The 70,719-nt window shown below is 36.8% G+C and overlaps 5 protein-coding genes and 1 long non-coding RNA gene across 6 annotated transcripts; 1 reads left to right on the top strand and 5 right to left on the bottom strand.

Moving 5' to 3' along the window:
• Positions 1-14,856: 14,856 nt before the first annotated feature.
• LOC149941254 (uncharacterized) lies at positions 14,857-22,672 on the bottom strand. Its single transcript, XM_090178882.1, has 5 exons — positions 22,567-22,672; positions 21,808-21,958; positions 20,432-20,574; positions 15,603-15,741; positions 14,857-15,196 (listed from the first exon to the last, which is right to left on the bottom strand). The coding sequence occupies exons 1-5, from the start codon at positions 22,631-22,633 to the stop codon at positions 14,914-14,916; spliced, it is 783 nt and encodes a 260-aa protein (XP_090035008.1). The 5' UTR covers positions 22,634-22,672; the 3' UTR covers positions 14,857-14,913.
• Positions 22,673-26,732: 4,060 nt separating this feature from the next.
• On the bottom strand, positions 26,733-29,037 carry LOC149941253 (beta-galactosidase-like). The gene is made up of 3 exons (XM_090178881.1): positions 28,153-29,037; positions 27,436-28,097; positions 26,733-27,371 (listed from the first exon to the last, which is right to left on the bottom strand). The coding sequence occupies exons 1-3, from the start codon at positions 28,955-28,957 to the stop codon at positions 26,835-26,837; spliced, it is 2,004 nt and encodes a 667-aa protein (XP_090035007.1). The 5' UTR covers positions 28,958-29,037; the 3' UTR covers positions 26,733-26,834.
• Positions 29,038-29,572: 535 nt separating this feature from the next.
• LOC149941252 (beta-galactosidase-like) lies at positions 29,573-31,799 on the bottom strand. The gene is made up of 3 exons (XM_090178984.1): positions 30,956-31,799; positions 30,210-30,871; positions 29,573-30,151 (listed from the first exon to the last, which is right to left on the bottom strand). The coding sequence occupies exons 1-3, from the start codon at positions 31,758-31,760 to the stop codon at positions 29,612-29,614; spliced, it is 2,007 nt and encodes a 668-aa protein (XP_090035110.1). The 5' UTR covers positions 31,761-31,799; the 3' UTR covers positions 29,573-29,611.
• Positions 31,800-41,685: 9,886 nt separating this feature from the next.
• Positions 41,686-45,670, bottom strand: LOC149941251 (uncharacterized). The gene is made up of 3 exons (XR_016481338.1): positions 45,493-45,670; positions 42,055-42,294; positions 41,686-41,841 (listed from the first exon to the last, which is right to left on the bottom strand). It is a non-coding gene; the product is annotated as an uncharacterized LOC149941251 (long non-coding RNA).
• A 2,946-nt stretch (positions 45,671-48,616) lies between these two features.
• On the bottom strand, positions 48,617-50,671 carry LOC149941250 (beta-galactosidase-like). The gene is made up of 2 exons (XM_090179441.1): positions 49,214-50,671; positions 48,617-49,141 (listed from the first exon to the last, which is right to left on the bottom strand). Exons 1-2 carry the CDS (start codon positions 50,669-50,671, stop codon positions 48,617-48,619), a joined length of 1,983 nt encoding a protein of 660 aa, XP_090035567.1.
• Positions 50,672-53,211: 2,540 nt separating this feature from the next.
• Gp210 (nucleoporin 210) lies at positions 53,212-62,775 on the top strand. Its single transcript, XM_090177490.1, has 37 exons — positions 53,212-53,550; positions 53,663-53,790; positions 53,862-54,063; positions 54,126-54,276; positions 54,340-54,472; positions 54,526-54,654; positions 54,719-54,790; positions 54,860-54,966; positions 55,024-55,302; positions 55,367-55,540; positions 55,607-55,715; positions 55,781-56,019; positions 56,074-56,185; positions 56,256-56,318; positions 56,377-56,423; positions 56,483-56,556; positions 56,619-56,718; positions 56,785-56,977; positions 57,043-57,152; positions 57,214-57,318; positions 57,950-58,051; positions 58,115-58,243; positions 58,305-58,432; positions 58,496-58,667; positions 58,728-59,051; positions 59,120-59,251; positions 59,314-59,475; positions 59,539-59,630; positions 59,692-59,866; positions 59,934-60,100; positions 60,165-60,382; positions 60,452-60,585; positions 60,671-60,947; positions 61,014-61,249; positions 61,323-61,599; positions 61,964-62,026; positions 62,104-62,775. Exons 1-37 carry the CDS (start codon positions 53,375-53,377, stop codon positions 62,256-62,258), a joined length of 5,646 nt encoding a protein of 1,881 aa, XP_090033616.1. The 5' UTR covers positions 53,212-53,374; the 3' UTR covers positions 62,259-62,775.
• The last annotated feature ends 7,944 nt before the right edge of the window (positions 62,776-70,719 follow it).

Here is a 70,719-nt window from a genome sequence, read left to right as displayed (position 1 = left end):
AGTAACATTGTCAGTTAAAGTGGTAATTTGGTCTTGCTGTGAATCGAGTAATTCACGTTGCTCCTCTACCTCAGATTAGTAACGGGAGACATTTATACGGTGAACTTCCAGGGTGGAGGAAAGAGCATCAACGGATTCTTCTAAAGAGCTGATTATCGTTTGCTTTGATATTAAATCGGATTGTAATTGTTGCATATGGGCACGGCCAACTTTGATTTATCGCGCATCTCTCGCGCTACAGCGGCCATCTCATTCGTTGACGTTTCTGTGTTAACCTATGAGCAAAAGATGTGTATGACGTCAGCGCCCCTAGCGAATTATTATTTTTAGTATAGTTTTTACATTGAAGACAATATAACCACCGAGCGTGGCGCTGACCTCCTACACATTATAGTACAGTTTATAGGGGGAAAATCCTTGCTCGCGGAATTTCGACGAATGTGTTGGCCGTAGTAGCGCGAACAGTGCGTGATCAAAGTTGGCCGTGATATGGGTAACGTAGGTTCCTTGCTTTAGTCATAGCTCCGAGAATTTTGTGGAAAGACGATGAAAAGCAGCCTCAATATCAGTTGAATTGTTTTGAGTGACATTAGTGGCGGCGGAAGAATTAGGACTGTGCTAAGGTAGCATAATCATTTGGTTTTTAATTGAGATCTGGTATGAAGGGATAAATAGGGTATGTCTATCTTTTTTAAATATTTTGAATTTAAATTTTTAGTAAAAATGCTAGAATTAGTCTATGGGACGATAAGACCCTATAAAGCTTAATTTTTTTAGTTTTAAATTTTTTTTCTAGTTTTACAGCTAAGCTAATTATACTGGGGCGGTAGCTAATAAACTTAGTTTAGTTAAAATTAATGAAGATCCATTTTTGGTGAAATAAGACTAAGTTACTTTAGGGATAACAGGATAATATACTTTTGGAGTTCTAATCGAAGAGTATGTTTGTTACCTCGATGTTGAATTAATTAAACTGTAAGGTGAATAAGCTTTACTAGTTAGTCTGTTCGACTATTAAAAAATTACATGATTTGAGTTCAAACCGGTTTAAGCCAGGTTGGTTTCTATCTATAGTTTTTAAAAAGTTTCTTAGTACGAAAGGACCAGAATCTATGAATTATTTATATAATGCTAATTAGTAAAAATTTATTTGGTTAATATGGCAGATTAGTGCGTTGAATTTAAGCTTCATTTATAAGACAGTGTCTTTTTTAACAATTTTGTTAATTTTAAGCTATACTTTGATATTAGTGTGTCTTCTCGTAAGTGTCGCTTTTTTTACTTTACTGGAACGTAAGGTATTAGGTTATATTCAGATTCGTAAAGGGCCTAATAAGGTGGGTTATATGGGTTTTTTACAGCCTTTTTCGGATGGCTTAAAGTTAATGACTAAAGAGCAGATTTGGCCTTTATATAGTAATAAAATGATTTTTTACTTAAGACCGGTGCTAGGTCTATTTTTAGCCTTAGCTTATTGAGCTTTATGTAATTTAGGGGGTGCTGTTTTTTTTATCAGTATGGTTTAATTTATTTTTTAGTTTTATCGAGTTTAGGGGTTTATTCCCTTTTAGGGGCTGGTTGGAGCTCCAATTCTATTTATAGAATGTTGGGGTGTTACCGGGCTGTGGCTCAAACTATTTCTTATGAGGTAAGTTTGGCTTTAATTTTATTGAGTATTGTCCAGTTGGTGGGTAGTTTTAATTTGGGGGAGAGTTGGAGCTTTCTTTAGTGAAGTTGGGTCTTTTACTAGTTTTATTAGTGGTGTGGTTTTTATCCTGTCTTGCTGAGACTAACCGTAGTCCTTTTGATTTTGCTGAGGGTGAGTCTGAACTGGTTTCGGGGTTTAATGTGGAGTACGGCTCTGGGGGTTTTGCTTTAATTTTTATTGCAGAATATGGTAATATTATTTTCATAAGTTTGCTTAGTTGTTACTTGTTTTTTAATATAGACTTTTTTTTAGTCTTATTTGTGGTTATATTTTTCTTTTTGTGAGTGCGGGGTTCTTTCCCCCGTTACCGTTATGACAAGTTAATAATGTTAGCTTGGAGGGGTATTTTGCCTTTGGTTTTGGGGTATTTTGGGTTTTTATACGGAGTATTAGTATAAGTTTTTTAATTACTTTGTCAGATAGATTGAGTTAAATTTAGAATTTAAATAGGGCTTAGGTCAGGTAATAGTATTAATAAGAATGTTAATTCTCCCTTTATCTCTTTTGCTTATGGGTGTTCTAAGATCTAGCTTTGAATTAAATAAATCATTAGGTTACCTATATTTTGCTTTCAAAGCAAATTGCTTTTATTTAGCTAAATGACTAGTTTAGTCTATTATCTTGAATCATTATATCTAGTGGTCTTAATAAGAAGTAGGCGAAGTATCTGATTGTAAAAACTTATCCTAAATTGAGGTAAGGTTCCTCGATGGGGGAGGCACCAATTCATGTTAATAGAATAATTAAGGTAAGAAAGCTTCAGAATATAATTTGAATATGATGAAAAATTGACTATGTATCCCCCCCCTCTCTCCTTGTATTAAACTGTGAATTATTTTAACATAAGCATACTAGCTCAAAAAATTAAAAGTAAATTATTATAATAAGTAACGATATAGCGTTATAATAAATTCAGGCCACGGGAAATCTAGAATGTATACTTCAGTTTGATAGCACCCACCCTAGAAATGAACGTAAGGCTACCTTAAGCAGTGTTGTCATGCGGCAGCGCAATTTAAATGGACCCTTTACTTATCAATGGTATAATTATTTAACAAAATTATTAAAATACCCCCATTTGACCTTTTACTATTTTATGAGATTTAAAAATAAAATAGTAAAAAGTCAAATGAAGAATAACTATATAGCCTTTACTGGAAGTATAGATCTGTTAATTCGTTAAATTTAATGTCTATATTAATATTAAGTATAGCAATATACTCTTAATATAATAGTATTAATAAGAATGTTAATTCTCCCTTTATCTCTTTTGCTTATGGGTGTTCTAAGATCTAGCTTTGAATTAAATAAATCATTAGGTTACCTATATTTTGCTTTCAAAGCAAATTGCTTTTATTTAGCTAAATGACTAGTTTAGTCTATTATCTTGAATCATTATAGCTAGTGGTCTTAATAAGAAGTAGGCGAAGTATCTGATTGTAAAAACTTGTCCTAAATTGAGGTAAGGTTCCTCGATGGGGAGGCAACAATTCATGTTAATTGAATAATTAAGGTAAGAAAGCTTCAGAATATAATTTGATTTAACGGGTAGAATTGGAGCCCCTGAAAGTTTCTTTTGTTTAGGGGTAGTGTTAATAAGATTAAGATTGAAGAGATTAAAGCTAGAACGCCCCCTAACTTATTTGGGATTGAACGTAAAATAGCATATGCAAATAAGAAATATCATTCAGGTTGGATATGAGGTGGTGTGACAAGAGGATTAGCTTGGTTAAAGTTTTCAGGGTCATTGAAGAAATTTGGGTCAATAAGGACAATTATAATAAAAATTGAAAGTGTGATTGTATACCCCAAAATATCTTTAATTAAAAAATAAGGGTGGAAAGGGATTTTATCTAAATTTCTATTTAATCCTAATGGTTTATTGGAGCCTCTTTGGTGGAGAAAAACAATATGGATAAAAATTAGTGCGGTTAGAATAAAGGGTAGTAAAAAATGTAAGGTTAAAAATCGAGTCAGTGTGGCGTTATCAATTGAAAATCCCCCTCAAATTCAGATTACTAGATTGGGTCCAATATAAGGAATTGCTGAGAATAGGTTTGTGATAACTGTAGCTCCTCAAAAAGATATTTGTCCTCATGGTAAGACATAACCAAGGAATGCTGTTGCTATTAGTAAAAGAAGAATTATAACTCCTGTTACTCATGTACCTAAGTTTTTGTAGGAAGCATAGTAAATCCCTCGTGCAATATGGATATAAATACATACAAAAAATAATCTTGCGCCGTTGGCGTGAGAAAAACGGAAAAGTCAGCCATAGTTAACATCTCGTATGATATGGGAGATGGAGTTGAAAGCTATATTAGTATCAGGGGTGTAGTGTATTGCAAGGAAAATACCTGTGGTTACTTGAATGGCTAAACAAAGGATAAGGAGTGACCCAAAATTTCACCAATAAGAAATGTTAGAAGGGGCTGGTAAATCGATTAATGCTGAATTTAAAATTTTTAGAATAGGATGTGTTTTTCGTATAGGTGCTGTCTCTCAAATTAGTGAAGAATCTAGGATTATGTCTGCTTTATCAAAGCAGCCCTTTAAGTTTAAGGTACTTCTCTTTAAAATTTTGTTTGTGGCTAATGATTCTTTAGAAAGTTGAGCGAAGGGGGCCACTTGTTTGTGTTGTGATTTTTACGAATGTAATTAGAGTGATAAGAAGATAAGTTATGATAATTGTTATTCATGCAAGCTGTAATATTAGGGAGTTGATTTTAATAATTGTGATTGTATTTAAAGGGAGAGGAATTATAGAATATTGAAATAGAGGGGGTTAGTAGGAGTGTTACTATTAATAAATTTTTATTTTGAGTTGTTGAGATAGGTTCATTTGGTGAAAGAGAAGCTATGTATAAAAATAAAATAATTAGCCCTCCCAATAGTACTAAGATGATAATGTAACTGATAAGACTTATCTTAGTTAAAAAAAATGCCTTAATTGCTAAACTTACGGTAATAAGAATTAATGCCACAATTAGTGTAATAGGGTGGTTTGAAAATGTAATTAATAGTAGGGTAAAGGTGATAAGGAGGGTAATTAAAACCAGAAAATAGTTAATTTATAATATCAATTTTGGGGATTGAAGTAATTTTAGATTTTTCTGAGTTTAGCTAAAGGGTCAATTTCCTATTTTGGTTTACAATACCAGTGTTTTTAATAAACTACTAAAGCAGAATTATGGAAAATCTCAATTTTTTTGTTTACTTAGTTTTTTTGGGGGGTTTTATAAGCTTGGTCTTAAGCCGTTCCCACCTGTTATCCATAATTTTAAGATTAGAGTTTCTAATATTAAGTGGTTACCTCTTAGTTGTTAATAGAGTTGGTTACATATTGTTAGATAGTTTAGTCCTTTTTTATATCTTTTTGTTGTTGTTTGTGAAGGTTGTTTGGGATTGGGTATTTTGATTAGCCTCGTAAAAGGGTTTGGGGGGGGGGAGATATTTAGTATAATGAATTTGTTACAGTGTTAAGGATTTTTTTATGTAGCCTGTTTTTGACCTTCTTTTTGGGTTTGTTAGAGTTTCCTATTATTGTAGCTTATCTTTTACTCCTAATGGTATGTATAGTTTCTGTGTATCCTTTGGGGGAATGGGGGTCTTTTAGAAGATTTTTTGGTTTAGATAGTTTAGGGTGTGTTCTCTTGTTCTTAACGGTTTCGGTTATAGTAGTAAGTTTATTGAGCTCCTATTCTTTATTGTTGAGGGGTGAAGGCGGTGTGTTTCTTTCTCTAAGTCTTGTCCTTATAAATTTCTTATTTTTAAGATTTAGTGTGAATAACTTAATGCTTTTCTATATTTTTTTTGAAGTGTCTTTGGTCCCTCTTTTAGTTATTGTTGTGGGGTACGGTGCACAACCTGAGAGGGTCGGTGCTGGTCTTTAAATGTTATTTTATACTATTTTTGGTTCTTTGCCGTTGTTAGTCGGGATTTTATTAATTGGGTTAGATGTGGGGAGTTTGGGTTATAGTTATTTGTATTATATTAATTGTGATTTTGATTTAATTATATTCCCTTTAATTTTCTTTGCTTTTTTGGTTAAGTTACCCGCATATACGGTGCATTTGTGGCTTCCTAAAGCTCATGTGGAAGCACCTGTTTTTGGGTCTATAATATTAGCTGGTGTAATATTGAAATTAGGGGGTTATGGTCTTATTCGATTTTTACCTTTTTTTGTGAATGCCCTTAAAAGTTGATTAGATTTAGTAGTAAGTTTTTCTGTTGTGGGTGGTGTTTTGGCCAGAGTTATTTGTTTATCACAGGGGGATTTAAAGTCACTTGTAGCATATTCTTCTGTCGGGCATATAATAATGTTTTTAGGTGGAGTTTTTAGCCTAAGAGTATATGGCTATAATAGGGGGGGGGGGGGGGTTGTCATGATGATTGCCCATGGGTTTACATCTTCTGGGTTATTTAGCTTAATTAATATGGTTTATGAGCGGTTACATTCACGTAGTCTCATACTAATTCGGGGGATACTATTAGTTAATCCTTCTATGGGGTTATTTTGGTTTCTTTTAAGTGCAAGAAATATAGCTGCCCCTCCATTTTTGAATTTGGTGGGGGAGTTGATTTTATCTTTTGGGATTTTGGGTGTTGAAAGACATTATGAGACGTAAAATTCGGTGTACGACTAGTATTTGACATCTTGCGTGATTGAGATGTTTTTGTCTTAGGCGTATTGATTTTGGAAAGGGGAAAAACCTTTCGAGGTTGTTTTCCTCAGAAATGGGGAGTGGGTGTGGGGCATTACCCATCTTTCTAGCTTCTATATATCAAATTGTAGGTTAAAATAAAATCTTCGTTATATTTGCATATATTTAAAACTTTTATTAAGGCTTAACCTACAATTTAACAACGCATATAACACTGCTAACTTAACTATTAATTAATGTTCTATATATTAAGTCATCCTCACCATGGATTAATTAATAAAATAGTTAATTAATCCATGTTCTCACGTACGGTTTAACCCAAGGCAATTAGTTACGATTATTAGCTTATTAAAATGAATAAATTTAGAAATAAAAAGTTTAAGTCTGATGGCAGTGGAATGAAAACATTGCTTTCAGATAATAATGAAACAAGACGTACGACGGTCAGAATACACACAATCCTCCTAATGGGTTAAGTTTGTTTGAGCTATTCACAGCAACCTGCAGCGCCGTTATCACAACCAAAATATATCCACGGTCACACATATATACAAATGTACACTTATTTGTTACTTCTAGTCATACTTTGAAAGCATCGAAGATTCCTTCGATCAGTGTAACTCTTATTTTTTACTTCTGATAACACTTATTTGTTACTACTAGTCAGCCGTTGAGTGTCACACTTATTTCATCTGGTTATACGACAAAGACTAGTTCGATTAGTTTCATACTTATTTGTTACTTCTTATCACACTTATTTGTTACTTCGGATAACACTTATTTGTTACTTCTGATCACACTTATTTGTTACTTCGGATCACACTTATTTGTTACTTCTGATCACACTTATTTGTTACGTTGAGTGTCACACTTATTACTTCTGGTCATACGCCGAAGACTAGGTAGATCAGTGTCATACTTAATTGTTACTTCTGGTCATACGTTGAAAGCGTGGCCCACTCTGAACGGCCTTGAAAAACGCCAGAGGGAAACGGGCGCGTAGACCTTTATAAACACGCGGATTTACAATGTTGGAAATTGCGGGGGTCCGTATACGCTGCTCCAAAAACCTTACTTAGAATTAAATTTAAGGAATGTTTTTACAATTCTAGGTTATATGTAAACCACAGCTATTCAAAAATATAACTTTCATGAAAATCGGACTTAAATATGTAGATTTTTAGGCGGAAATATAAAACCACGAAAATTGGGGTCCCGTAAATTACCCTGAAGACTATACTTAAATTTAATATTTACTGATATGACCGAAGTTGTAGGTCCGCTGAATCCTAACATATCCAATAATATATTTTTTAACGTTATCGGACTTAATTTTAAACAAAATATCTACCACATAAAGGAAATCACCGAAAATAGTAAATTGGGCAAATTCCCAACTTCTTGGGCTCCGATTTGAAAACTTTATAAAAGGCTATCAATGGTAATATATGTACTTTTGAACGAGATATCATTGACTCTTCTAGTTATAACCGTTGAAGAGGTATGCGTGACACGGCGCCATCGGCGGCATCCGCGGCAACGGCTACACAGTACGTGAGACTAATACACACAAATCCTTAGGATTGTGTGTAAAAACCGAATGGAATGAAAAAGGCGCCCTATATCACCGCCATTAACTGCGATCCTTCGTCAGCGCGCTCGGACCGGGAAGTAGGTACGGTCATTTATATTTAAAGGTAAAAAACGTGCATTTAACGCACTGTTTACAGTTATACGACCACAGGTACTATTTTTCCAGACTGCAAAAACGTGCGTAAAATCTCAAGGAAGGGTAAAATTAAAAGCTTTGCCTAATCGTAATTAAAACGTTTAAGCTGACGAATCTTGGCTTTGCAGGTAGCGATTAACCTTATAAGTATTTTGAAAAACGAATGATGTTGATATGAAGCCCTGATAAAAAGTTATGAAATGTGTTGCAAAGTAGGACTACTACTAATGTAATTACTACTACATTTCAAAGAAACCAAAATTATTTACAACAACTGTTCAAAATGCCCACCTTCGGCTCTAATACACAAACGACAAAGTTGTAAAAATCCATCTAAGACTTCGGTTGTGTAAACTAAGTCTTTGAGATGTCCCCAAAGATAAAAATCGCATGGGTTCACATCGGGAGATCGTGCGGGTCATGGAATGGCTCCTCCTCGTCCTAACCACCTCAAAAGAAAGGTCGCCAAATTGAGAAGAGATTTTTCCCACGTGTCTACTTTTGTTATAAGACCCTCTAAGTATTTTTTTTGCTTTTTATTTTTGAGGCCCCTTGAGACGACGAGGTCACCGCTCAAAAAAGCGAAAAGAGACGAGTGAAAATTTTGCCCTCAAAAACCTTCTTTATTCGTGACCAAAATGTGAGGTTTCGTTAGGTTAAATTAGGTCTTTGGGTTTAAAAACTACTTAGATAATTTTTGACCAATCGAAATTGCAAACCGTTGCTACGTTTAGTCACACGTCCTATAGACTCTTAAACGCGCCTTCCCAATCGACCGCCATTACCTTACAGTCTACGGGGAGGGTGATGAAATAACCGGTTTTGGGGGGATGAAATTTCTGCGGTAGAGGGCTTGCTCGTTAGTTGTCTGTACGATAATGGCGGCGCCCAGTAAACGTTTCTAAAAAGAGTGTATATTTTGTAATTTTATCAAAAGCAGACGCTAGATCATAGGTGCTACCTCAGAGGAGCGCCAATTATACTTTTATTCGATCGCGGATCCTGAAAATTTGGCAAAAATTGGTTGTTAAACATTGGCAACACACAATTGAAAAAATGACAAATGTCCTAAAACGAGGAAGCCGCCATATTTTGATTTCGGAATTTCGAGAATTTAAAATCAAAATCATAAATTCATGTATATCGATTTTAGTCAGAGTAATTAGGCTTACACAATACATAATGGAAAATTCTACAGTTCAAAATTTTGAATCTTGTCCCGTTTGTCTGACCATAGAAAATTTGATATCAGTATGTTGCCGCAAATGTAAGCGAAAACGAACATACATTTTACGTAACTGTTTCTCATTTTTCATAGATCACAAGAAATGCTTTGCTCGTCTTGTAGTAACGTCAAATATAAGCAAATGTCAGAGTTATGGGGCCGAGTTTTCCTGTTTCGTCACGTACAAAGTAAATATTGTAGTATACATAACGATGAATTAGTATGAATAACACCAAATTGTAGGGCGTTTAGTCTTGGATTTTTGATACAAATAACGTTGCGGATGTTGGCCGACTTTTTTCCTATAATATATGGGTTTTCTTCACCCATTTCTACTTAATTTTCTAATTATGGGCAAGATTTCCTAACCAAAACCAATCATACTAAATAACCGGCCACCCTTTCTCTTTTATACGTTTTTACTGGTTCTTTTGTATGTTTGGAACTTGTATACGATAAAGTTAGTTTCATAAACTCTGTTTCGAGAGAAAGAGGCTATAACAGCTTATTAGATACTGGAAAAGGAAAATTGGAAAATGGAAAGTCGCCAACCTCTAATCTGTGCTTATACAGTTCGTACAACAGACAGAAATGAAAAAATTACACATTGAATTCCACCGTAACAGGTTAACAGCGCTGATTTCCAAGATTTATTAATGGACCAATTAAGAGCTAACTAATTTAATATTATTCCGCGCAGACACAAAAGCAAGGATTATCGCTTATTGAAGATGATATAGTAATCAGTTCCTTAAAGACATGTAGAATTTGCCGTTCGGACAAAACTGACGATTTAATTTCACCTTGTTTTTGTAAAGGTATAATTGTAAAAAGAGTGTTGTTTTTGCGTCACGTCTGAAACATACGCGAGGACGTAATTTAGGTACCCTGTCTTATATACATAAAATGTGTCTGGTACAATGGTTAAAAGTTTCCACGTTGGATATTTGTGAAATATGTCGTTATAAATACACCATGCCGAAACGCGCGAATGCATTATGTTCCAGTAAAATTTCAAATATAGCCTTAGCTAATCACGATGTTTTTCAGAGTTTTCTTAGTTGGTTGATCACCCCGCAAAACCTACCTGATCAACGGGACTTGATAGGCACTATACTGATCTTTTTTGATTTTATACCGGGTGATTTAATTCCACTTCACATTTCAACGGAAATGATTTTAAATACTGTTATGGGCCATAAAATTTTAAATTGTCCCTTGTGCTTCTGAAAATTAATTCTCTATTTTATATCTTTGCTTTTGGGTAGGTACATGTAATAGTATTTCTATCCGATATACCAAATAATTATTTATAAATACATTATAAAGAAAATCCATGAAACGTATTAAACGATGGAAAATACGCAATGGGATTATTCAACTACTTTTAAAAGAACAGTAAAATTTTGACGGACTTCCTACGGAAAATTAACTAAAATTACGTGGAAAAATAAGAAATAACTAAAATTATTCTACATTACTTTAATTTAACAAAAACTATCTCTAATGTTAATAAAACGTCTTCATTCCTATACATCTACATTGACATTAAACAAGGTTCAGTAAATTGTACATGTACGTAGTTTTGTTATAAACATGTATTAAATTCGCTCAGATTAAAAAATCAAACTGAACCCAAAAATTGGTTAAGGGCTCACTTATATAAAGATTTCATTGTTTTATACCGACGTTGAGCAGGTACACCGATACGGACTCAGGCCCCGAGAGTCCAAGACAGCCATTATTACTGAGATAGCTATATGTTTTGAGGAAGAAACCAGGGAGAAGGATCCAAACTCGGACTGCACATGCTGCGCAAATTTGTACCCGCTTCCTAAATGCAAGCCAAGCGCGTAGGTACGTTTGGAAGGGACACAGCCTCAATATTGATATTGTCGCCCTCAGGGGCGTAGGAACCGGGAGGGGCAGGGGGGGCAATGCCCCTCCCTAGAATTTGGCTGGGAGGGGCAACTAATGTTATTGCCCCCTCCAACTTTTTGGTCAGTTGAAATCTTCAAAAGGCTCAAATTATCATTTTGAAAGCATATACAGTTTATAGAATCTCAACTGTGTTTAAATTTCAGTATTTTCCCGCCAATTTGCATAGTACTAAAAAGTACACATGCATTCGGAGAATCTACACTCCATTAAAAATTAAAAACTATTCTCCAGACCCCTTTTCGTTTGTCTTTGCCCCCTCCAACTTCTAGAACGTTCCTATGCCCCTGGTCGCCCTCACCCTTCCCAAACTGTAATTTAAAGTATTTCCACATTACGGGATGATTTTTTATCAACCATGTACCTTTGACCCGGGGCAACATTGATTCAAAATTTTCTCAGGCTCTAGTGGACGCCCAAATTTGCTTTTCCCCCGGTTTTTTCTCCGCCTCGGCGGTCGTCAGTCCCGTGAATGTGTCCGATGTGGTCCAAGTGGATTGTATCAAAATTTGTTGCTTAGTGTTTTTATATGTTTGCGCGTTGTTTTTCTTTAAATATTAGTTTGCTTTGTTTAAAATAGTAGTCTTTAATCGACCTACGAGTAAACTAACATAACAAAATTGTTCGCCACTTAAGCTATTCATCATTCTTTTGTTACTACGAAATGATAACGAACCAAAGTTATACAAATTTTACTTACAGTGACGGACCAAGTGCAACACCCTATCTATAGGGCCTGGCAAGAGGTCCACTGCCCCAAGGCACATATTTATTAGGGGAGCTAAATCCGCGAATTCCAATAATAATTAGCTGAAATTTGCTAGAACTTTTCATAAGATTGGTAAGGCCAGCGAATTTCAGAATCTGGAAAAATCTATAGGGCCACAACAGTTCGTTTTTAACTAGTAATACAATCACACACTATCATAAAACGATTTCTATTTTCTGTCCCTGAAGGCTGAAGCGGACAAAAGCCAAACTATTCTGGCCAATAATTTAAAAACGTTTCTTCTGAACTAGAGTAGAACTCGCGACATTATATAAAAAAAAAGTGCGGTAATCATAAACGTGACTCCATCCCTTGTGCTGAATTTTTATTTTATTTGACTTTCCCACGCTAACCTCCAGAATTTTATTGGTTAGATCCAGGGCCGTGCTTAGGGGGTGGCGAGCAGGGCGGTCGCCCAGGGTCGCTAAAATTTAACCATAGGGATGTATATACTTTGTGATATCAGATCCAAGTCACGTTGGATCTGATATCACAAGGAGAGGTCACTTGAAATTCGGGTTGAATTTTTCCAACTAAACTGTGGCCATTAGGTGAAAACTATTCGCCAGTCCCAAACCGCTCAAACTGTCCTTGCGCTCGAGGGGTAAGTCACTTTTGGATGACCTGTACACCGAGTTCGCGTACTTAGTACTGTTAAAGGTACGGATTTTAAAGAGTTCACGAACTCTTATTAGCACAATCAGAGGTACGACAGTGTACACCGAGTTCGCGAAGTGACCAACCCCTCGCTTGCGCTCTCTATTCGCCAGGAACCGTATTCTTGAACTGTTCGGGCGCAGACTATTGGCTAACGAGAACCGTTTCTCGGATCGTTCGGGACTGTCCGAGCAGTACTTACTCAAAAGCAGGTACCATCAAGAACCCATGGCTGAGCTCTCTTAAATTCGTCTGCAATAGTTTTTAGAATAGTAATTAATACGTGCTTTTATTATGGAATTTCAGACTATTCGTACAACAAATTCTGAACTGCCCGGGACGTTTTTCAAATGTTTCAACGAAAGAATAGCAATCCAAAACGTGTTATATTTGGTGTAATTACAATGTATGAAGTTCCAAACAGAATAGGTGTAAAAACGGGATGTCTTGATTTGCATAGTCTGTGTATCAAGTCATTTTCGTAAGAGTTACACAATTCAAACTTACTTTAATAATCATAAGAAAATATTTAATTTAAATATTTTTAAAACTTACCATGAAGTATCCGTCAACATGAATTATTTCTAATTGTTTAAGTAAACTACGGTTTAAGTAAACACGATTTTTAGCAACTGCCCTGTTTAGCTACTACCATTTTTAGAAACTGCCTTACAAGCTACTGCTGCTCTGTAAAAGATCCGACAATTTTGGGAGCAAGCTGCTACACTTTATTTAAAATAAGCCTTAAGGGACCTGCGCTTTAAGTGAAATGCCTACTTTAAGAACTAAATTTTACTGCCTTTTTTAGCTACAGCCTTTTTTTGTAAATTGCGATTAGATGTGGATTTAAAGGTATTTTCGCCTTAAAGGCTCCGTCTTATTTAGAAATCGCAATTTTTAGTCCCACATTGAAGTATATTTCGAGGGGAACTATTACTAGGACCGAACAGAAGTAGTAGTAGTAGTTAGGTGTTGTCATAATTTGCGTGAGCGCCTCAGCGAAATTGTTCCAGTAATGGTTTTGGGTAACTCCTATATCCATATAATTAAAAACAGTGGCGTTGCCATGTTTATTTGCATTTTTTACCTTTAAAAATAAGTCACTGTACTGACGATAGCTCACAATTAGGCTTAGGTAGTAATTAACATTCGCCTTTCGCTATACTTTATTTCCAAAATCAGTTATCGCAAAAAAAAATTGGATCTCGTTTCGCTTATTTATTTTCGAAACCAGGTTTCTCGAAAAAATTTGTTGGAGTTAAGTCTATCTATGGATCGCGATTTTGAAAACGCACAGAATTCCTCACTTTATCAATCTATAGTTTAGCTCGTGACGGATTAAGTAATAGGTTTAGTAAGCTGAGCTTAGTAGCCCTGAACTTATATCACGGAGTGGCGTAAGGACCACCTGTTGAATAATTAATGCGCGAAATAATTAAATGTAAAATTATTGTTAAATGAAAACTTAAACTTAATGAAAACTTGAATATTGTAACCGTTAAACGAATTTGAAATTTCTTTGTATATTTTTGTATTGTATTTTTTGTATTTCCAACCCTCACTCGCTCTCTGGAAAAACCCCAAAATAATCTCTTCTGGGAAATGGCCCTTTGGCGTCCCTCTTCTGGAATTTCCCGTGACGTGCGCCGTTCATTGGGCCCGGTCGAGCCGACAACCTACCTGACCCTTTTGGCGCCATTTCCCCCCTCCCTCTATTATGAAGGTTTCCTCGGGGGTCCAGAGAGCGGGAAAGGGCAGAAAGAAACCAATTCTCAACGAAGAAGGTAAAAATAAACCTTTGTAAACAAAAACCCTTGTCTTTATTTCGGGCCTAAAACTTAGGTTTAGAGAGACATTAAAACTTTAAAATACGTTAGGTTGTTTCAGTCCGGGCTAACGTATTGAGCCAAACTAGCTCTCCCAAAAAACAACAAAAATTGGAAGAACCAAAACCCCTTCTTTTCACCACCTCCATACGCTGATTTTGAGTTTGATGTCTGCCGTGAAATTTATCGGTCATAAATATTAATTAACGTATTTAAAAATCTAGCTATAATATTAGACTCCCCTTTAGAGTTCCTTTAAACCCACGTCATAAAAGTGAAAGATTGTAGATGGGCGAACACCTTTAATTTGGTCCAATATCGAAAAGGTACTTCTTGGATGAAACGGAAAATAATGAATAACATATGGCTTTATTGCTTTTGAAAGTGTAATCAAGTACTACGTGACTTTGAGCGCGTAGGTGGTCGACAGGAAGGGAATAAGCCCGTTCGAGAACAGTATCGCGGCGAGCACTTGACAATTGTAGAGATAGCTTGACGATAAGAAAGGGCCCGAAGCGGCGGAGCAGCCGGGCCAAACGCCGGCGTCGTAGCCGTAACAGTGCGACAAAATGAGATCGCCTTGAAAAGATTCGAATAGGTTTCTGATCCACGCGCTCTCATCCTTCCCGCAAATTTCTTCCACGCTTTTAGCTTTGCAGTTCACGAAAGAATTCCACGAGCTACACAACGAAGAGAAAAAAAAACTTTGTTTCTATACAATATGTTAAAAACAAAAAAATTGTTTAAAAATTACGAAACATTGAAATAGAAGGGGGGTTTGAAGCTTGGGCCTTTCCCGTAAGGTTAGTGATCTAGTTAACGGTCCTCAAAGCAGACGACGCGTGACTTTCAATTCTAAGTTAATTATTCGTCCGCGTAGAGGACCGCTAACTCGGTCACGAACCTAACGGGAAAGCTCCCCGCTTACATTAACATTGAATTTGACGGAGTTTAAGGGTTTCTATAAAAGATAAGTCAATTATTTGAAATTGCCCTTTCTTAATTTGAAAATATACTTTAGAAAAAAGACGGGAACTAAGCTCTTTTCAACGCTGCCGTGTAATGAATTTCAGTCGTTTAGCTTACCAACAAATAGTTTTAACAACCTCTTCGGCGTTCATGTCTCGGCCTCCTTGAAGAATCTTTGACGTTGTTTCCAGGTAATTCCCACAATTTGTCGAGAAGTTAGACCGTCTCAAACAAGAATTCGGTTTCCCTAAAAGTTCTAAAGAAATATTACAAATTAAATTGCGTCGTTAATTAGACCATCAAATTAGTTTGATGTCGGCCAGGGCCGTATTATGGCACGTGTCAAGTGTGCCATGGCACAGGGGCCCTCGAGGTTAGGGGGCCTCCGTCTTCGAAATAAATGTTTTTTCCATTCTATTGGTATTTTATATTTGTAACCATATTTGCGTTAATAGATTTTAAAAAAAAAGTAAGACCTTTCTAAATTTTTTTAGGGGACCCAAATTCTTTGCACAAGGCCCCCAATAATAATAATCCGGTCCTAGAGGTCGCTAAATCAATTAAGAAAATAGAGAGGAATAGAAATTTAATCTCGGGATAGGTTGCTGTTAGGGCCATTCGCTTCCGGTATTGTTATGCCCTAAGCTTAGTATATTGAAATATTTTTAACCGAAAGTTTATCACCCAAAAGCTATAAATATAGCTTTCAAATGTCGTATAATAACTTTCATCATTATGTTTCCAAAGTAAAAGCGTTATTTTTACTTTTGAAAAGTTTAAATTTTCAATAAGCGTTAACTGGTCTCTCTAAAAGATATTTTTGGTGGAGTTTTCGATTTAGACGAAGTTCAAACTCCGTGCCATCGTTATCTGGCTGTTCCAAAGTCTAATAAGAACTCGAGTAGGTGTCATAGTCCTTCGCTACGTAATGATTGATATGTTCATTGGCGAAGCAGACTGGCGTGAAAAGTGTTGTCTTTGAAGAATAGGAAGTGTCATACTTAATTATATTAAGTTGCTTATGTTGAGCGCTAGGTACGTTTTTAATTTTCAATCAGAATTTGTAATATTTGAAAGGCTTCTCCTATTCTTCGAATATTTAGTCGATATTCGAAAACGAGTAAGAGTGTAGACTGTATGTAAGCTGCGGCGTCTAACTCCCTCCGTGTTTTTTAGCCTGGGGCTTCACCTCTCTATTAAACAATCAAACGAATGCTTCGCGTTATTGAATATTTACATATAATATCATATTCTAACTATTGTTACGGATTCCTGGCGTGCTAATGTATTCTAATCTGGTTCCGTAAATCTAGATATATTCACATTTAATTTCGGGACTATACGGGGTTATTCGCTTCCCCGCGGCTGCCACGTCTGTTGCCGCCGAGAGCGGTTTAGGCCCGGTGAAATGTAAATTCCGGGCCCCAAAGAGAGCCATTACTACTGGAGATAGCTACACCTTTTCGGAGTTAAACATGGCCTGTAATACCTACAGCCATAAAGGCTGGCATCTTAATAGGAAATTTGGAAGACTGGGTTACAATAGCGCCACCTACCCGCCAGAGCACCGTACTACAAAAATAAATACGAATATTATTTTTTCCTGGCGGATCCGCTTTCCGACGAAGTTTTTAAAATGGAGGGATTTACGAATCACCCAAAAGAAATAATTACTTCGTACGATTACTAATAACTTAGAATTACATTTTATAGTTTCCCTTTCTTTCAATGTAATTATTTCTAATTTCGTTGTTAAATGTTCTAAGCCTTGGTGTTCCAATTTCCAAATAGCCTTAAATTTAACTAGAGCCGCATCGAGGGGCTAGTCACTCGACGTAATCGGTGTACACGCCCGTACCTTTGACTGTAAAGTCTGTACCTAAAATCATTATAGGCCGATTTTAATAATTACGAGACGAATTTCCGTTTCCTGATGACGTTATAATATCAAAATGACGCAATCGCTGTGAAACAGACCTTCATTAAATAATTTTATCCAGAGGCATGCTTATTATAAGAGTATTATCAGAGAGTGTAAAGATTATGTTACTTACGGTAAAAAGACCATCAGTCACCAATGATTTTCCTATTGCGATTTGAGAAAAAAAGCGCTAGTTTTGACGGCGACCACAGTGACCATTGACGTTCATTGAATTTTAAAAACGGATGGTTACGTGGTGCATGTATTTTTCAATCCGTTCTCGTGGAGTTATTTCTTTAGTTATTGTCGTTAAAAGGATGTTTCACGTTTTTAACATTAGCGGAATAGGGCGTTTTTAAGTTCTATATTTGCCCGACCAAGGGTTCGAGACCCATCACGTCGAGACACGTAAAATTACTACAAAATTTAAATTATACGGTGATATCCAGAAATACAGTGAGTTCCTTCCGGAACTGAGAGGGATAGCTTTCAGGTTTTCCGGGAGAGAATTCCGAGAAACAAGGCGGAATACTGGTAGAATGAGAGACAAAGGGGACCAGGGCGCCGCAAGTTTTGTGAATGATATTATTCACGAGGGTGAGCCGCCTAACACGTCTACGAGCGGAAAGGGTAGTCCAGTGGCAATTGGTCAGGATGCGAGTCATGCAATACACACATCAGAGACGAAGACAGGAATAGTCAACATTTGCCCGATAAGCTACTGCTTCAATGCTTGTGGTAAGGGCAATGGGAAACGATTTGAAATCTTTGCTGATAGCGAGGCAAACACCTCCACCATGCGTGTTTCTGTCTTTCCGATAAACCTCGAAACCCTAGCCAAACAGCTCAACTGAAGAGATGGTGTCATCGAGTTTAGTTTCGGGCGTGTTTTAGCTTTAGAGAGTCAATGTTTGTGTAGAGGAAAGAGAGGTTGGCATTTGAAGGGGATGAAGGCCAAGCTGGGATAGATGTGCGCGGACCGAGGGGCAGGTCACTTCCATTTTGGGTGCGTCGTCTTAATCATAGTAAAATGATAAAAAAATCTAATCAAGATTAAAAAATCTAATCAAGTAATTTGTCTCTATAACGCATAGCACGTGAAGGGGTCGGAACTGCTTAAAATCAAATCCTCAGATATAAAAGTGCGTCTACTTCTATCTCTATGGTAAAAATATTATTCTTATTTACTTTTGTAGTATGGTGCACTGGCGGGCAGGTGGCGCTACTTATTTCAGTCTTCTATTATTCCTATTAAGATGCCAGCCCTTATGGCTGTATATATTACAGGACATGTTCCTTCATCCAAGGTGACACCCCGGAGAGGTATACATCGTTTGTTCAAACCCAGGCCCCAGCTAGGATGCGCAGGCCCCGGTCATTTGCTCCGGCTTCCCCCATCCCGTAAGTAGCAACACTGAAGATTTGCGTTAATGATAAACTGTCGCGTGATTGGGAGTTTTGAAAAAGGAAACCCGTTACTTCGAAAGATGACTGCCAGCTAGGAGCAACAAACACAAGGAGAACGCAGCTAGCCTTTAAACACGCTAACGAAGGGTTGTGTACGAATTTCATTGGACGAGCGTCACGAGCCTTTACGCTAAACGTTTTACGGGCGGGGGGGGGGGTAGAAAATTTCAGAATTTTCCCAAATTTTCCCCTTCCGACGGCAGCAGGCGCTAAAGCGTCTAGCCAATGAAAAATGTACACAAGAAAATCCACGAGTTTTGACGGGTTGCGTTCTCCTTGTGTGGGGTGGGGTGTTGTGTTTGTTGCTCCTAGCCGCCAGGTTAGTTTGATGGTGACAAATACGAGCGAAAACGATTTAATAATTCATCATAATTTTGCCAAAGTAAAATTACGTTTATGTTTATTATTTAAAATTATTTATTCAAAGCGGTTGACAGTTCCAGAGACTAGTAACGGCTTTAGGAGAGTTAACAGTCCTGAACCACGTTATGGTTTAAGCGTTCATTTGCGAAACAAATGATCAATAAAAAAATAAGTGTTTGGAGATCAGTAACTTTCATTCTTATGTATATTACGTTACTTATGGTCATACGAACGAAGTTTTAGAAAGAATGCATCTTCGACGCGTAGAGGGAAGGGGGGTGGGGGTTGGAGCTGATACGCGTAGCCAATGGCTCATCTGTATGCTTGCGTTACCCCAAAACTTACACAACAATGTATTGCGGAGAAACAAGGGCTGATAGAAAAGGGCAAATCTGTATAAAATTCGAAATCCATAGTTTGTAAAAAAAGATATAAAATACTTATAAATTTAGCGCAATCAGGGAAGAATGGTTGGAAACACGGTTTAAAATGCTATGCTAATGTAAAATGATACGCTAGGGTTAAGTATAGGAAACGCGGTTTTTGGAAGAATAAAGGCCTATTCACACCCACCAATATTTTTGCTCAACTCGGCTCAACTCGAGCATTGGCACGGAGCAATTTGGTTCTCGATCCGTGTTCGCCAACAATATTTTGCTAAAATGTTGGTTCGTGTGAATAGGGTATGGCAAAGCATCGCGAACTTAATTTTATTTCGAATAAATGTTATATCAAAGTATAGCGTACTCAATATTAGTTCTAATAACGCTATAGAGAAAAACTTAACTGCGAAGCGAAAACTATACCTGTTTCTCCACAGTTGCTGAATAGTTTACGGAAGACCAATCGTGCGATCCTCGCCAAGTTTCTAACTAAGACGTAGACCGTACAATAATTCACAACGAGCACTCTAAAATTAACTCTTAGAAAAGTTAAAGTTAAATATTTTCCTGAACCAATACTTTAATCCCATTTAAAATTCTAACTTTCTCAAATGTTCGTATATTTAATTCCCTGTAAAACGGAGACGCTATCATTGAGTAGAAAAGTGCCCGAGGGTATTCGATCAAATCTTTCAAAAGGCACGCGGCTCGAATATCTTCGCGAGAAGCCCTAACCCGTAGCCGCGGCCTTTCTTTGTTCGCTAATTACGTTATCTAATTAATTAGTCTAGCCGACAACCGCTGGCACGTACCTAAAGTCGTCGAATTGTTTGAGCAAAGCTTTTTGGTGGTGGTGAGAGCTCCTTTTACGGCCACTTGATACAGAATTTGATGCGTGATTCGGTAACAGTTCTTTACGAAGCGGTCGACGCAGCTAAATCCTTCGATCAGCCGGCTTTGGTGGGAAGGAACCGCGACAAAAGAAGGTTAAATAATTAACTCTTAGAAATTTTCACCCAAAACGTTCCTTATTAATAATGAATTATTAATGTAGCGGTTCCCAAATTTTTTTCTATGGAACCCTAAATTATCCACCTAATTCGGGTGGAACCCCGAATCATTTTTTTACTTATCTTAAGAGACTCTTGACACAAACAAAGATGGCCGCACTGCGAATTCTCGGAACCCCTGTGACCCCGAGGGGTTGGTCACTTCGCGAACTCGGTGTACAATGTCGTAACTCTTTAAAATCCGTACCTTCAACAGTACTAAGTACGCGAACTCGGTGTACAGGTCATCCGAGAGTGAATTACCCCTCGTGTGACCCTTCCGCGGAACCCTAGGGCTCCGCTCAACATCTTTTGGGAACCACTGTATTAATGAATTCGACGTTTACGTTTATTCGACGAAAATAAGTCAATATTTAGTACGCTTGTTAGATAAATAGGTATCGTTTTACGAATGAAACGAGGCTTCGGTAAACATTGAATTTTGTACGACGTTTACGTGAACGGCGTATGCTTTCGCGCTTATTCACACTCGAAATAGTTTAGCGACATTTTCATTCGGGATATTTGCTTTGAAATTTGTTTTCGGAAGTTTCTGTCGCTCTGGGGCTTTGACAATTGCCAGCTTTCTCAAATTCCTTCAGCCATAAATACGTATGAACGGAATTGACAATGGAATTGAATTTACACCCAATTATTTATTAGTTAGATAAACCGATAATGGGCTAGCGTTGCGTTGCTGATTATACTTCTTTGATATCGTTTCCGAATAAATAATTTTCAAATTCAATATTTCTTTGCGAAATAAAGGCGTTTGTCCTATGTGGAAAACTAATTGTAAGGGTAAACACCTATCACTATACGTTTTCAACGAAAGGTAAAATTAAAAATTAGTTCAATAACTTTCTATCTTCTAAAGAAAACGACAAATATTATCTCCAATTATTTGAGAAGTAGAACGAGTAATTAAGTTGCATAAGTCGCGTTTCGTTCCGCTTAAATTCTCAGAGAAACGATAAATTTAAGTATTAAATGCCAATATAAGTTGAAACGACAGATAATTCTTTCCGGTATTTCCGGTACCTTAAATGTATCTTAATTATTATCGAGTTAGCTATTTCATAAAATTAGAGCGCGCGCGGTTGATATAGAAGACTATAATGTGGGAAAGTAATACTGACAAGCAAGTGGTCCTGAGCGTTTCCTCGTTACTGGGGATGGCCAGCTCGAAGTTGGAAGCCACGGAATCGAATGACGAAGAACAATGCTGCAGTTGATTGTAACCACATTCGTCGTTTTCGTAAGGCTCGGTGAGAAGGCTACGAACTCCCACTGCGAAAATAGAACGCGGCTCTGTACAGACATACCGGAAGCGCAATTTTCAGGCAGAAAATCTCGGAAAACAATTCGATGCGAATCCTTTGACCAAAACGATATCGGCTTTCTGATTTTTGGGGAAGTTTATCACTAAGAGTACGCGTCTACCGATAGATACAAATAGAAAACTAAAAATGGAAACTCACTTTTTTATACTATTAAATAAAAATTCCTAAGTAAGATAATTTAAATAGGTATAATGAAGTCAGTGGTTCCGCGATCTTAACGCGGTTAACTAATTTTATAGTTGTATAAATATTGTTCAATGAGAAATCTTAACGAACGACTTAATATCTTCTCCGGCAGATGTTTCACTCGGTTTAAATATTTAGCACGGGCAAATCGGTCAGACATTATCCGTAGGTAAGAGTTTGGGGGGGGGGGGGGGAAACGTTTAATACGTTTTCAATTACCCTTACCCCAAAAGTACCAGTAAACTAAAACGTTACGACAAAATCACGTTTCATTGTTCGTTCCCGCCGAGATCTGATTCGAAACTTTGAAATGGGATTAGTCGAAACTAGTTAATTCCAGGTAGGAGCTATACTACAAAGTTTGCTTACCGGTGCAGAAGAAAGCAATCAGACAGCAACTACGCTTACAAATCAACGGAGCAATCTTGGAACGCATCGTCTCACTCTATCGGCCGACGGAGATCGTTTCAGCCTAACCTGTTGAAGTTGCCCGCTGCAGATTTTCTCCCGAAATTTCCTACTCTCTCTCTCTTTCGCGTCACGGAGAAAGGTGAAGGAAGGGTTGCCATGGAAATGGAGTACTTTCAAGAACAGTCTCCTCTCTCTCTCTTTTTTGCCTTGAGACGATGAAGAACTCGGTAACTATAGGCGATTCGAAAACCGTTCAGAAATTGGGAGCTATCGTTATCCTTCGGAGAGCGGAATTAGTTTTTGCTAATGGAAAAAGTCCTGCTGATACCCGAAGTTTATAATAAATCTCCGAAGGGGGTTTACTATAAATTTCCGCTGATACATAAATGACGCTCAAAATCTTAGTCTCACATTTTGTAATGAACCGCTTTCGATACCGTTTCGTTTTAAATTTCGGGCCATTTCTTTGATTATAATTACAAAAGCGTCGTCCATTTAATGGGTATTCGAAATTTTACCTAACGCGTTTTATAATGAAATTTTTAAATTTTAATCGTAAAAATTAATAGCTTTCGCGAGTAAACAATGATTCTTTAAGGCAATTTAAGAAGCTACGGCCTAATCTCTCGTACAAAAAAAGTATTCGAAATGCGACTGAAAAGCAGCGTAGAAATTGTTTCTTAAAGGTCTAGGCGGCGCTCAAACCCGAGACCAATTAGGGGCCGCAACAGCCCTATTTTAAAAATCGGATCAGCAAACTTCGGCAGAATTTTTAAAGCTTTCCTAGAAATATCGTCGCTATTCCCTTTGTTACGCGTTGAATTAAATAAATTATATTCTTTAAATCCAAAGCTACGATGGTTTGGTTTAAAGAAGGTTCCGTAGGCACCAAAGAGAACAAACTAAGTCCATGGAAAAGATAAGTATTTAAAATGGGTGCGACTCTATTGTTTACGGTGTAATTAGTAAGCTTAAAATGTGCTGTAGGTTTCCCAAGTCGCAGCAAGTATAGATTGATTCTCGTTACCAAAGATAATATACTGCAGGATCTCAAAGTGTCTATAGGTATTACCTTTAATTCTAGGGTGGTCTACGGTATGATTACTAATTAAACAAATTGAAAGTGTCGGTGTACAAGTAAAATATATTCGAACGCTTAAACATACAAATATTAAATACTAGAGGTTAAGTTAGAAGAGACCACATATGGACTGTGAGAAGGATGATAAAATTCGCGTAAAAGTAGATTAGTCCATAATTAAAAGGGATAATATATCTAAATCCTAAACAAATTTGAAGAAATTAAAAAAATTATTAATAACTCGTACTAAATACTAGATACTGCCAACAAACCAAAATGCAATAAACACGCAATACGCTACTATAATATGTAAAATTCAATAATAAAGGATTATCATGCGCAATTTATAATCAACTAACACGCACACTAAATAATAACAATAATATTAATATTAATAATATAGCTCATTTAACGGGGAAATGACGTGAACTTATATCTCTATGTCATACGAGTTCTACTATAATGGTTTAGTTTGACCAAACTGGCTTTTAGCTCACCCTGCACTTGAACTCTTTCCCTGGAACCTCTTACGCCAAATCGTAACCTAAGTCCTAACCGGGATTGGGTCTCAAATATTTCCTAGTCCTACCGGACTATATATCTCTACCAGAAGAGATACTACTTCTTGTTTCTCCAACTAGGCGCAACAGCCTAGTTTTGTTCAAATTGAGCTAAAAATTATTATTAATATAAAGAAATTTAAAAACCACTTTAATTAGTTACAATAAAACAACAAACTTTAAACAGAGACGACGGACCGGGAAATATTATCGCCGACCTTTGGTTGAAAAAACTTTGTGACGTCCGCCAGCGAAAACCACGTGACGGACGCGAAATGAGAAGCCTGTTGCCCTCTCGAGAACTCAGACCTGATGATGCGCCTGAATAGACGTGGAACTAGTCGTCGCTAAACATTTTTACCATGTTTTAAATACATTTTTATTGCGTAATTAAAGTTGTTTTTAAATTTCTTTATATTGTTCAAATTGTTTTTAACTGGGAAGAGGTTGAACTCAAAACGATGGCTGGTGATTGGATCAGTTCAAAGGCTAAAGATATACTTGAAGAGGCGGAGCAGGGTAGAGCTATTGGCTGTAAAAATAATTGTAGAAGCGAAGCCGAAGAGATGAAAGTTGAAATCCGGTAAATAAACCAGGTTGTGGCCACATGTTTATGTTTTGGTCCAGAGGAACTTTTTAACGAAGAGATGAGGGGAACATCTTTCAATGGTCTGTGGCGCTTTCACATAAAAGGAATTGACACGCGTGATATTGACGATCGAGGGGTATATAGAGAGAGAATGGGTTGGAATGGACGAAGTCAACACGTGCCGCGAACAAACACTTAGAGAGATTTCAAGCTATAATGTGAAACACATTTCTACAATCTTACAACAATAAATATAACAAAAATTAAATGGACTTGGACACCAGTGAATTAAAAAAATGCGAATGGGTCCTAAAAATAACCTGTTACCAAGGAACGAGAATGCTTTCCGCATATGGGTGGGCATATGGCTACCTTTAAGCTGAAACTCAAAGTAAGGCCGATGGGAATAATAAAGAATACTGAGGAAAATTTTAACTGATATGAGAAAGAAGGTTCTACAGAAAAATAATGGTTTACGTATGTTTATATGTAAGAGTGTGACCTTATCCTAGAAATAGTAATACTATCATTTAGTTTTAAAATTAAATCCTTTCAATAAAAATTAAGCGTCACATGGAGCTTCCCGAGAGGCGGCCTTATTTTTAAAATTAAATTCGGAGAACGCTCGTCTGATTTTTCATCGTTTGTTTGAATTGCGTATCTATACCCTCGAGAACGGACGTTTGTTTGCGCAAAGATATTTCGAAAGTAATTTTCTGCAAATGTAAAGTACGGATATACGTATATTCCCTGGTTCCTCGTCGTATTAGGTTTCGTTCAAACACGTGTATCGCCTCCGCTAAAATCTGGAATTTTGGGCGATAAGATAATATCTATGTACGCGCTTTTTAGAAACGTTTACTGGGCGCCGCCATTATCGTACAGGCAACCGACGCGACGAGCAAGCCCTCTACCGCAGAAATTTCATCCCCCCAAAACCGGTTTTTTCATCACCCTCCCCGTAGACTGTAAGCTAATGACTCTCGATTGGGGAGGCGCGTTTAAGAGAGTATAATTCTGTTTACGAAAAACACTCTGGCGGGTAGAGCGAGTGTTGGTTGGAGAAAAGCCGTCATGGACGGATTTTACTCAACAACTGTTTGCGCCGCCATCGCCTCTCTAGAGAAAACGTTACGATAATATTGACAGATGTCGATTTTCTAAGCCTAACATCAAGATCGTATTTATTTCTTCTTTGATAGTACTATGATGAGACGATTCTGGGCGTCGTTCCCAATCCTACTCACGCTCGAAGAATAAGCATCTTCTCCCTTAAAGGAAATAAATCAGCTCGGTATCTCATTGGTTCCCTGAACTGACGTCTTCCGGTGACCTTTATCCTTAGCTGGCGCTCGTACGGCGGGGATTCGACCATGATGCCCGTGGATCGTCTTAGCATAGTCATTCTCCTTAAGTATAAATATATTCTTGGTAATATATAAGGAATAGAGATTAGCGATGAACCGTCCTCATTAACTTGAGTGACGAACCGTCTTCATTAACTTGAGTGATCGCCAATAACGGGGGCTTTAAAATAACTGAAATTCTCAACCGGAAACTAAATTCTCGATGTCGAATAATATAAGCTATTTTTGGGCAACGCGTACAATCGGGAAATTTAAGGGGGGGGGGGGAGAAATTTCGAGGTCTAATTATCTACCATCTTATTGTGACGAAAGTTAGTAAGAGATCAGAATACAATATGCTCCATGGAACGTGTTGGACCGAAGGATTTCCATGAGTTTTAATAACGACGTTTAAGTGGAATTTTTGCCGCGACTTATTCCATTTGAAGCGATTCCCTTTGAAGCGAACTTACGCTAAAATGATAGGTTCGGATTAAATTTAGTCCGTCTAGGTCTTCTAGCTCCCGAACTGAAAGCGAAAGTTATTATTAGGAAACTCGAAGGTTTTTAATATTAAAATACTTATTGTAACAAATGCGTTATTCAAAATAACGTAATATTTTGTCAGTAATTCTTTATTATAACCGAGTCTATCCTTGTACCAGTTTGATGAATTGCGGCGTGTCGTATTCGTAGAGTTTGGAAAAGTTGAGGTACGTGGTTTCCTCGTTAAAGGTGGGCACTGGTCCGTCCAAGATGGGCATTCTCAAGAAATTGACGGAGCAATCTGTCGCATTTTGAAAGTGATGGCCGGAACAAGGGGCGTTTTCAAGCTCCAGTAATGTTAGCACGTTCTCTTGGGGAAAGGGTTTCAGTACGCTTCCAGGAACAAAAAGGGTGACTTGAGGACCCACGATGGGCCAGTATCTGCCCAAGTTGAAACCATTCAAAAAGGCGACGCCACGATACCAGCCACTCGGGTCCAGGAAGGTGGCTGCCCCCACTTCGGCGTCTTTAGGTATTGTGAATGTCCCCGTGTAGAATGCAGCTTGAAAGGATTTAAAAGGTTCCTTATCGCTCTTTGGTGTGGGATACTTTTGTAGCTCGTGGATATTGGTTAGCGGTATTGGAGTCATGATCCACTGATCTAATATTTGTTCGCTGAGCGTAACGTTTTGTACTAATCCCTGCAATAATATATTATAATTCCATTGGGATTCTAAAAAATGTATCTATAATATATTTGCTTACTTTCGGGTCATACAGACCCACGCCATAATTGATTCTCCCCTGGTTTTCAACAATAATCGTAATTGTTTGATATTTTCTGACAATCAGTGGTGTAGAGGTGATATTTCCGTGGCGGCTGACGATTCCTTTAAATTTATCATCGACGTAAACGTATCCCCTATCTCTCAGACCGGGAACTTCCAAAACACTCGGGTCTCCTGGGGTGAATTTTATTGTTGTCGAGTATGCCACGAAACCATATGCCGTGCCGAGAGCTTCGAACGTCAGCGGGTATTTAGCTTGAACTTTCTCCACGTTACTTTGCTTCGGTAAGGAATCCAAAAGAGTGGTGGTCATTCTTAGTCGTACAGGACCCGTGGATGTCTTGGGCGTGCGACTTCGCGTGGATTCCGGGTGTAAGGAAAGGTATCCGGAGATGATGTCCCTGATCTCGTAGTAGATGTCTGTCGTGTCTCCGGCCTCCGAGATGGGAGCCACGTAGTCGTAACTGGTTGGTTGTGGGACGAAAGGAGCGTTCGCTCCGTTGGAAAAGCCGTAGTTTGTTCCTCCGTAGTACATGTATATGCAGACAGAGCCCTTATTCTTCAAAATACTCTCCAACGTTGTCCGGATGGCTTTCAGATCGTTTCGCCCGTGCGGTTGACCCCAATGATCCATCCAACCTTTTCATTAAATAAAATTATTCGGGTTTAACCTTAATAATACTAGTAATATTACCAGCGTAAAATTCGGTCACTACTAAAGGAGTCCCGGGATTGACTTCGTGGATAGTTTGGGACGCCTGTTCCACATCTGTTCCAGGACCGAAATCAGCCGTGATCTCGACTCCATCCACTTTATCGCACTCGTAGAGCTCTTTTCGCGGTACATTTGTTCTGAAGAGAATGACTTCGTCGCCTAAATGTTTTCTATTCAAATCCCTCAGATGAGTCATGTACTCGTGGTCGCATTTCGGGTACTGTCCGTATTCGTTCTCGACTTGAACCAGTATGATGGGACCCCCCTTTTGATAGAGCAAAGGCTCCATCATGGGTAGGAGAACGTCGAACCACTTATTTACGTATTTGATGTATACTGGATCCATGGTGCGTAGCTGAATGTCGGGTTTCTCTCTCAACAGCCAGTAAGGTAATCCCCCGAAGTCCCTTTCCGCGCAGATGTACGGTCCTGGTCGTAAAATTACAAGTAGGCCAACCTTTTGGGCCAATTTTACAAACGATACCAAGTCCAAATTTCCTTCGAAATTGTACACCCCGGGTTCGGGTTCGTGACTGCTCCACTCGACGTACGTTTCCAAAACGTTCAGTCCACCTTCCTTCATCTTAGTCATGATGCCCATCCACATGTCCTTGGTCGCCCGAAAGTAATGGAAACAACCAGCCACATACTGGAATGGTTCTCCGTCTTTAAGAAACATTCTGGTTTCTCGATCGATGGTAAATGTCCCGCTTTCGACAAACATTTGGTCTTCGTGCAGGAAAAGAAAGCCCAACGCTAAGGTGAAACGTAGATACATTGCCATTTTTCACTAAAAGCGTTATTTCTGGGTTTATCAAATTGCCGATTATTTCGCATCTAATTCCGTTCAGTTTTTACGAGACTCTGGAAAACAAATATCAGTCTATGACGGCGTTATCGTGAGCAGAGATACGGCTAACCTAAAGTGATTGAAGCCTTTAAAGGCCTAGGTTATGTTTTCGCAAACTACGAATTCTATTTGGAAACTAACATATGGAGAAATAGTTAACAGGTGTTCGGAATGTCGACTTCGTCACGCGTCTTTGAGCGCGAAAAACTATTAAATGAACGTACCGCTACCACGCGTTCATGGCCGTATAGCTAGCAAAAATTGCGCCCGGAGCGAGTGAGAATTTGGCGCCCCCCCAATTTAATAGAATAATATTATATCAAAATTATATTTTGGTGCCCCTAGACACTAACTCACAGTGGCGCCCTGCCTAGCTAAGGCCCTGCACGCGTTTTAACCTTTAATTTCCATTTAACCGTAGTTGTATTTGACCAATTATTTTTATCTCCAAAATTAAAAACCGCTATTTCCAGAGCTTCCCAAGTACTAGACTGTCGAGACAAAATGTATTTCATATAATTTACTCAAAATAATAGGAAAATAACGGTCTTTTTTAACCCATGATAGTACATTTATTTTAATTTTCAATTACACAATTGCTTTTCCTCTTCCCACGTAATCTCTATCACCATTTGGTTCTTCGTCGTACAATTTATCGAAATCTAAGTAAACGGTTTTCTCAGCAAAGTTGGGTGTGGGACCGTCCAGAATTGGTGTGTCCACGAAAGTGATGGTACAAACCGTTCCTTTTGAAGCCGAACAAGGGGCTTTTTCCAGTTCCAGTAAGGTTAAAACGTTCTTTTGGGGATAAGGTTTCAATACACTTCCTGGGACAAAAAGGGTGACTTGGGGACCTACGACGGGCCAGTATCTGCCCAAGTTGAATCCGTTTAGAAACGCTACTCCACGATACCATCCAGTCGGGTCAAGAAAGGTCGACGCTCCCATTTTGGAATCTTTCGGTAATGCGAACTTCCCGGTGTAGAAAGCCGGTTGAAAAGACAAATTTTTATCAGCTTTCTTCGTCTTTGGATATTGATGTAGTTGTTGGATATTTGTCAGTGGTACTGGAGTCATTGTCCATTGATCGAGTAGTTGTTTGCTCAGTGTAACGTTTTTTACTATACCCTGTAACATAACGGATAATTATTGACTTCATTCTTTATATAAATGGTTTATGTACTACCTTCGGATCGCGCATTTCCAAGCCGAAGTTGATTCTACCCTGATTTTCGACAATAATTGTTATAGTCTGGAATTTTCTGATAATAATTGGTATTGAGAAGACGTTTTCGTGCCTGCTGATTATCCCTTTGAATGTCTTATCGACATAAACGTGTCCTCTGTCTCTCAATCCCGGTACTTCCAAAATAGCCGGGTCTTCGGGGACGAATTTGATCATAGTGGAATAAGCGACGAAACCGTACGCCAGGCTAAGCTGTTCAAAGGACAACGGGAAATCGGAATATACCACCTTGACGCCACTTTGCGTTGACAAGGAATCCAAAAGAGTGGTGGTCATTTGAAGTTCAACTGTGCCCGTGGACGCCTTGGGAGTGGGTGTCGGTTTAGGAGCGGGGGGTAAAGGAAAGTATTCGGAAATGATTTCCCTAATTTCAAAGTACACGTCCGTTTCGTCTCCCGCTTCCGAGATGGGTGCGGCGTAGTCGTAACTGGTTGGTTGAGGCGAGAAAGGGGCGTTTGCTCCGTTAGAAAAACCAAAGTTTGTTCCCCCGTAGTACATGTATATGCAGACGGACCCGTTCAGAGCGAAAATCGCTTGCATGGTCTTCTTGACCAAAGCCATGTCGTTTTTGGCGTGTGCTTCCCCCCAGTGATCCATCCAGCCTGTATATTCGAGAGGATTGGAGCAAACAGAAATTAAAGTCGTTTTGGCCAATTAATGTTATCCATAAGAAGTAAGAGTATTACCTACGTAGAACTCTGTCACTACCAGAGGCTGATTGGGAGACTCTTCTTGAATGGTTTTGAAAGCCTGCGCCACATCTGTCCCTGGACCAAAATCGGCGGTTACCAGTACTCCATCAACTTTATCACAATCATAAATATTTTTTTGAGGTATATCAGTCCTGAAGAGAAGGATATCGTCCCCCAAATATTTGCGATTTAAATCTCTCATGTGAGACATATACTGATGGTCGCATTTCGGGTACTGTCCGTATTCGTTCTCGACTTGAACCAGTATGATGGGACCCCCCTTTTGATAGAGGAAAGGCTCCATCATGGGTAGGAGAACGTCGAACCACTTATCTACGTAACTGATGTAAACTGGATCCATGGTACGCAAATCCATGTCGGGTTTCTCTCTCAACAGCCAGTAAGGCAACCCGCCAAAGTCCCTTTCCGCGCATATGTACGGTCCTGGTCGTAAAACAACGTAGAGACCAACCTCTTTAGCCGTTTTTAAGAAAGTAACCAAATCTAAGTTGCCTTCGAAGTTATATACACCGGGTTCGGGTTCATGGCTGCTCCATTCAACGTAGGTTTGCAGAACATTAAGTCCACCGTCTTTCATTTTAATCATTACACCTTTCCACATATCTTTGGAGGACCGGAAGTAGTGGAAACAGCCGGCGACGTATTGGAAGGGTATTCCGTCTTTTTGGAACATGCCCGTTCTGGAATCAACAGTGAATGTCCTGCTCTTAGAAAATATTCCATCGGAATTCAACAAAATTACAACCAGCGCTACGGCGAACCGTAGTACAGGGGCCATCTTTTAAGACTATCTCCTCATTCCTCTTCAACCGCCAAAGTGGATTTCAAATCTGTCTCTTCTAAGCTTCATATATTTATCTACATTTTGATAAGATCAACCACATTTTGTTGTTAAGTTTTGTCATAGCTTAGTCATCAGATAGTACAACAATGGGCAATATCGTTGAAAATCATTACCTCGTTTCAATCAGATTTTTTCATTATACTTAATTAAAATCTAATTAGAGTTATTGTTATCAGAACTTTTGCGTGGCCGGAGGAAAAAACCATTTGATACATTTTAAAATTGCCTCCTACCTCTTCTGTTTCATAAAAAAAATAGAAAAATGGATATGCTTCAATTAGAATTACAATTTGTTTGAAAAGTAATATTTTCGGGATATGATATTCATTATTAGAACGGGTTAAATTTTTAAACATTTCACTAAAAATTATACCTTCCAAGATGTTTCCACCCAAAATTATATCTTCCAAGATATTTTCTCCCAAAATTATATCTTCCAAGATGTTTTCACCCAAATTTATATCTTCCAAGATGTTTTCACCAAAAATTATACCTTCCAAGATGTTTTCACCCAAAATTATACTTACAAAAGAATATTTCACCCAAAATTATACTTCCAAAAGAATATTTCACCCAAAATTATACTTCCAAAAGAATATTTCACCCAAAATTATACTTCCAAAAGAATATTTCACCCAAAATTATACTTCCAAAAGAATATTTCACCCAAAATTATACTTCCAAAAGAATATTTCACCCAAAATTATATCTCCCAAGAACCATACTTGGGCGTTTTGTTAATTTTGGCACTAATAAAGGCCATTAGGTTTTACACCAAAACAAAACCGAGAGTTTTACTAAAATGTAATAATTGCACATAAGTTGGACGCTTTATCTAAATTTCAAAGCATTTCTAGCAAAATTGTAAGGTATTATACGTTCCATAATGGCTCACAGTCTTTATGAATTTATTCTTTAAAAATATCTTATCTTATTTTAGAGAAATAGTATTAAGTTAAGTGTGAATATATCAGTCAAAGGTCAAAGAAACGTTTAAGATGTTATTACTTATAGCTCAAGAAGGCTATAATTGATTAGTATCTTACAACGAAGGACTCTGTTAGGGATTATTACAGGCTGTTCCAATTTGCGCGATCCGGGCATTTTTCTCAAAAACCATTTACTATAGATAACTGAAATTTTCAGGATTTACTTTTTACGTAGAGAAGGCGTTAGTTTGTAAATTTCAGATAAATCTGGAAAAAGTTTTACGGTTTTATAAAAAGAAAAATTTTACCGATAGATGCTAGTTGAAAAGTTTCAATTAGACACTTGTAGAGCATATTCGAAAACCTACTATTAACGTTGGTTCGGTCGGAAAAGGCCTAAGATATGAGGTCTTAGAAAAAAACTGTTGGTAGTTGGAGGCAATATTCATAAAATTATACTAACCCTATATACGCATTAAAAACTATAACTATCAAAATGAAAAACCACTGTTGCGAAGTGACATAACAAAATTTTATTAATATTTATAAATGACACGACTAACTAGTTTAAGAATCCGATCATGAAACTAGTCTTGTCGTTTATTTTTAAAAAATATTGTTTTTTCACTACTCAATAGTGGTTTTTAAATTTGATAGTTATAGTAGGAGGAAATAGCTATTTTGTCAGAAAACTGTAAGCATAATGGTCTGTTCTTAAGAATGGTTGTTTGAAAAAATTAAATTTCTAAGCTTTGAAATATTTAATTAATTTTTAGAAATACTGTTCAGTGTAACCTCTTATAAGATAGCGATAAAAACAGAAAACCCTTTTTAACGTTTAAGACCTCGATTCTAAAGCAGCGCTTAAATTACTGTTTATTACGAACAAAGCTCATTATTTCATGTATTTAAAGCGATGCCTTCCCTATGTTCACTTATTCTTGAAGTTGTTAATGCAATTCCAGTATGCCTTACTCTCGCGATCCGCGCGCCTTCATGGTGGAGTTATTTTATGGTCAAGGTATTCGTAACGCTAATTTAGTTAGCTAGCTATTTAGAAGGTGCATGGTATCCAAACGAATGTTCATTTTCGAGGGAACTGCCATTAAATCCCAAAAACAACCACGTACGGAATGACGGGAAACCCTTACTGGCAATTTCACCATCACCACCAGCAGCAATTTCCATGCAATGTCTGGGAAGCGATAAGACTTATTGGTCTATTCTTTCTTACAAATCAAGTAAATGGCTAAAATTACTTAGGCTTCCTTCAAAATGAGCTAACGGAAGATATGGGCAACATTCCGTCGGCCGATTTCAGACGCCTATGGTTCCAGCACGATGGTGCAACAGCTCATCAACATTAAAATGTTGTGAAGTATCTTATCGCTGAATTTCCAGATTGATTTATTGGAAGAAATGGTCCTGACCTAGCACCACTCGACATTTTCCTTTTGGGGCTTCATAAAGGCGCGCGTATACCAGACACCTGTGGAATGTGAGGAAGAATTACGACGAAGAATTGAGGAAGCGTGTCATCTAGTAACTCCAGACATGATCCAAAGAACATTTCGTAAACATGATTTATCGTACAGCGATCTGTATCGCAGCCAACGGCGGAATAATTGAACCATTTTTTAGATTTGTTTTTAATTTTTAACATTATTTATTTGTAACAATTATTTATTTCAAAGCTTAGAAATAAACCACATTGTTTTCCTTAATTTATATTTTTCAATTATTCTTAAGAAGAGACCATTATGCTTAGTTTTCTGACAAAATAGCTATTGTCTCCTATTATATTCCAGCCTTTTTTTTTCCCAAGAACTCAAATCTTGGTGAAAAGTTGGCCTTTTCCGACCGAACCAACGTTAATGGTAGGTTTTCGAGTATGCTCTACAAGTGTATCATTGAAACTTTTCAACTATCACCTAATTGTTAAAATAAAATTTATTAACGTTGATTTTTTTCCGATTATTCTGAAATTTACAAAATAACGCCTTCTCTACGTAAAAAACAATTCCTGAAAATTCAAGTTTTCTATAGTAAATGGTTTTTGAGAAAAATGCCTGGATCGCGCAATTTCGAACACTGTATAAAAAAATAAATAAATATAAAGATTTCCATGATATTTCTGAAGTATTTCTATCGCACGAGTTACTTTTCAAACTATTTGACGAAAGTCAAATATCAGGGTAAAATGCTTTAGCCAAATTATAATTATTACATTGTAGTGAGAGTGCATGGTGATAAATTGCCCGGGATTGGTATACCGTCCTGAAAATTGATATACACGTGCCTTGAACTATACTCTCTATGACCTAATTCTTATTAAAAAAAAACCTACTGGAAAAATGTTTATAAGCAAAAAACCAGCTTGTTGCCGAGGGCGCCCGCATCATCGTTTTCTTGTGTTTTTTAAAACCATTATTCTACGTTCCACCGTATCTCCGCAACTTTACGTATAAAAAATGGTAATTAAGTCGCGTGTAACTCGGGTGGTAAAGGTGGTAAAGTTAGGAAATTGTTTATGTTAAAACCTGATATGGAACCACATCAACATATTTTTTTTACTTGACATTTTTTACGATTTTACCTTTTTCTCTATAGGGAAAAATGGTAGCTCGGGTGGTAAAGGTAATAAAGTCATGATTTTTTTTATGGTGATACGTGTCATAGTACTACTTAAAACGTGATATGGAACCTCATCGAGATATTTTTTACTTTACTTTTTTCTTAAATTTCTAGGTTTTTTTTTAATATTTGAGTATTACGTCTACCTAATAAATTAGAAAATTTTCAAATTAATATGAAATTGTCTACGTTTATTACATACTTAATTCAATGTGATTTTTTAAATAAACAAATTACAATTATTATAAATTTATAATTATAAAACAGAAATATTAAAATATTGAAATAATTATTTGGCATTAATGTAAACTGCATTACTTGAACATATTCTACGGGTAAGACATATAACGTGTCCTTCACACGTGCACATAACGGTACATTTGAGGTTAGCCTTCGCACATTCGCAGGTGGTGCAGTTAAATGTTTTTGCAAATCAGAAGAAAGCGGGAAAAAAATTATTTATTTTAAATATCTTGATGTGGTTCCATATCAGATTTTAAGCAGTACTATGACACGTATCACCATAAAAAATTCATAACTTTATCACCTTTACCACCCGAGCTATACGCGATTTACCATTTTTCCCTATGGAGAAAAAGGTAAAATCGTAAAAAAGTCAAGTAAAAAAATATCTTGATGTGGTTCCATATCAGATTTTAAGCAGTACTATGACACGTATCACCATAAAAAAATTCATAACTTTACCACCTTTACCACCCGAGCAACACGTGATTTACCATTTTATATTCGTAAAGTTGTGGAGATGCGGTGCGCCGTAGAACACATTATTTTAAAAACCCATACAAACTAAGATGCGGGTGTCCTCGGCAACAAGCGGGTTATTTGCTTAAAAACCTTTTTCCAGTAGGTATTTTTGAAAAATAAAAATTAGGTAGTCGAGAGTATAGTTCAAGGCACGTGTATATCAATTTTCAGAGCTGTATACCAATTCCGACAATTCGAGTGTTTTTTGTAACCATGCGCTCTCACTATTGTGCCTTGTACCCTCGCGCGGTGAAATGATTTCTCATAAATCACAAACATAGCTAATAGTTTTGAAATTGAATTGTAATCTACTCTTCCTTACGAAAGATTTCATTTTATTCTCTTAATTATTTTGCATGTGTGTTTCAAATAATTGATTATTAGCGTTTTTTCCCCAATTGACTGCTCAAGATTAGGTTTTTATTCAGAATGATTTTACATCAGTATATTTTAAATCGAAACAAACCGCATACTTACACGCGCTATGAATTGGTCAAACGTAAGTAGAGCCAATTACCCCTACCGTTTGTTGGTAGAAATATAATACTAGGCGATGTACCATAAATATATAACATTCAAAACCATTTAAGTGAAAAAATTCATTTATCGCGAAATGTCAGGGAAAGTAAAGCGAGGTGCGACTGCATCCTTTGATACCGCTTCACTCCAGCCCTGATGCTTAATGTATAGGACTACCGAAAGAAATGTGAAACGAAACATCTCGCCTTTTCGTTTGGTAAGAGAACAGTGCTTCCACATGCTGGGAATTTTTCCCTTTTTCGGAATTTTTCAACCTTACAAAACGTTAAACGGGAAAATGCAATTTAAGAGGGAAAACGGCCTTGAAAAGCGTTCTTTGAACGGGAAGAAAGGTAATTTCTAAGCTTTCTGATAACATTGTTTTAGTCTACTCTAATTGTATATTTAGACAGTTATGACTCACAGATGTCGTTTGCCTCCCTTGAAGTCTACTCTGTTGTACAACTTTCAGTCATCTGCTAAGCTTACGCTAGTGCACCACGTTTAAAACCGTCGTTTGTCTGTGGCATGTGGAGAAATCATTTTAGGCTTAATTTTTTTTCAAAAAAGCCAAAACCATTATCTCACAAAGAAATTAAATTGAATATTTATATAAATTAGAATTAAAAGCTCCAAAATATAACGAGTAATAAAAAATGGGAATTTCCAAGTAAAAAAAGGATAAAATTTGATTTTTCGTTTAATGGAATTTTAGATATCAAATGTGGAAGCCCTGTAAGAGACTTTTTACCAGACTTGTAAATAGTGTATATTTTTAAGAGAGTCCTCTGGACCCGGACCCCTACGCCGATCTATTTTTTCGACGAGTCCAGGACTCTTCCCTCTTTGCTCACCCTCCCCCCACCCCTCGTTTAAATTTATATGTTCTTTAATCTCTCTTTATTCCTCCATATTATATTCGAAAATAAATGGCACCTCACCAGGCAAAGCCTATAAAATATTTATGGTAATTATAAAATAGACAGGGATTTCAGTAATCGAACTACAGCATCAAAGTTTACATATTTTCATATATAATCGTAATCGGGTAAATTAAAATGCTTGTAAATATTATCACAATTAATTTGGAGTATAAACGCGAACAAGTAAAGAGACCAAGAAGGGGGGGGGGAGAGAAAACTAAGCGTCGCGTCGCCTTGAAGGCCTATCGGCCGAAGTACCGCATATTTTTCCCCAATAAAGCTTAGTTTTCTCCCCCACTTCTTGGTCTCTTTACTTGTTCGCGTTTTTACTCCTCACTCTCTAGACCATTGGTCGTTCTCGTGTTTTTGCTCTCACAATTAATTTAACCATTAAAGTCTTCATTCCAAACCCATAGAGCTTAATTTTTTTCTACCTTTATTCATTTTAATAAAGCAAAATTTTCGTGTTCAATGGCACTGTTACAATTACTGTGCCTAATGGAATACAGAGCAAGACTAACGAAGTATGAAAATTATTCCCCACACGGTCCACACCTGTTTAAGTTAAAAGAGGAGAGCTGAAATAGTGACGGTCAGTATACACTATACAGATGCCTCAAAGATAAAAATAATTCTACTCTTTATTGAGCGTAGCTCTCACTGTGGAAACTGGCAGAAAAAGTGGCTGTCCGGTCCTAGAGAAGCTATTCATAGTTTGCACCGAAGGGAGGGGCCTATGGTCTCCAAGGAAACTGGGAGGGCGATCAAACCATTTCGCGCGTAGCTACTAAATAGGTAGCCATTTTGTTGGTAATCTCGTCAAAGCTACAAAACGTATTAGATTTATGCTTTAAAATTTTAAATGGGCCCTAAACAAAGCCAGATAAGATTCTAAGGCCGGGTTATTTAAATAAAATATCAAATTACGACAGAAATATCTACGAAAAGAAGTTAATAAAGTTAGGCCTTTGCGGTCATCCTTTTTACAATTACCTTCACTATCGAATAAAATAAACAATTTTCGCTCTCGCTATGTAATTGAACTACTCGAACAATTTTTAACCAGGCAGATAACCATTTTTAACGTGAAAATAATTCCTTAATCATTTGAAAATAATTAAAATCCGCAAACAGACGATTGAAACTGTTAACCCACCCGTTTTGTCTATGCTCCCGTTTTACTAAGAAATCTACACCTTCAAAATGGCGGCAAAGAATCGTTCATTCTTGCTCAAATTAAATATTTATTCTTGGTTCTTATATCTATACTTGGAACTGCGTCATTGATGACGTAGGGATGCAAACTATGTATTGGATGAAACGAAAAGGGGCGTTTCGGAAAACGACTCGAGAGGGAAAAACGGGTGATTGTTCCGCGCTTTAAAAAAAATTGGTATTCTCTCACTGCGATGAATTGGGGGGGAAAAAGTGGGGTTTCGGAAAACGAGTCGAAAGGGAAAGAGTGGTTAATCGGTCGTGTTGGGGGGAAAAATGACTCCAGAAGAGCCGGCGCCAGAAATTTGCTGTCTGACGGAGCCACGAGAGGGGAAACAAGTGGGCCCGGCAGTCCCAAATAATAGTTTCACACGAGCCAAGCTTTACGAACACACGAATAGTAGTATAACCGGTAACGGAAACATGAACAAATAAAATAAACGGTCGAGAAAAACCGCTCGAAATATTTTTGTGGGTAATATGGGAACCGCTCGAAATATGTTTGTGGGAAATATTGGGGTGACAATTTCAAAAATTACCCAGAGTGGTTGGGCTAAAGGGTTAAAAAACCAACAGAAGCGATTTCACCACGTTTAGAGATGCACTTACGAAAACCCATGCCACCCCCTCCCCTCCCTTCACACCTAGGGGCTCAGGGAAGGTGATAGCATAGTTCCCAAATTCCACAGAATGGCTGGGCTCCGAAGAGTCGCCAACAATAGATAGGAGCGCTCGGTGGGAGAGTCGCCATATCTTACCCTCCCCCACCCGAATGGAAGCGAGAGGCAAGCGCTGTTGCGGAAACCGTGTGCGAACGAAAACGCCAAAACGCCAGAGACGGAAACGCCAGAAGATCGCCGAATCCCGATTGCCCGACTTGCAAGGTTGTTGGTTGTCTAAACCACGTGAATTTTAGGGATGAAAAGCTGGTATAACTATAGCAGCATATGGCTAGCTTTCTACGGCCTTTCCCTCTCTGGTTTAAAGCGCGAGCGTAGGAGGATTCTACCGTGGCGTAAGAGAACGACGTTATTGCGGACGGTGAGAATCCTACCGTGGCGTTCGAAAACGGCGTGTTTGCGAACGGCGGCGGCGGCGGCGGGGACCGTAGCGGCTACGGGAGTTTTACTCTAGCCTATACTAGGCTCGTGTAAAACTAAAAAGACTCAACAGCTGACAATGACCGAAAAACACAAAACGTTTAAATGAGTTTTGAAATTTATATTTTTATTGACCGAAAAACATAAAACGTTTAAATGAATTTTGAAATTTATATTTTTATTGACCGAAAAAAACAAAACTTGCAATTCAAAAAGGTATTTTTCTTAACACAAATTATGAGACAATTTGGAGAAAAACAATTAAGATTCAGAGAGCTACTAGGGAGACTTGCAATAGGAGAACTAAATGACGAGGATATGAAAATGCTCATTTCGAGGAACAAAAATGCCAACTTGGACGTTTTTAACTCGTTTAATGACGTTTTGCGCATAAAATCCCTCAATGAAAATATACAAGAGTATAATAACGAAAAGCTTTGAAACTTAGGCGAACCCGTTACGGAAATTAAAGCGCAGCATAATAATATCACGGCCGCAGGGGCAACAGCAGACGAAGCCCAAGGTTTAGAATCGTTTTTAGCTCTTTCTGTAGGCACAAAAGTAATACTGCGCCGCAATATGTGGACAGCAATGGGACTTTGTAACGGAACAACTGGAAAAGTTGTTGACATAATTTACAGCCCCACTGATGACCGTAATCATTTGAATGAGTTGCCGTTGTGTGTGCTCGTGAATTTCCCAACCTATGGGGGTCCAACGCTCTACAATAACGCTATACCAATTCCTCCAGTCAGCGTATCATTTAAAAAGAGATCTACCAATTGTACCCGAAAACAGTTTCCGCTTCAACTTGCTTACGCCATAAGTATTCACCGTTCCCAAGGTTTAACATTGGAGAAAGCAGTTGCGGACATCGGGCCCAACGAGTTTGCCCTTGGAATGACGTATGTTGCTGTGTCGCGAGTTAAATCCTTGGATGGTATTATATTTGACCCGGGCTTTAATATTGCGCGCCTTTTAAAAATTAACAATAAGAGTGGATTATCTGCCAAAAAAACAGAACTTGAAAGGCTTAAGATCCTTTGGAGTACTACCACATAAGCCAAGTAGTAACTGTGTAAAGATATATTCGATTTTAATTTTGTTTTTTCTTTACCAAATAAACAGTAATCTTTAAAAACTAAATTATTTATCTCGCTTTCCTTTCTCTACTTGAGTTTAATTAATCTAAGCCTAATTAACCACCGGATTTGCATCTCGCTCCGCTCAAGTATTTGTTGAAAATTCCGTTTTCGGTTTTTGCAACGTCCTAGTTTAATTCTCAAAATTTTCCCTCTTTTTGAGCGGAGCGAGCGTAGCTCCCTTAGCAACGACTGCTATGGGGAAAAAATGCTGGTCCTGTGATTGTCCGAAGCCGTCAAAATAACCTATGCGAAGCGCGCGTAAAAGGCGAGAGAGTATAAACCGCCCGAAGCCTGGCGCCCGGTGAACACCCGGTGAACCTGGAAGCGCGCGCAAAAGGGGACCGCGTGTATAAAGGGAGAGAGAGAAGCCAGATAGCGCGCGTATAGAGGGAACCTGGCAGCGCAGCGCGCGTAAAAGGCGAGAGAGTAGAAACCGTCCGAAGCCTTGGTCTAATAGTATCGCTAGATAGCATGTGTGTAAGGCGACATTCGATTGAGAACCTGTCAGTGCACGTAAAGTATGTGTAAGAGGGGAGGGGATTGAAAGGATTTTTTATGCATTGCGGGAGAGAGGGAGATGAGAAGAATGAAAGGCGGTTTTTTATGCATTTTTTTATTTAATTCTGTCCAAAATGAAATTCATGGTTTCCACAACTTCAATTTCAATGACTCTACTGCCTAATTTTACAACTATTTCCCCAGGCATTAAAGTAACTGGAATGAAATTGGCCATTTCGTTGAATTCATCGTCGCTGTCGAACGCTGGGTCATCCAAAAGGTGTCTCCTTTGGAAATAATGAATTATTTGTAGATCGTTACATTTGTAAATAAGTTATTTAATTATTTATTTTAGTTAGTTCTTCATATATTTTAATTAGGTAGTTAATTAGTTCTTTATATATTTTAATTAGGTATTTAATTAGTTTTTAGGTAATTAACTACTAATTTTAAATTGTTTATTTACATTATTTAAATTTAAATTTAATTATAATACGTACTTTGCTGGTGGAGCGGCTGCTTTTTTGTTAGGGGTTGTTTGTGGCGATTGAGTAGCGAAGGTAGGATTTGTTTTGGCAGCAACGTTTTGGGGTGAGGCACGATTTGTTTTTGCTCCAACGCTTTTAACAGGCGTTATTCCTACGGTTTTAACAGGCGTTACTCATTAAACGTTGGATGGCATAATCTTCGATCCAGGTTTCAATTTTGAGCGCCTTTTGAAGGTTAATAGTAAACCCGGGCTACCAACCAAAAAAAAAAAGAACTAGAGAGATTAGAGCTTTTGTAACTTGGGCGATGTATAAAATATGTTTGCTCAATTTAATAACTATTTCTTGTATGCTCTTATTTAACGTCTCGCTCGCTCCGCTCAAGTCTGTGTCAAAATACCCTTTGTGGTTTTGTGACGTCCTAGTTACATATAATTTGAGGGCATAGAAATCGCCAGTTCGTTTTGAGGCCGTAGAGTGGTTCCACTAAGGAGGATAATAAACTTCCTTTGTTCAGCTACTATCGCGGGAGCTAGGTGACGTCATTCTCTCTGGTGACATTAAATTCTTGGCAGAACCACTCTTTGAGCTCTGATTGGCTGAGATCTGGCTATCGTCTGCAACGGCGTTTGGTCCATTTGCCAGTTACACGGCAGCATTCTAGTTACCTATGAGATTTCTATGTTTGAGGGAGTCCCATGGACTCTTTACCCCCTTCTAAAGACATTTTTTTAGGAGTCCCGTGATTTTTTTCAGGGGTTTTTGACGCGTGGACTGCCGCTAATACAATCACCGTGTCTGTCTGTGGGTCTGTCTGTCAGGCCTGCGAACGTGTTCGCATTTTCGGGGCAAAGGGTAATCACTGCGTACGCAGTTTCTTGGCTCACTGCGTTCGCAGTTTCTTGAAGGGTTGGCAAAACCACAGTGTGACGGTGAGCGTTAACGGATTGCTTTGCGGTTGGGTTTGGTTGGTCTTTTTTCGTCAGCGGTCAGCGTCGCGACAGTTTTAACTCAGTTTGATTGGATATTTCGTTATTTTAATGTTTATGTGTAGGTTGTGAATGTTGAGTTCGTGTAGTGATGGTTGTGGGTGTTGAGTTTGTTGAGTTTGTTGTGTTTGTGTTATGATGGGTGTGGATGTGCATCTGTTGTGTTTGTATGGGCGTTTTCTCTCCAACTTCTTTTGAATGACTGAGTGTTATGCAACCTCTCAACGTCCAATGGCAGGGTTTCCACCAATTGTACACGGTATTCGTCTTAGTATCAATTTGCGATTTTTTGGCGCCAGCCGGGAATCGAACCCGGGTTTGCCTCGTGCAAGAGATGTACTCTGTAACTCTAACCACTCAGCGACCAACGCTTGTTAACTTACGGTGTTTTTCTAAAAAACAGCTTTGGCGAATGTCCTTTCTTATATATATAAATTATATTAATCTTATATTTATAAATTATATTAATCTTAAATTTATAAATTATATTAATCTTATATTTATAAATTATATTAATCTTAAATTTATAAATTATATTAATCTTATATTTATAAATTATATTAATCTTATATTTATAAATTATATTAATCTTAAATTTATAAATTATATTAATCTTAAATTTATAAATTATATTAATCTTATATTTATAAATTATATTAATCTTATATTTATAAATTATATTAATCTTATATTTATAAATTATATTAATCTTATATTTATAAATTATATTAATCTTATATTTATAAATTATATTAATCTTATATTTATAAATTATATTAATCTTATATTTATAAATTATATTAATCTTATATTTATAAATTATATTAATCTTATATTTATAAATTATATTAATCTTATATTTATAAATTATATTAATCTTATATTTATAAATTATATTAATCTTATATTTATAAATTATATTAATCTTATATTTATAAATTATATTAATCTTATATTTAAATAAATATTTATAAATTATATTAATATTATATTTAATTAAATATTTATAAATTATATTAATCTTATATTTAATTAAATATTTATAAATTATATTAATATTATATTTAATTAAATATTTATAAATTATATTAATCTTATATTTAATTAAATATTTAATTATTTTAATGTAAAATTTGATCGTGATCAGGAATTGAACTCGGGTCGCATTGTTACAATGCGGATAGTTCACCGGCGAGCCATTGACTTCCTTTGGGAAAATAAAAAAGTAAAGGAACCATTTACTAAACGGATGAATACAATATCTGTATATATTGTTTATTGAACTTTGTTTTTTAATTTTTGTGAACTTGTTAAAGTCTAAATATTTTACGTATGAAATTTTAAAGGTCATATCTTGTTTTAGCGCAGTCAGCAGATAAGATAAAGGGTAGAATCCGTTAGTTTTTTTGAAATTTATTTCGTTTTTTCAATCTTTTTTATCTAGTGTATTTAAACTCGGTCATCGTAATTTATTTTAAACATTTTCTTGACTGATTAAGATGTTTAATTCAGTTCATCAATTTGGTTCGTTTGTGTTTATTTATAAAGAGCCCTAACTATTCCGTCTACGGTCATTTATTGATATACGAGCTGTCGTTTAGTCAAGTGGCTTTCTGTGCTTTGTGAATGGTAAGTTTTTCGCTTCTTGTTAATTCATTTTTAATTGGTGTGGATATTTGGACATCTACGATTCCTAATGCAGTCATTGATTTCCTAGGTGTGCGAGTCATTATATGATATTGAAAATTGGACGGTATTGGTCTTTTTCATGTGGTATGTGTCATAACGTCAACAGGAAGTCTACGAGTCGTCCACTACCATCTTCATCAAGGGCGAGTGTTGAAATAAAATGAGCGTTAAAGATGCGGCAAGTATTTCGTAAGCGAGAAAATTCCAAAAAGCCTCTGTACATATTTCTTTCATTAAAATTTGCTTCGTATTATATTTAACTGATAAACTTGTTCTGTAAAAGGGTTTAATTCAATTGTGCATTGTTATAGTACGTCTAACTCACTGTTGTAACTACTTAACTTATGATATTCTGAATAAATTAAAATTGGTCGTTTCGTCACAATTATTTTAATTATAATTAAAATTTTATACCGGGCGGGATAGAACTGGGTTAACAACTCTAAATTGCGGAGATATATCTTTAAGGGTTATCTCGAGAAATTAATACCACTCGGGACAATTCTTCCGAGGAGAGGTATATTTTGGCTTGCCAACTTGTATTATATTCGTATCTCACGCGATAAGTATTATCCCAGGATTCCCAGCGTTATTTGCGGGTTAACCACTTCAAAAATATCGTGTACAAAATACGGAGAAATATTGAGAAATAGAAAGGAAATATAAGGAAATCAGAAATATGGTTTATATTTTTCGAAGTGATTAGGCCCTCGGGGGTATGTGAAGTATTTAATTCAAACTTTAAAATTAATATTAAATCGTAGGCCCTTACCTATATTGAGAAAATGAGTTCTTATATCAATTTTCTATCGCGAAATCGATGAAGAGCCAAAGAGCATTATTTTGGCGTTGAATGTGCGACTAGGATAGATTAAAGAGCTTGAACCGGAAGTTTATAATATATGACGAAAAATTTGTCCATCTCTGTATACTGATAAATAAATTAAAAACGTGTATACTCTAACTTTTTTATTACTTTCCAAGTTTTACACTAGGGAAGATGTAGTGTCCGGTGTAACAGTTGTCATTGTCCTTGTAGTTCCAGTCTCCGCTTCCAGATGGTGTTATAGTTCCAACATTTTAAATCACGGGTATAAATATGGTGCGTATTTTGAATTACAGACAGACAATTTAGAAAGCTTTGCATAATATTGAGCGTGGTTTTATGGTTTGTAATACTGTTCTACTCCTGAAGAAGGACCGCGGTCCGAAACGTTCCGTATTTTATTAAAGATTTTAACCATAAAGTATCAGTCTTATTATTAAATTTTAACCAATTTTGAATTACCATAGTAAAAAAGTTTCATGTATATAATTATTTGATTGTTTTGGTGCAAATTTAGAATGATTTATATCATTGTTTCGGCTCAGACTATTTCGTGTGGTTGATATGGTGGTTTTAAGGAGAAAAAGATGCCTGCTCTGGTTCGCCAGGCTTAGGAGAGAGAGAGGGAAACGAAAGAAGAAACTTTGTGGCGTAAAATACGCCTGAGCAGTTACGGCGAATGACTTCCCCTGGCGAAACGTGGTTCAGTGTTTTCACGTCATTTTCCGGAATTTCACGTTGTGCTTCCGCCAGTATAGGTTGTCAAATCAGAAATATGGACAAGTTTTATATGGGTCTGTCCATAAACGTTGTTAAAAAAAGGCCGCATATCACGCCACTTGACATCAAATATGTTAGACTTTGCGCGCGGCCAGTTTTTTTAATGAGTTGTAACTTGTAAGTTCTATTTTAACTTAGTTCATAAAAAAAGAAAATAGAACTTACAATTTAAGGTTTTTGGCCAGATTTATTATTAATTTTTTATTAGCTGAATGCTCGATAAAAGGGACTTTATATTGATGTGTTAAATCCATTCAAAATACGGCATTCGGTCGCCACTCATTTGTAGTGTCCAATTTGTCAAAACAAAATTTAAAGATAGATATTATCAATTTTTTTTTATAAAATAATTTTAATAAAATTATTGAGTGTTAGAAAAAAATATTTTAAAAATGTTTATAATGGAAACAACCGAAGAAACGGAACCTTTATTGTTTAGTTGCACCTAGGAGCACCAAACACAACACCCCACACAAGGAGAACGCAACCCGTCAAAAGTCGTGGATTTTCTTGTGTACGTTTTTCATTGGCTAGACTCTTTAGCGCCTACTGCCGTCAGAAGGGGAAAATGCGGAAATTGTCTCCCCCCCGCCCGTAAAACGTTCATCGTAAAAGCTCGTGACGCTCGTCCAATGAAATTCATACACAACCCTTCGTTAGCGTGTTTAAAGGCTAGCTGCGTTCTCCTTGTGTTTGTTACTCCTAGGTTGCACCAACAACAAGAAACTGTACGAAAATATTTTTTTGTACAAGTTATAAACATAACTTTGATATGCAAGCTTAGTTTCAATTAGAGCTCGGAGGAACAGATAAATCAACCACCAAATTTTCGATTATTCATAAAAATTTCGGTTAACTATTTATTTATGGATGTTATTCGCTGTTATAAAACGATTTAATATGCAAAAAATAAGTTTTAATTCAGATAATTTTCGGCTATAGATAAAAACAAATAAAACGGATATTTCTTATCCAAACCCCGAGCTCTAGTTTCAATAGCACGTTCGAAAGCTGTAACGGCTTACAATAAATAATGGTACCGTGAGCTGCAAACCTCTGCCTTCAACGAACGCTGCCGCTCAATTAATGTTATACTCATACATAATTACACCCATGTACAAAATTATCCACTAAAGGTCTGTTTCAGGACTAACTAACGATATTTTGTTTTGCCAAAGTTATAGAAATTGGAAACCAACTGTATAAAATATTGTTTTAAAGCACTAAAAATGTTTTGATTTGAGGGGTAATGACGTTTATTATAGATTTAGTTCAAATAATATAGGTAGATCTGTGTCTCTTTCAGCTATAAGTAGTTTTTGCTCTATAGTGGTCTGCATGAAGAAGATGAAAGTTTTTTTTTGACATTTTGGCAATCTTTGACTACTTCCCATTATTAGAATAACGATCTCAGAGTGATATATTTCATAAATGTTTGTCGTGTGCGTGTGGCCTTTCCAATGGTATATCACTTGTCGCTACTATGAGTGGTTGAGGAGTTACAATGGGGTAAAATCGGCCCTTAGTTGCTTCGGGATAATATAGCTGGTTCGGGAAAATAGTCGCTTACCTAGACCTTGCTATGGTGACTATCGTCCCTTTGGATAGGCGCGCGCCTAGGGCTTCATGTAATGGTAGAGGTCGGCGGAACGAATAAATTAACCGGCAAAATTTCGATTAACCATAAAAAGTTGGGTTAATTGTTTTTTATGAACATTTTATACGAATAAACAACGATTTAACATGCAAAAATAATCGGTTTTTTCGTATATTTTTTAGATAATTTGCGGTTATGAATAAAAATAAATAATTGGATAATTTCTTATTCAAACGCCGACCTCTACTTCATGGTCTCTGGGGGCCTCAAAAAATTGCGTTGCAATAAAAAATGCAAAAACCACTTTTACTTAAAAGTGCCGTATGAGAAAATTGGGCTTAGGACATCAAAGGAACATAATTCGCCACTCCAGCCATTAATAACTGATTCGGGACCGCGAAGACAAATGTATCATTTTTATGGCCAAGATAGATACTTCTCTATTATACACTTATGGTGGATCTCAGGTACCTCTTTACGGAATTTTCTATTTATTTTGTCGAGCACAAAATGGGCCGTATTGTTAGTCTTAGCTTAAATAAGTAGAGCTCTTACAATTAAACTCTATTAAAAGTGTAAAAAAAATTATTTTCAAAATTAAGTGTTAACATTTTATTAATAAGTAATAGTAAATAATTAGTAAATTAATAAATTAATAAATCAATAAATCATTAAATAGTTTTTGGTTTTATATTAGTTCATAAAGAATCCATCGGGGATCTCGAATTGAAATAATTTGGTGAAATCGAGGATTTCATTCCTTTCGGAAAATGTGGGTGTGGGACCGTCCAGAATTGGTTTTTCCACGAACCTGACGGCACAACTGTTTGAGTGACCATAGGAACATGGCGCTTTTTCCAGCTCCAGCAAGGTTAGAACGTTCTCTTGGGGAAAAGGTTTAAGTACGCTACCGGGCACAAAAAGGGTGACTTGAGGACCCACGATGGGCCAGTATCTGCCCAAGTTGAAACCATTCAAAAAGGCGACGCCACGATACCAGCCACTCGGGTCCAGGAAGGTGGCTGCTCCCGGATGGGTGTATATTGGTAATTTAAATTTCGATGTGTAGAAGGCGGGTTGAAAGGACCCAAAAGAGCTCATGTCATAAAAAGGTTTAAAAGGATAACTTTGAATTTCTTTGATGTTAGTCAGTGGTACTGGAGTCATGGTCCATTGGGAGAGTATTTGTTCGCAAAACGTCACGTTTGCAATCAAACCCTGTAATATTTATAAGTAATTTATGATATATTATGACGATCTCAAGAGAATCAATAAGATAAATATAAATACCTTGGGGTCGTGCATCTCCAACCCGTAATTTATTCTTCCCTGATTTTCTACAATAATTGTGATAACTTGGTGTTTTCGGGCGCTCAGTGGTATTGAGTAGACATCTTCGTGTCTGCTGACGATCCCTTTAAACTGATCGTCCAAGTAGACGTGTCCCCTGTCCCTCAGACCTGGTAATTCCAAAATACAAGGATCATCCGGAATGAATCCGACCGTGGCGGAATAAGCGACGAATCCGTAAGCTACGCTAAGAGCTTCGAAAGTCAAAGGGTATTCAGAAATTGTGTTCTCGAAGCTACTTCGCATGGTACAGGAGTCCAAAAGAGTGGTAGTTCTTTGAAGTGGCATAGGGCCGATTGAAATTTTGGGCGTGGGGCTTTGATGTGGTAAGGGTGGAAGGTGAAAGTGTTTGGAGATGATATCCCTGACCTGATAGTAGACCTCAGTGGTGTCTCCGGCCTCAGAAATAGGAGCGGAGTAGTCGTAACTTGTTGGTTGTGGGACGTAAGGGGCGTTCGCTCCGTTGGAAAAGCCGTAGTTTGTTCCTCCGTAGTACATGTATATAGAGATAGAACCATTCAGGGCAAAAATAGCGTCCATCGTCTTTCTGATGGATTCTATGTCATTTTGAGCGTGTGGCTCTCCCCAATGATCCATCCATCCAACATAGAACTCGGACACCACGAAAACCGCTGTTCCGGCTTCTTTGATAGTTTTATAAACCATTTCAACATCGGTTCCAGGAGCTATGTCAGCGGTTACCTCGACTCCGTCAACTTTATCGCAATTGTAAATCTCCTTACGTGGTATGTCAGTTCTGAAGAGAATGACTTCGTCGCCTAAATGTTTTCTATTCAAATCCCTCAGATGAGTCATGTACTCGTGGTCGCATTTCGGGTACTGTCCGTATTCGTTCTCGACTTGAACCAGTATGATGGGACCCCCCTTTTGATAGAGCAAAGGCTCCATCATGGGTAGGAGAACGTCGAACCACTTATTTACGTATTTGATGTATACTGGATCCATGGTGCGTAGCTGAATGTCGGGTTTCTCTCTCAACAACCAGTAAGGTAACCCTCCGAATTCCCTTTCCGCGCAGATGTACGGTCCTGGACGTAAGACTACCAGTAATCCAACCTCGTGGGCCATTTGAAGAAAAGACACGACGTCCAAATCGCCCTCGAAATTGTAGACCCCTGGTTCGGGTTCGTGACTACTCCATTCGACGTAGGTTTCCAGAACATTGAGCCCACCTTCCTTCATCTTGAGCATGATTCCCTTCCACATGTCCCGGGTTGCCCGAAAGTAATGGAAACAACCGGCTACGTACTGGAAGCGCTCTCCGTCTTTCTTGAAAACTCCATTACGACGGTCTATGGTGAAGGTTCCGCTTTGAATAAATAGTATATTTAAGAGGAGGACACTTAACGCTAGGATGAAACGTAGGTACATGGCCATTTTCTACGAGAGATGTGTTCTCTCGAAACCCAAAATGTGTTTTACTCTATTAGGAGCAGCTGAATTCAGAGTTAATACGGCCAGGGTGGTTCCGTTTAGTTAACGCTGTCAGCCCCCATTAACTCGCTTTTTCCGAGCGAGAGGTCATGTTTTCGTTGAACTACAGTGTTCTATTTTAACAGCGGGTTTATTACATAAGAGAAATCACAGTTTTGACCTACACCACTGACACAATAAGAAAAAAATTGATGTTGACACAAATCAGCCTTTCCAATGACACCTTTCCTAAACATATGAAAAAATTTGGGTTTTATTTTGTTCTAAATTGTGAGGCCTAGATTTTATTATACCAAGTACTAATTTCAAATGATAATATTAAAATTTTCTGATTTATTACGTAGCTGACATCCGCAATTAGCCTTTTTCAGTTTACATTGATTCAGGGGCGGATTTAGGCATGGTTTATATAGACTGCAGTCCAGGGCCCCCTTCGAGATAAAAAATAGAAATAAATTAATAGCTAAGTAAAGAAACAACGTTTTTTTCGTACACTATAAAAACTTTTTTGTTTCGGCTAAGGCGACTACGCCGCCGTTCTCAAACGCGTATTACAAATCGAAAGGGTAAAAACAGTTTTTCGACAAAATGGCGAATGAGTCGCCACAACTAACTCAAACTCGGGTTAATTGGGTAGGCCCCAAATAGTGTTGGCCCAGTGCCCCCAAAGTTAACAGGCCACCCCTGCATAGAGTCACGTAGCGACCAAAGCGAGAAGATAAAAAACTGCTAGATGTTTTTCTGTTAAGCAGACAATGCCATTTTCTTAGCACAAAACGTCTGCTTAGTAGCGGCATAAGTGTGACACATCCTATTCTTCACATGCAAATGTTTTACTGAGAGCTATTCGCAAGACAGACTGCATTATACCCTATTCAGACGAGGCTAATAAAACTGGGTTCAGTAAACCAAAGTAAAATTTTTATAGCACATTTCAGTATAGCTAAATAAGCTCTGGTTTCAAAAACGGGATCTAAGCCCGGTTTATAAGCATCGCCTGTAAAGAGTATTACGGGCTTCGTCGCCGTTTGCGTTCGCTTGCTAACGGGTCAGTTGTATCCTTTGACAGCCCCTCGCTAGGGGGAGATTTTCTTCTTGTGATGACGTCACTCCGTTACTAGCTCTCAGTAAAATATTCCCCAAAGTGACAAACTTATGGAACAATAGGTGGTTTTTTTTCGCTTGTCCGGGAACAAAAAGTGTAAACTTTTTACCCTAAGACGTTTTATTCGCCTGTTCCCGGGTTAAGATTTACCCTGTCCCGAATTTTGTTCGCTTGTTCCGGAGTATTAGGGTTACACTTTTTACTCCTCCTCGAAAGGAGGTGTAGAGGGAGTAATCTAGTTTTGTCGTCTGCTTAAATTTCGTTGCACGAAAATATGACGGAAAACTTTTTATAAATAACCTTTAACCTTTAACTACTCCCTTCCTACTCCAAATCGTTTTTTCGTCAAGACAGAATTGAAGTAAAATGACGTCATATGGCTACACTTTTTAACCTTCTCAAAAAACCCAGAACAGGCGAAAAAAAACCACCTAATATTACAGACTTAAGGTAGTGGCTAATGAACTTTTCGCGTTGACCGCTACGTGGCTCTATGTAAACTTAAAATCGTAATAATGTCCAAAGCCAGATATAGTTTGACGTTACCCGTGTTACTTTACCATTGAGAATATCACACTTAGGTTATGGCAATGATAAAAAATTAAAGTAGAGTTGACCAAATAAGGTTTTCCGGAGGATTTGACTTACTAAGATACGCACCTGAGTGCTCGATCAAGTTTACTTGGCCATTATGGTTGAAACGGCTGCAAAGCTCTTACGATGCTCACTGTATCCATTTAAAAAAAGCGCCTTAATATCATACAAGATGCTGTAAAGTCATTGACCCTCGGCACCCCCGCGAAGATTTAAAACGGGGCGGAAAGGCAGCGTTGCCAGCCTATAGTATAATTATCGTTATGTACGATGAATTGTCCTTCTAGCCATGTTCAATAGCATCTGGTACGATATCCCAACATTTATATATTTATATTCGACATCAACTAAACTGCTAAGCTACGGTAATCAGTTGAAATGATTCATACTCATTAGCTAAACACTTTGCTGAAGAACAATAATCCACTATTTACTTTTTTCCGTTAAAGTATCATATTATTTTGTTTCTTATAGAGTAATGGCAGTGCTACGTCACACAACGTCACTCATGCTTTTTCCTATTCATAAAAAATTCGCGCCCACAATGGCGGCCATGGCCATAGTTACGGAGTGCTACTACTCTATTCCAAGAATTAACGCTCTCGTTAGAAAACGCAATTATACTGTAAATATGGAAAGATATCGTGTTTACGTGAGTTTTGCAAACGATATTTTTTATTTAATGTTTTCAATCGTTCGATTGTTAAATATTCGATAATTTGCAGCATTATAAAGTTACCCGATTCGACTGGCAACGAAAATGTATAAAATAGTTCCCAGAAACGCTTACCATGGAATTTTCCCATGCGCTTACTAAACGTTTCTAACGCGTATGCCCCCTGCAAAATATTCACCTTCGGTCACATCGTCTCTTCCCTCCCGGAAAGGCCGGAATTCACGCGCGAAGGTTGTCAACGTGACTGGAGGTTCACGTTTGAAGTTTTGAAATGTACAAGATTTTAATAAATCCAACCTTTTGTATCTTTTTATCTTTAGTAATTTTAAATGTAATAAGTTGCGCTAGATTAAATACTCCTCGCGTTCTTTTGCCTCCAAATTATGGATCTTCGAAAAATACTTTCACGCTCATTGTCTCAGAATCTGAAGGAGGTTGCTACAAATGGTAAGGCTTAGTCATGTATTTACAGAAGTCAAAACCGGTTTTGTCATTCGAAAGGCAGAAATTCTTCGTTATTTTGATATTTATTACAATATTTTCTTTGCTTTTTTGGTAGGTCAACAACCAAGCCAGATATTGTTTCTGTCACTCCACTAGGTGAACCATGTAGTTCAAGAGCAATTGTATCGTCTGTCTACGATGCTAAACTACCTCAAATTTCCATTATAACAGCTGAGGACAGTGGTAATAATTACTATGAAATTGTTTAAAATCTTAGGACTGTGTTTTTCTAATGATTAATTTTCCCATTCTAGTGAACCATTTAATTTTAAGATGTGACGTTGTAGTTGATGCGGTAGACTCAATAGAATTTCTTACAACTTCGAGACAACTATTCCTTGGCGATGCTCCAACTGTAATTGAAGTCATGGGGAAAAACAAACAAGGAGATACATTCTCCACACTAAATGGAATAGAATTTGAATGGACATTAGATTCTACAGATAACACATTGAGGTATTTAGAAGCGCACTAGTTAAGTAGACAGGTTTTATTAAAAAATATTGTCGTATGTTCAGATTTTTGAAATTTTCTGATTCTACCTACGAGACGCCAGAGTTTATTAAAACTCTTGAGGATAAGGGTCTGCATGGAAATATGATACTAATAGAAAGCTTGAAAACTGGAAGTTCTAAAGTTCATGTCCGACTACGTGATCCTTCATTTATGGTGTGTAAAATATTAATATTTTGTATTAGTTTTAGCATATTTGTAATAGAATGTTATTTATAGAATGTTCAACCAGCTGATATCATTTTAATTGTCGCGGCTAATGTAGTATTAAATCCAGCATATGATGTTAACCTGTTAAGAAACTCTAAAATTCATTACAAAGTGGATTTAATTAAGGATGGCAGAGCATCTGGTAAAGCCTTTTTTCACTTTTAATTTTTATATTTAATACTCTCTTTTTTCTAGAAATTCCTTTGCCATCTGACCAATATTATTTAGAAGTTGCTGACTCTGAAGTAGCTAAATTAGATGTAGACATGTCCATTGTCACTGCTAAGAAAATTGGACATACCAGCATAACCCTTAAAGATAAAAGTATATAAATTTTTTTTTGTAATTAGTTATGGGGTGATTAATAATTATTCATTAAACTGTCTAGATGCCAGAGAAAATGTGGAACCTAAACCTCAGCTAACAGCAGGGATTCATGTTGTAGAACCTAGTTACATGTGTATGTTTATAATTTTATTGGAGTTTTAATTCACTCATTTAAATATATATATTTCATTTATTGCTGCAGTATTTGACATTACACCTGGGGGAAATTGGGCGCTACAAGAACTGACGCATTACGAAATTACCCTTAAAATATATGATGACCGTCACCACAAAATTTACCCCAGTGATGTAAGATCAATTAAATAATTCCACAATTAAAATAAGTAAAAAAATTTTCATTTTTAGAACCTTCGAACTGATGTTCATTTCCACACCAAATACTTCCATGTTAATTACCAATCTCCAAATGGAACTTACTTTGTTGTCAAAACATTACTTCCAGGTCCAACTAAAATTTGGGCTGAAATTAAAGGAATTGAGGTTGATGGTCGCGTTGTTAAAATTACCTCACCTTCCAAAGTCACTCAAGATGTTACTATTTACCAATTTCTTCAAGTTGAACCCAGCATTATTCTAATGCCTTATGATCCAGTTGAAAAGTCTTCGTACTCTTTGAAACTCAATGTAAATGATTAAAGTTTGATTCTACTTGATAGATTAATTTTAAAGTGTTTGGTTTTGAAAATAGGCCAAAGGAGCTACGGGAATTTATCACTGGCATTCTGAGAATTCAACATTAGGCTCGGTCTCCTACAAACCAGATGAAGCCAGCAAAAATGCATTGGTAAAAACTTGGGGGCCAGGTGATATTGTAATTCGAGCCAGAGATGCCCAAAATTCAGTCTTCCAAGCATCTGCTTTTGTATGTTTTTCACTTTTCTATTATAATTTTCTTATAAACCTTACATAAACTTAAATCTTATTTTAGATTTCTATTCAAACTATTGCTGATTTGGAAATATTACCCACAATTGTTGAGGCTGAAATTGGAAATGAAGTTATCATTCCATTAGCTCTTTATGGTTATGAAGATGCTGGTACATTTATGGCAAAAATTATAGTTTTTCAACCTTTTTGTGCTTAACTGACTTTATTTCTTTAGAAAAACAGAAGAGGAAGATATTTGATTCATGTGCAGATATTCCCATAACTGTAGAAGTGGTAGAAAAAACTAGAGTAAAATATGATCCTGATGCAAAATTTCCGGCTCTTGGAGATGGTTGTCGCAGCTTAGCTTTTAAATGCATATCAGTCGGCTATTCTCGAATATTTGTACAGTATGATGCTCTAGATTTGCATTTGAAGACTACCGCTGTTGTTGCTTGTCATAAACCATTAAAAGTAAATTCCAGTTATTTTAATTTTTTTGTCATATTAAGTTCAGTGTTATTTCAGCCTGTTTTCCCTGCTCGTATGATGCTTCTGCCATTGGGTGGTACTGCTGAAATAGTTTTCGAAGGAGGCCCTCGTCCTTGGCCATTGTTTAAAGAAGGACACGTAATTAACTGTAAATATTAATAGTAAATTAGTAATATAGATTTGTCATTATACTTTAATTAAAATGTATTTTTTTTTAGTGAGAGAACTAGATACATCAATGTCAAGCAATTACATTATTAAAGATCCTATTCGCTATAATAGTGAGCTTTATGATATTCACATTCAATGCAATAACCTTAATGTTTCTGTTAATTTCAGAGGATTTGCACGTTTTTAAAGTTGTATGTTCCGAATTAGGAGAAACTGTAAGAAAAAGTTTATATTATTACTTTGAATTATGTTTAATTTTTTTTATTGGTTTTAGTCTCTTGAAATAAATGTTGGTAACCGAAAATCTCCGACAAACCCAAACCCTGCTCTCTTAAAATCGGATATACAGTTAAGTGTAACGTGTTTGAAATAAGCTTTGTTTTATTTAAATTTCTTTACATTGTCCATAGACTCTGTTGCGGAGTTCCTGAAGAAATATTTTTAAAACCCGTTATTAAAGGTCCAGATGGGAAGAAAATGCCTTGTCCTATTACAGATGATTCTATTAGAGTAGATATTATATTGAATAGAGTTTTCATTTCCTAAAATTTTCCTTTTAAAATTTATTTATTTTAGATACCAATGCAAAACTATGATAAATTTGATATTGACATTTGGGCCAAAGATAGCAAGGGGCGGAAATTTTCGAATTTAACCTCCCTAGAAATATTTTGGGAGCTATCGGATTATAGCTTAGGAAAACTTGATTTAGATAAAGATGTTATCGTCAATTTCAATGGTGCCAATGGCTTTAAAAGAATAAACCGAAGTAAGTTTTAATTTCAGATCGTTTGTAGTTCCTAAAGTATCATTACCGTTTATTATTTTATTTAGATTACAGAGTGTTTCACCCTTCTGGAAGGGAAGGTCCACTAAAAATTACTGCCAGAATAACTGGATTTCGAAGTGAAATCTTGAATAAAGCTGGTGTTACAACAATCCCAGTAAGACTGATTTAAATCATTAGAATGAATGAGCTCTTTTAATCGATATGTTTTCCTAAAGGAATCTTTCAAAGAACCAATAGTCAAGAGTTTATTGGTAGATTTAGTAAATGACGCTTCAATTAGTCCAGGAAAAGCCACTGTATTCAATCATGGTAGCAATAAGGTAAAATGAATTATTCTCATTTTTGTTTTGTGTTTGTGAAGCACGCCTTACAGTTATGTTTTAAACTCATTTCAGGATGAGCTTTAACATTTAGGGCTATTTTTTAACCCAAATTTTTACTTACCAAAAACTTTCTTTTTAAAAGTTAGGGTTTTAAGCATTCAGCATGTCATAATAATATCAAAGATCACTTTAAAGCTTGCTTTTAGTGTTTATATGGAATCTATGTTTTATTTGGTGATGTGCGATTTGTTTTTCTTTCCAAATCCTAAGAACTAAAACTCAAAACTAACACTTCTGTTTCTGAACTTTTATTTTTATTGGGATTATTCTATTTTGGGAGAATGGCTTTTTGGGTGGTGAAAGGTTGTTGAGAACAAAAGCCTTTCTGAAAAAAAGTGGATGTAATTTAACAAATATCAGACGTATGGAGATTTAAGGTTTTTACCTGGATTTCAAGACTTATATGCTCCAAGAGCGAAGATATTACACAATACTTAATATATTCCGGTATAAATAAAAAATTGTTTTTCAAAAATGTCGAATGTTTTTTGTATTCAACCAAAAGGCCATTCTCCAAATGTTGGAAATACACTAAAAAATAAATTAAAAAACGTTTTGTTAAAATTAGGTTGCCTTAAATGTTTCAAAAGGGTCTGGTTACTTTAGTGTTGAAATTAGTGATAAGTCCAAAGCCCAAATTGAATATTTAGAAGAATTAAAACAAATTATGGTAAGAATATCTGGTTTTACAAAAGGACAACCAATTTTCTGACTTTACAAAAATGGTTTCAAGGTGACTCCGAAAGAAGAAGGCTCGGTTATTGTAACAGTTCATGATCTCTGTTTAGAGGCTCAGCAAATAGCAACAGCTGATATTCACATATCTGGAGTGGAAGCTGTTGTTGTTAAAATGGTTGATAAAGTAGGAACCTAATTATTCTCCTTCAAATCTTTGTTTTTTCTCATTAGTCTAATTCTTTTAGGTTGAGCTAAATAAATCTGTAATAGCAGTTGTTCAGGTGTTAGGTTTTGATAAGCTACCACTCGCTGCTAATTTGTACCCACTACTAAACTTGCAACCAGTTCAGTCTTCCTCCATCATTTCCACAAAGTATAGCAATATATTAGAGTAGTTTTATCTTTTTGATGGAGTGTTTATTTTGATTGGCTGTAGGTTACAGAAAGTTCCACATGGAAATGACCTTCAAGCTCTCTACACTGTTACTGGTCTGTCTTTGGGTCAGAGTACGCTTAGCTTTAAGATTGAATCTGCTGGAAATGAATTTGAAAATCTTAAGGATATTAGTGAAAGAAAATTTGTCTCAAGTGATCCTCTTCCTGTGCAGGTAATAAAAATCTACAGTTTCCTTTTTTTATTAGTGCGCTACACATTTTGTGCACTTTAGGTGTTTTCTCCCTTGAGGCTCAATCCAACAAACATAACTCTAGTTGTGGGAGCTTCTTTTGAAGTTATATGCTCTGGTGGACCAGAGTTGCATTCCAGCATTCAGTATTCTATCCAAGATGACTCTATTGCTTTAGTTTCCTCATCAGGAATACTTACTGCTTCAAAATTAGGGAAAACCATGCTTACAGCTCGTTCCATTGATGTTGAAAAGATATCTGGCAAGCAAGTTGTATATTCCCAAGATCAAGCAGTTGTTTATGTTGTACCTCTCAATGGTATCAAGATTCATGCACCACTTAGGCGGTTACAAACTGGAACTAAGGTTAATGATTTTCTGTTACTAAATTATTAAGGTTCATGTTGATGTGTAATACAAATTTTGTTGTTTAGATGCCATTATTTGCAATGGGATTAAATAGTGAAGAAATTCCATTTGCTTTCGGAAGTGCCTTACCTAAACTTTACTTTCATTGGGGCCTTAATAATGCTGAAGTTGTCAGCTTAGAAAATATTTATAAACAAGTGTGTTTATCTTATGACAATACTCAAAAAAGCTTTTTTGGTAATATCAACATTATTTTCAGAGTAATAATTTACAACACGAAGAGAACAACTTTGCAATCCGCGTGGTTGCTCTTCAACCTGGGCAAGTTACCGTTACTCTTGAAGTACGGAGCACTTCAATTTTGGATGGCTCTAAAACTCAAATCAGTGGTATACTTTTCAAAGACGAAGTTCCTATTCAGGTATAATTTTTCAGTTGCTGGGAAAAAGACATTTGAATACTTTAAAACCATAGTGTTTAATAGGTGTTTGCTGATTTGCAACTAACAAAACCCATGATTAATGATGATGTGATTTTAATAACGCCAAATTCAAATTTACTGTTGAAATCTAGCAGGTTTTATATAAACTTTTTCCATTAATTGTTTATGGTGTTGCTATATTGTTTTATTCAACAGGGATAGTTTTGCACGCGTAACTTATAAAGTTTTGCAAACTGACACTAATGAACCCATAATTCAACTGGAAGATAAAAATTTACTGATTTCTGGAGCTCAAACGAGTGATGAAACGCTTAGAGTTACTGCTGTGGATGAATATGGAACTAAGCAAATCAAAACTATTGATGTCCGAGTAAGAATTTCACTATAGCCAAGGAATTAAATATACTCAACTAAATTTTTTTTTAAATTTTGAGTAGGTTAGGAATTTAGCTTACTTAATGGCAAATGCTGAAAGTGGTATCTGGATGAAAGAATCTTCCACTATTCCACTCGGGATGACAGCCACCTTTAAAATTTCTTTCCACGATAATGTTGGCCAAGAATTCCACTCTGCGAATGTACAATTGAAATTTAGGCAGAGCAGGTAGATCGCTTTTATTTATGCTTGGTTTTTCTTTTAGTAATAAATTTGAGTGTTTCCTTAACAGGTTTGATAAAATCCATGTCAATGAAGGAGTTGACAACAAAACTCTCTTAATCAGAGCTTGCGAACCTGGTCCAACTGTTTTGAAAGTTTGGGACACGAGCAATCCTCAAGTAGTTGATTTTATTGGCTTGGTTGTCAAACCCGCGATAGAGCCCTCCGGAGTCAACTTAGTTGAGGGGGATGTTGTGTGTTTTGAGAGCAAGGTTACTTCCAATGAAGGTATTCTTAGTAACATCTATTTATTTTTATATTAGTCATTACCATTTGCAATTGTTTTTATCTGAAAAGGTGAAAATGGTTTATGGGGTAGTAAAACATCAAATATGAATATTCACAAAATTTCTGGAATTGCGGTTGCCATACGGGAGGGAAATGATGTAATTCACTATAGTGTTACGGAAAATCAAGTGACGAAAGCTGAAGTAAGGCTTGTAATAATTCCTTGGATTAACAATTATTGGTGTTCAATTTTTGAATAATTATTTATAAGTTTACTCTTATCTTTAGGTGAACATATTTCCAATTGAAAGTTTTAATATTGGCGTTGGTGTTCAAGGATTCGTTACAAATTCACCAAAATCTGTTATCGATATTCCTATTATTTTGGATGGTCGAAGAGATGCCATTGGCAGTTTTCTTGGTCGAAATTGCTCAAGTGAATTTGGATTTATTCCAACTATAGTCCCACCGTTTACCTGTCACATTGCTTTTGCAAATTTAAAGTTTGCCGAAATTCTTATTGAAAATTTATTAAAAGTAGAACCAAGATTTGACTTAAAAACAGGTATTTTTATAATAACTCTAAAATAGAGTCGAACATAGTAATTTAATTTTCTTTGCTTAATCTCAGGGGAGTACATGTGCCAAATTTGCACAACGAGTGAATTTTCAACAGAACGCTTAAGCATTTTGGAAGCTAATATAATCTTAAAAGTTGAGCATAAAAACTCACATTTAACCAGATCTGTAGAACTCGATTTCCTGCCTGACTTTTATGTGGAAATGAAGAAATTAGTTTTAAGCTCTACAAAATCTTCTTTGAATTTGATAATCAAGGCCAATTCCCAGGTCGCCAAGTGCCTAGAGGTTTGTTCGCATATTGAAACTTTTTCTAAAATTTTATTGCTTTGGTTTATTAATTTTTTTGTTAATTTTAAAGGTTGTACCAAATGACCCTAGTGTTTTATACATTGGCAAACAAACGTCATTAGAAGGACATAAAAACATCCTTATTTTCCCAATCTCATTAAAAAGATGTCCACGCATAAAAGAAGCTCTAAATCAAGTTATTTCCATAAAATGTGATATTACAAACCAGGAAACCTTAATTCCAGTAGAAACGTGTCTCGAAGAAGGCTCGGTAGATGTGAGAACGTGGATGGACTATTTTAGAAACATCCTCATTTTATTAGGAACTTTAATAGCTTGGTATATAGGTAAGATACACATCAAATCTATATTTCAATATATTGTTGCTGGTTATCAAAAGTTTAGCCAATTCATAGAGATTTTGAGATCTAATTGATCCTGATACTGATTTCTCTCAATTTCAATTGAAAGAAAAACCTGACTTTCCTGTCAATGTAGCCATGTTTAAGTTCCAAGGGTATTAGCTATTACAAAGCGCCATCAATCTTTAAGAAAAGTGGTTTTTATTAATCGAAAAAAAATTGTTAAAATCAGTATCTGTAGTTTTCCCTCATTAATCGGTGAAAAATTTGTAATTTTGATACGAATAGATATGATATTTAATCGTTAATGTAATTAACAATATATTTTATTTTCTTAATTTTAAAAAAGGATATAAAGTACTTCTAAGTCCCAAATATGTGGACCTCAGAGGAAAAACAGCACAAACACCTGGTAATATAACTTTTTTTATTTTGCTTATTTAGTAGCACCCAGATTTAATACTGCTATGGTTTTTTTTTGTTTTTAAGCAACGCCAGTTGTAACTCCAGTGAGACCACATTTGTGGACTGTAAGTAATTCTTATCCCAGCGTTACTACTCCATCACCGCATCGCCCTGTTAGCTTTTACACTACTCCATCAAGGACTAATTATTCAGAATACTTACAACCACCTAATTCGTGAAATAGTGGTTAAAAAACACTAAACCTACCCTTTACAAAATGATAGTGAGAAACAAAATATTGAAGGCCCTGAAATTGTCTTCAATCAGTGACGATTTTATTTTTATATTTTTTTTTTTACAACGGAACAAACCTACCCCACAATTTTTCGGGGGAATGGAAGTTCTTGGGTCAAAAATGTTGGGCGATTGTCCTCGGTAACTATTAGAACATAGAAAAACGGGTACGTTGATCGTCACAATTACTTAATTTTGGAGGCGTATTGTTTCTACGTTTTTCCACAATGTTGTAGATTCGCGCATTTTTATAAAACAGTCATTAGTTATTCAAAAAATAACAAATGAGTCGACTTCCATTTGTGTTTTGTTATCATTCAATTAGTCAGTTCATTTTACATCAAAGTTCCCACGAATGTTGAATTCTTTAAAAAAAAAAAAAAAAAAACAAGATATTGTTCTTCCAAACTTTTTTGTTGCGTTTTTTAAAAAAAAACTATTAAAGACATTTTTTTAAGAAAATATTTTATATTCAAAATTTGGCTTACAAAGTGACTAAAAATGTGCTATTTTACACTTCAAAAAGTTCGCTAAGACCGACGCCGTAAATGTGAATATATCCTTCATCATTCGCGGCAAATTTGATTTTGCTCAAATAGCGTTTATTTAATTAGACATCTTTTCGAGGTGTTTTTGAACGGCAATATCGATTAATTAAAGCTATTCTCGGATTTCTTTTAAAAGCGGAAAAAATCGCAATACGCGCGTACTACTCTGTCCCGAGGGCTTTCAATTAAAACGCAGACATCCCAGCCTAATGTGGCTTAAGTAGTTCTTACGTCAGTACAAACACGGTTAGTTAGGAGTCTTCATTCGTATCCGTAAAGGAAAACAAAATCGTCGGCAATAAGGAAAACCCTCTTGAATTGTTCCGTTTAGAGAGCGACGCGAAAGACCAAAGAGATAAATGAAACCTTTGGATTACAAGACAGACGTTGTAAACGTTGCGAAGGGAATGGAAAGGAAAATCGACTTTTCTTAGATAAGGCTTTTTCTTCTCCCTCGGGTGAGCACTCTTCTTTTCTCCCGTAGCTCTCCGATTTGGTTTCCCCTATCGGCCATCAATTGGTTTCTTTCATTAACTTCTTCGGCGTACATCGAAGAGAAAATTAAAGCGCCTCCGAGGAAAACTCGGGTTATAACGAAAAAGTAACATTCCAGAGGTTTGCTCTTTTAATCTTCCTCCACGCGTACTGTGTAGTGAGCGATATACTTGTACCGGAACGGGCCAGTCCCTTAGCCTCTCTGGCTTGTAATTAGAGAACCAGAGAATCCCAGTATGTTCTCTTCGGGGAAAGTTATTAAAGCTTTGTCGCGCTATGGATCTAAAAAACGTTAGCCTAGTTCGTGGAAAAGCTCTCGTAAAGAAGCCCTCGTATGACAATAAATCCGGTAGATTAGAACTTAGTCACCGGAGTTAAGTGCCGCTGACGCTATTCCTTCCGATTTATGACTAGGTTTCATTTTTCCGTAGCTCAAACTGCTCTACGGAACGCGCCGAAACGCTTCTAATCGACTTTATGAAGCGAACCTTTCAACGGTCTCGCGTTTAATCGCGAACTTCGTAGCATATCGACTTTATTGTGGTTACCTTTCTGTGCGGGGTAAAAATGTCAACGTTATGGATAAACCCTTGCATCGCTCTGGCGGTTTCGTGGGCGAAGGAGTCCAGTGGAGCTATCCTGGTGCGTCTCCAGTTTTTTTAAATGGTCACTTCTTGTGACATATCACGCGCGTAGTCCCTGTTACGCCTGTTTTATAAAGGATGCTTGCTACATGCTCACGTTGAGTTACGAATTCGTACTCTTCTACCACTTGAGAGTATCTCAAGATTGTCAGCGGAAAATATTTGAAAACTTTAATACCTCGTTTTAAGATTTTATCGATCGCGAGCATTGTCTGGAAGCTATTCATCACAGTAAAACATATTATTTAAAAAAAAATGGGTTTTTACCTAAGCAACGGAATTCTGGATAAAATATTTAAGATCGGAAGAAACTAGATTACATGACAATACCCAAGGCACGCGAAGAAATAAATCCCCTTTTTCTCTGGCTTCTCCTATTCACGTAGAATTTCCATACGGAACCTTTATACCCCGGTCCAAATATAAAAACTGAATAAAAAAACATTATCTTTATCGACGTAAATAGGTGGATGAATGGAGAAAAATCCCTTGGTAGCTGAGCGAAGGAGAAATGTGACAAAACAATTTTATTATCTCAATCCTTATACCCCGAATAATACGTTTGGAGTATACTGTTCGGATATAGGAAGTAAATAACGTCTTCAAACTACCTGAAAAATGCCACCGAAACAAGAAAACCCATTTTTGTCGTCCGTAATAGAGTTAGACATTTCGAAAATTTAAATTGAAACTAGAGTAATATTAGCAAGGTGGCTGACCTAATAAATAACCTTTAAATTGAAGTAGGGTTCTTCTATAATCGTGATAAAACTGGTATCCGCCGGCCTTAGATATCCATCGGAAATCCTGAAAAGGGGAAATCTCTCCATCAAAACGGAAGCTCTGTACAGAAAGAAAGAGAGAGAGAGAGAGAAGGCAGCTGGTCCAGCTGGAGGATGGCTGTAAAAAAGAAAGAGTTTATCGCCGTCTCGGTTCCTAATCCTTTAGTTGAAAGCTTATCTTTTTTACGCGTTCTTTGTCACGGAAGCAAGCCAGCGATTTTGCCTCGCTCTACCTCTTTCCAGCACTTTATTCTAGTTTTTGTTTTTCTCTTTACTTTCTCCGCAAAATTACCAAGACTTCTGTATGAGAGAATATATGTACCGAAAGAAAACGAGAGGAAATGTGTTTCGGAAAACTGACAGAACACTCTAGTTTCTCACAGTCTCTCGGAGCCCAGAAATTGTTTAGAGACTGGTAAAGAATTGTTATTTTCGTTTCGCTTCTACGACATATAGTAGAGAGGGTAACAACCTTGTTAGCTGTGTTTTTATTTTGAATATTGTTATTATGTTTTGGTTGTTTTATAGGGTGCAGACAGATTACAAACATTCCAATGATATTTTCGTCAAAATTAATATTGTAAAAAAATTGTAAACATTTATATTCTAGTTGTAATAGATCGATATTCATTTTAAAACTCCAAGAGACTCAAGTCTACTAAGAACGTATTTAGCTTCGCGAGAAAAGTGAACCAAGGCAACGCTATAGGCTGTGCTCTCATACTTTCTCTATAGCGCCATCTGGACGTGTCTAAACAAGGATAAATAAAATATTTTTTGAATAATATTTTTCAAAAACGTTTTACATTTACTATAAAAATGGGTACAACTACATTTTTGACTGTACTAAATGTTTACTTGAGACCGGGCCCTTTTGACAAATTTCTGCCAAAAATCGAACTAGATGCTTTGAACTAGTCTGCTTATTGTGTGATCTTTCGGTTGTTAGACTGGCTCTGTATTTTACAGCTAATAATTATTCCGTTATTTTGAGACATTCCATGGAAACTTATGAATTAAAGCATACTCTAAAGAAAGAATGATCAGTACTATTTATGCAATAGGGACAGTTTATAAATATTCGAGTCATAGTTTTAAGTTAGTAGGCTATAAAAAAAAATCATTTCTGCTCCACCGTCGCGACAGGCCCGGACTGGCCATAAGGGTGATCGGGCGCGCGCCCGGTGCGCCCCAAGGGTAAAAAAGGGCTCGGCGCCCATAAAGTGCGAAACATAGTTCCCCCGATAACGGATCGCCCTATGGTCAAAAAGGTTCGGGCAGTGAAAAAATTTCACCAAAACTCGAAAATAATAAAACAGAAATATAAATACATCCGTATTAAATTAAAAACAACAACCTCACTTCTTGAACAATAAAATATTTTATTTATAAAAACGACGACTAGTTTCGTTACCCCTTCGGGAACATCATCAGTATTATCCAAATACTCATTTTGCTTTCCTGAGTACGGCGGCTACTAACGTAATAATAACAGTGAATTAGAAGTCAATTGGATACTCTGTAGTTGCCTTTTTCTATAGATCACTCATTTAACAGTTGACACTGACATAAAAATTTGTAAATTCTTTTTATATTCGTTTTTTTTTATTACTTAATTATTTTTACATGATTTTGATAACACATATAGTAATTGGTTAACAAAGTTTAATAATCCTGAATAAACGGTTTTAAATCGTAAGAACCAACCAGTGTGGACCATGGACGTTACATATTCGAAAGTGAAACTAAAACTATATCGTTTCCCTCAAACGTGACCTATTTTAAATTATGTAGTAGGGTGCACGACCACACAAGACTAAATAATAATGTGTTTTGGTAATACTCATATACCGTGTTACCGTTATACAGGGTGCTTTGAATTGCTCTGACTGAACGTGTTTTGAAGAAAACAAGCTGTCCATAGGGGCTAAATAGCCTTCGCATTTTTGTACGTAAACGAAATAAATCACGTTAAAAGATTAAATTCCTTAAAAAATTACATGTTATTTACCTAAACGCCAATTTATGGTCGAGTTATTTTATGGTGAAGCCAATCGTATCGCGCATAGGGTTAGTGAATTGTTCACCGTTCGATATCCATATAGAAGACCAAGCCGAAACACCGTTCGTGGAGCTGTTCGTGACTTTCAGACTTACGGAAACGTCAATCCCAAATTTCGTGGACCAGGTCGTCAAAACATCAACATGGAAAACACCGTTCTAGCCTATTTTGTTGCGTATCCTCGAGCAAGCGTCAATTATCGAGGAACTACGTGTGGAACACTCTTCACAATCACAACTTCCATTCGTATCGAGCGACCAGGCTCTGCACGAAGGAGATATGTAAAGTAGATTTGATTTCTGAAACTGGCTAATAACCATGTGTGATGAGAATCCAAATTTCATCAATCAAATGCTGGTGACCGACGAGTGTTCCTTTGGGAGAGACGGGCCTTTCAACCATCAAAACGCCCACATGTGGTGTGACGAAATCCTCACTAGGGTTTCCCTCACCATCATCAACAACAACTCCGACTGAATGTTTGGGTGGGTTTGCTCAGGGATCGAGTTATTGGCCCATTTTTCCTCTCAGCTCGACTTAATGGACAACGCTACTTGGCGCTTTTGCAGAACGAAATAGCAGACGATTTAGAAGGTATTCCGTTGGAAGCTTACAGACAGATGTGGTACCAAGATGACGGCGCACCACCCCACGTATCTAGATGTGTAGTGGAGCATCTTAACCACGAGCTCCCTCAGCGTTGAATTGGCAGGAACGGTCACGTTCGATGGCCTGCGAGGTCTCCGGACCTAACTCCGTTCATCAAAGCACAAGTTTACGTAACGCCCGTAGGGAACATCGAAGATTTGCATCACCGAATCATTGCAGCCTTCGAACTTGTCACTCCTGATATGATCAGACGCTCGTTTCAAAACATGCTTCATCGTGCCGAAGAATGTATCGCGGCAAACGTAGTTATCATAGAATCTCTCTTGTAAAATTCTTATGGTTATTCGAATAAAATGTTTAATTAAATCTTTCAGACATTTCTTTCATTTACGTACAAAAATGCGAAGGCTATTGGCCCCTATGGACAGCTTTTTTTCTTCATCAGCTCATGTCCTCGTGAAAAGTGTTCTTTTCCAATGAAACCAATTTCTTTGAACACTTTCGACAGCACTCTACAACTTTCTCATCGAAACGTTTTTCCTAGCACCTACCGGTAAAAAATATTTTTTTACAGACACCCAAAATTATTTCCGATTTTTCTTAAATGTAGGATTTAAAGCGATCCTACACTAGAAATAATACCCCTGCAAATTTCGCAACTCTATCTCTTGCAGTTTCTGAAAAAATGCCCAGTCAGAGCATTTCAAAACACCCTGTACTTTTAACCAGTTTAATAAGAATTAAAAACCAATGTTAAAAAAAGACTTAAATAATTTAGACCTGTAACAACAGAAGTCTATAATAATTTAATAGCAAACACCTTTAGCGGAGGCCCTGGCCGGGGGGTGTATAATAGAGTTCTGATCAAAGACATTGGCGCCCTTAGCTTTTCCCGCCCGGTGCGCCTTTTGATACCCAGTCCGGGCCTGCGTCGCGACATATTAGGAGTCTGATTGCGTACAGTAAATTCCTAATACATTTCCTAGGTTTTGGCGAGCTTATTAAGTGTCTTGCTTTTTCCAGAATTATTATTTGAGATCGTTAATATTTAAAATTTTCATCGTACCTTTTCACTAAAGGATTTTTTAAGTACGTCACCATTAGCCTTTTTGGCCAAAGCGAGAAGCCGCTACGTGGCTCTATGAACATTGAAAAGGCTAATAGGTGTTGAAATCCATAAAATTAAACAAAAAATTTAAATTATAAAATGCGTCACAAGTTTAATCTTTTTAGTACTTTATTGGCACGCGAGTTTCGCGCATGGACAATTTCAAAATCTTTATGAACTCCAGCTCAATAGCTATAGCTAGTAACGCAGAAAAAACATTTACACTTGACCTTCCGTATTTTATAGAACCACCTATTTTATGGTGGTTTTCGTGAAACTGAACACAAATTGCGATAAAGCTACATCGTTTCGCTCGACGTTTTAGTTCTGCAAATTGGAATTCTTAAGGCTTTGCACCCTTTTCTGGATACTTAAATTACCATATAAATTATCCTTAAAGGGCTTTCTTTTTTTAAAAGGGGCTCAGCTTCTTTCCATGACGGAACGTAATCGTCCGCCGTACGTTGACAGGGATATTTAGCGCAGAGGCTTATTTGGGAATAAAGGCGCGAAAAGCGCAATAAAAGGAATCCGTGTAAACGTGGCCGGAAGTCATCCGCCTCTTTCACAACTCCCTTTTTTTTTGCAGACTCGGCGGCAAACGACCCGTGATTATTCATAGAGAGGGAGGTAGGTCTAAAGCGATAAAAGCATTCCCTCTTTCTCTTTCAAAGCAGGGACCTCCCTTTTTCTTATAGCCATCCACTCTTGGAATATACGTAAGCCTTCGCGCCTTTCCAGATGAACCTTTGGGGGACGATATCTTTTAACTATATCTACACGGGTCAATTCGTGTCCGCCCATAAGGCAGTCTTTGTTTTAAAATCATTATCGCAACGCCTACTAACCGTGTTTTTAATGAAAGTAGGCTTAATTTTGAAACTTTATCGAACGTTCTTCTCTTAAGACTTGGTCAGACACCCGGAAAAGAACTATTTTCTAAACTAATTAGGATGGCTGGCTTTTACGGGGATAAAGAGCGTTCTTGGCTAACTCTGTCGTGCTACTGTCTATTTGACGATGCTATCGAACCTTATTTACTCAACTCTTTCAGCAAACCCGAATTATTCGAATAGCCCGCGTGGTTAAGAATCGTTTTCTTATCTTGGAACGATTTGCGTACAAATCCCCGGAAATTTGAGAATTTGAGACCTTCCTCTCCTGTAAATGACTCTTTGGGGACTCAAGACGTGCTAAATACGTACAAACGCTTTGTAAAATTGCACCTTTTTGTCTTCGAGCACGCTGGTATCCATACTCCGCTGTCCACTTGGCTGCAATACGAGATTAAATGGGCCAATTCTTCTTTATAATATTCACGCGGGAATAGTCTGCAAGTTGTCTATTTTCATTCCTTTCAGTAATTTTGGGTTAAAGTAAGGCGAGTATGACTCAATGATTTATATATAAAGTAAAACAATGTTAATATGACCGTTAATTTTAATAAGAAAAAACGCGGTACTTCGACAGAAAATGCCATCAATCCAAGATGCCTTCGAGGCGGTTTCTAAATTAAGACGAATAAATTGAAGAATTTACAAAGATTTTACCACGCGTAAAATGAAAGCTCTAAAACGAACGAGATATTAAAATACAAAATGTGTACATGGGTACAGAATCAAACGTTGCCTAAACAAATCAAATAATTTAAAAATTAAAATACAGAACTATTACCTAAAATGTTTAAACGAAACGGAAGTTAACAAAGGCATATTCTGCCGAAGTACTGCGTTTTTACACACAATCCAACGGATTTGGGTGTATTGGTTTCACGTGCAGTGTAGCCAATGCCGCCGTGTCGTACATAGCTCTTTACCAGTTAGGGTTATAAATTTCAACGACGCTACATTTGCCGGCCTCGGTATCCCAATATAATATAAAAAAGTTAATTATTTTATCATTTTAGTGGTTTTCGCGGAGTAATAGACCTTAAAATGCGTAATGAGTTTTCTATTACAGAAGGCATTATATGCATTTCTGAAAATTATGACGAAATTTTTTATGAACCTACCATTTAAATATTGAATAATGCGTTTTGTTAAGTATAGTTTGGCTTAAAAATTAGTTTCCGCGGAGTATTTTCGAAATTTTTTAATTATAATACATTTTGGCAAACCGAATATCTCAGAAATTAAAAAAAAAACTAGAAATAAATGGA

Source organism: Leiobunum rupestre, chromosome 6 (assembly GCF_980474605.1).
Source record: "Leiobunum rupestre chromosome 6, qqLeiRupe1.1.hap1, whole genome shotgun sequence".
NCBI lineage: Eukaryota > Metazoa > Arthropoda > Arachnida > Opiliones > Sclerosomatidae > Leiobunum > Leiobunum rupestre.
Note: the sequence above shows the minus strand (reverse complement) of the source record. Positions and strands in the feature narration are given on the sequence as shown.

Bases quoted from the DNA above. Each gene is read 5' to 3' on its own strand.
- LOC149941254 (XM_090178882.1), bottom strand. From the start codon at position 22,633: ATGCGTTCCAAGATTGCTCCGTTGATTTGTAAGCGTAGTTGCTGTCTG. The intron at 21,959-22,566 runs GTAAGCAAACTT...CTATTTTCGCAG, and splicing joins GATTGCTTTCTTCTGCACCG to TGGGAGTTCGTAGCCTTCTC. The intron at 15,197-15,602 runs GTAAGCTAAACG...TTCGTTGTGTAG, and splicing joins GTTGTTAAAACTATTTGTTG to CTCGTGGAATTCTTTCGTGA.
- LOC149941250 (XM_090179441.1), bottom strand. From the start codon at position 50,671: ATGGCCATGTACCTACGTTTCATCCTAGCGTTAAGTGTCCTCCTCTTA. The intron at 49,142-49,213 runs GTATTTATATTT...TAAATATTACAG, and splicing joins TGGAGATGCACGACCCCAAG to GGTTTGATTGCAAACGTGAC.
- LOC149941252 (XM_090178984.1), bottom strand. From the start codon at position 31,760: ATGGCCCCTGTACTACGGTTCGCCGTAGCGCTGGTTGTAATTTTGTTG. The intron at 30,872-30,955 runs GTAATACTCTTA...TCGAATATACAG, and splicing joins AGTGACAGAGTTCTACGTAG to GCTGGATGGATCACTGGGGG. The intron at 30,152-30,209 runs GTAGTACATAAA...GTTATGTTACAG, and splicing joins TGGAAATGCGCGATCCGAAG to GGTATAGTAAAAAACGTTAC.
- LOC149941253 (XM_090178881.1), bottom strand. From the start codon at position 28,957: ATGGCAATGTATCTACGTTTCACCTTAGCGTTGGGCTTTCTTTTCCTG. The intron at 28,098-28,152 runs GTAATATTACTA...TTTAATGAAAAG, and splicing joins AGTGACCGAATTTTACGCTG to GTTGGATGGATCATTGGGGT. The intron at 27,372-27,435 runs GTAAGCAAATAT...ATATTATTGCAG, and splicing joins TGGGTCTGTATGACCCGAAA to GGATTAGTACAAAACGTTAC.
- Gp210 (XM_090177490.1), top strand. From the start codon at position 53,375: ATGTACAAGATTTTAATAAATCCAACCTTTTGTATCTTTTTATCTTTA. The intron at 54,473-54,525 runs GTAAAGCCTTTT...TCTTTTTTCTAG, and splicing joins TAAGGATGGCAGAGCATCTG to AAATTCCTTTGCCATCTGAC. The intron at 60,586-60,670 runs GTAAGGCTTGTA...TCTTATCTTTAG, and splicing joins ATCAAGTGACGAAAGCTGAA to GTGAACATATTTCCAATTGA.